Source organism: Helianthus annuus, chromosome 5 (assembly GCF_002127325.2).
Source record: "Helianthus annuus cultivar XRQ/B chromosome 5, HanXRQr2.0-SUNRISE, whole genome shotgun sequence".
In the NCBI taxonomy this organism is placed as follows: Eukaryota; Viridiplantae; Streptophyta; class Magnoliopsida; order Asterales; family Asteraceae; genus Helianthus; species Helianthus annuus.
Window position 1 is genome coordinate 52,770,778 of NC_035437.2, and position 72,089 is coordinate 52,842,866.

Consider the following 72,089-nt stretch of genomic DNA (forward strand, 5'->3'; position numbering starts at 1 on the left):
CTTAACTGTTGATGTTCTTCATTGAGTCGGTTAGAAAAATCAAGATTAGGAAAGATTAAGATAGAGTTAGATGATTCTGAGAATAGGGTTTTGATCGGAATTGCCTGATCTACAAGATTACCGGTTTAATTTTTGCAAAATCTTAATTAATCTTGATAGATCTAAGATTGAAAGTGACGTCAGTCGGAACTTTAGATGAAGATTTGAACAGGTTTTAGGTTGTTTTTAGAGAAAATAAAAACAGGGTTTTGATGTCGAGATCATGAAGAATAATAATCTGTGTTCAATTTTGAGATATCTGTTAGTTTGTTCTTCATGATTATTTGAATGTTCTTCATGATGAAGATGTTGCTAGCCGATCGGCTAGACCAGCCGAACGAACAGCATCATGTTTTCATTTATGAATAATGTTTAAATCTTTTGTTTTTCTGCTTTGAAATGTGTGCCATGATATATTTTGTCATTGTTTAAAGTGTTAGAGTGAATCTGATGTATGTTGATTTTGTTTAGTCATTTGCTAGCCGATCGGTTAGTCTAGCCGATCGAACAGCAAATGCTAGCCGATCGGTTAGTCTAGCCGATCGAACAGCAAATGCTAGCCGATCGAACAGCATTCTGCTAGTCGATCAAACAGCATTGCATTATCTCATATATGCATAACTATCTTGGTTAATCTTTCGAGTAGTAAAATGCTAGTCGTTCGAACAGCATTCTGCTAGCCGATCGAACAGTATTTTACTAGCCGATCGAACAGTATTTTACTAGCCGATCGAACAGTATTTTACTAGCCGATCGAACAGCTTTATGCTAGTCGATCGAACAGCATTTTGCTAACCGTTTGCTTATCTCATTGCTAACCGATCGAACAGAGATTTGTTAGTCGATCGAATAGCAACTTGCTAATCAATCGAATAGCATTGTTCTAGTCGTTCAAGTAGCATTGTTTGATGACCTTAGATATCTTGCATAGTCTTTTGCTAATCGATCGAGTAGACCACTCGATCGATCAGACCAGCCGATCGAACAGCAAAGGTTCTTTCAACACATCATTCCTATTCGATCGAACAGCAAATATTATTCGATCGAACAAGCCAATCGATTCACTGTTCTATCACTCTAAATGTTTAAAGTGTTTCAAGTCTCTATATCTAATGTTTAAATTTTTCACAGGGACGAGGAAAAGACACTAACAAAGGACACAATGTTCCAAGTGCAATTGATGAGGTCTCTACAAAAGGAACAGAAGCAGAAAAAATGGCTGAGTGCTTAAGAAAAAGCAGAATTGCTAAGGCATTGTCTGATACAACAATAGTTTATGAATCTCATGTTAGAAGATTTTGGGACACTGCAAGGTTTGAAGAAAAGGATAATAAAATTCATGCAGTAGTCAAGAAGAAAGATGAAAACAACAAGGATATTGATGTTGAAGTAGTGTTTGGAGTAGAGGACATAAGAAGGGTTCTTGATTTACAAGATTCTGACAATGATCCAACGATCATGTCAGAACGTCTTGCTAAAGGGCTATGGTGTAGATTGGGATTTTCTTCACACATCAACGGAAAAATGTTCAAAAGGAGTTTCTCAAAACAATACAGATACTTAATGCATTGCTTAGTGCATTCCCTATCTCACAGAAAGGGAGCCTATGATGAGGTGTCTGACTACATAATGAACATTGTTGTAAGTATTGTGCTGAACAGGAAATACAATATTTCACAAGTGATTTTTGAATTTTTAAAAGAAAATTGCTTAGCCGGGAAAGACAAATACATTATGTACCCAAGATTCATTATGATGATCTTGGATGACAAAGTTAAGGATTTGCCAAAGAACAATGATGATATTATGGCAATGGCTGAAGTGAATAAGACTGCTATTCTGAGAATCACAAAGGAGAAGGATGCTAAAACAAAAGAGTTGATCTGTGCATTAAAGGATGAAGCATACGTAGCTCCTGAAAATGATAGATGGAGACATGATAATAGTGATTCAGACAATGAAGACAATAAGATGAGTGAAATGATTGAAAAGAAAACCAGATGGTGGTGTATCAAAGATGGAAAGAGAAAGAGAACACCAAAGTCGACCCCTGTGGTTGTAATAAAAGAAACAGCAAAGGGTACAGTGATAGGGGGAGCTATATGATTCTTAGAGTATGTTATGAAAATTGTTACTAATTTTGCTTTAAATAATTGTTTTTGCAGGGTCTTCTGAAGAACCTCAAAGAAAGCTAATTGATGAACCTGTCATAGAACCGAGGGAGGTGGTTGATAAAGGTGTTGGTTTAAAAGAGACTTTGGAAAGCTATTTTAAAAAGCATGAAGAGGCTGAACAAGCACAAGCTCAAAAGAAAGTTGGTCAAGAAGAGGAAGCTCAAAAGAACTCCAGTAATGAAGATTCAGAAGAAACTTTATCTGAATCTGAACTGGTCAAAGAGACAAGGGAAAAGGAAAGGTACAACTGAAGAAAAGACCTTTAAAGAAAAGAAAGAATTCTGAAGATGAAGATTCACCGTACAATCCTGAGGATTCCCAGAAAAACAGAAAGAAAAGAAAAGCTACTCGCACTGGTGATATTCCAAGAGTGGTTAGAGCAAAGAAACAGAATGCTAAATCACAAAAAGAGAAGGAAGGAAAGAAGAAACAGGACACTGCTGAAACTAGTCCTGTAGTTGAGATACCAAAAGAAGTTCCTTTAACAGAAATTCCAATAGAAACACAAACTTCTTATGATGATTATGTGGAGATCACCGGAGTCAAATCTGCTAAACAAACATCTGATCGTCATGATATTCCAGAATCATCACAACGAAAGACAGATTATTTCAACTTAGATTTTGATAGCCTTGGTGGTGCTACTGGAGATTTCTTTAAAGATATGCCAGAGAGTGAAGGAGACCTATTTCATGATAAAAAGATGAAAGAATTGGAAGAAAAAGTTAAAGCCTTGGAAAAGGAAAAGGAAGAAAACGAAGCTGTACAAATAAAGTTGAAGGAAATGATTGATGAGTTGGAGAAACGGCACGAAGACGTAATGGATGCAGTGTTTACAAAAGATGAGAAATTGAATGAAATGAAGGAAGATATAAAAGATAATGCAGAACTTATTAGTGCACTTACTGATGAAATTGCTGCATTGAACGCCAAAGTTAAAGACTTGCAGAATATCAATCAGACTTTGAATCAACTCTTAAATGAGATGAATGAAGCTTCGACAAATGAAATGAAGGCAATGAAGCTAGAGATGGAAGCTATGAGAGCAGATAAGGTGATGAAAGATAAGCAACTGGAAATGCTTACGGCTGTGATTGAAGCACAACTGAAGGTGAACAGCCACGAGGCTTTTGATCAAGTTGACATTATCAAGGCAAATGAAAGAAGGAAAGAAAGAGAAAGACAGCTTGCTGAAGAAGCTAACCTGAAAAATAAAGGCATAGCAGAAGAAGTTGAAGTTGTTGGATCTTCACAAAATCAACTTGAGGTAGGTGGATCATCTTCTCAACCAGAAATTGAAATGGTGGATGCTCAAAATGTTACAGTAAATGATGAAGAAATGGTGGAAGTAGAAAATGAAGCAGTTCATGAACCAGAGTTTATTATGGTTGGTGAATCTGTAGAGCCTATTATTCCGGAGAATGTTTTGAGAGACGTTCAAATCATACAAAGAAAGAAAAAGGCTAAAGAAGTATTACTACTGGAGTACTCTACCGACAAGTTTGTATTAGTTGGAAAAGCCTATAGAGTGCCCTATAGTGAAGAAGAATCTGCCAAGCTGTTAAGATTTTTTGAATTAAAGGATCAAGGGAAGATAGCTAGAGGAGAAGTGGAAGAAGAATCTGATAGTGATTTTTGGGAGGAAGAAGATGAAGATGATGATAAAGATGATAAAGCAGACGATAAATCCGATGATGATGATAAGCCTGATGATGATGATGATGATCAAGGCACATCGGGTTTGCTAATCAATGATCCATCTGTTCAAGATAAAGTAAATGAACTCATGAATAATGAAGTGAATGAACAGAATGATGATGCAGAGTGTGAAGGGTCATCTTCTGGAAACCAATCCGGTGATCAGGTACATCAACTCACATCTACTTTTATTTCTCTTTCTGAATATCATCAAGGAGAAGTAGATATTATTAGAACAAGAGCTGAAATGCTTGAGGAGTTGGGGTTAGAAGATGGGAAGTTTAAATTTGATATCGAAGATGAAATCCCAGAGTCTCCGATTAAAAACTTTGAACCACAATTTCCACTTGAAGCAGAATTTTATGATAATGTGACCATAGAGACTGATTCAGATTCGGAAGAAGAAAGAATAGATTTTCACTATGAAGGTGAAGACATGGCATTTCCTACATTCACAGAGTTATTTGAAGACATGAATGCAGAATTATTGAAAAGAAAAATTGAAGAAAGAGTTGCATCTGCTGATATGCCTGAACCAGTTCCAAGAGAAATTTCTGCTGAAGAGAGAAAGAAATGGTTCAGATCAATGCCAAAGGAAAGAAAGCCTCTTAGAGCCCTACAGTATTTTACTCATGATAAAGACTTATCTTGGGGTGATATTCTTTCTTGGGGGTATCTGGAAGACTTGAATGTTTATGCAATTCGAAGAGAGCAAGGTGTTCAATACTTCAGGTGCATTTCTGATCTTGCTACCTTACCTTGGTGGGACGTAGATGAATTGGTGGTTACAAAGAATATTAAACAATTCTACTACGGTCCTGAAGTAAAACAGAGAGACCAGAAGCTGTGGAATTACATCAAGTATCAAGCAACAATCAATTATCCAGATTGGAAACCACAGTTTCCTAAAAGAATTGTGAAGTATACAGCAAAAGGTGAGAAGGACGTTACTCTTGATGTCAAACCGCCAAAGTGTTTGAAGAGCATGCCTTTAAGGGCTATTGAGCAGGATTTCTATGATTTATTTCAAGCATGGCTCTATAATCCTTCTACTGCTGAAGCTGTGATCTCTTTGTACGATAAAGACACTGGTGAAGCTAGGAAAATTTGTATTCTAGACCCGATGTGGCTGGTAAATTGCTCAAAGAAAGACATAGATTGCTTGTTTGTCAACAAGATAATCTATGACAAGAAAGACAAAGCCATTGCTCAGCAGTACCAGAGTGTAGTTAATGTCTGTTTTGCTAAAGAAATCAACTCTGGTAAGAACTGGAAAACCTCATGGAGAGAACTAGAGGTTGATGAGTTTCTAAAGATGAACAAGAGAAGTTTAAGATCCAAGGAAATTCAGAGAAAAGCTGTTGAAAGAGGAAGACGAAATCTTGGATTTGTACCTCCTACTGATCAGACACCCATAGAGTCTGAAGAGAACAAGATCCCTAAGTGGGACAGAAAAAGAGATGGAGATCCAGTGTACAGAAATTGGTGGATAACAGAGGGAAGACATAAGAGAAGACAAATGTTAGCTGATCGAGAAGAGAAGAGAAATCAAAAGGCACGAGATAGAAGACGCAACAGGAGGTAATCAAGACTTTGCTGGAAGGGACTACAGCTTCATCCGAGGGGGAGTCTGTTAGTACATAAACGTCTGTAGCTTCCGTCAGCTTAAAGTCTTTATTTTGTTAAAGTTGTATAGTTTAATGTATAAGGCGTCAGAATACAGGGTTTGTTTTGTAAAAGTGCTGCTTTGTAAGCCGATCGGCTGGCCTAGCCGATCGAACAGCCTAACCGATCGAACAGCTGTTCGATCGGGTGGCCCAACCGATCGGTTAGCCTAACCGATTGGACAGCACTTAGCTTATTCTGACTTGCCTATAAATAGAAGTTCTGTCAGCTCATTTAGGACTTTTGAATCTGTCTGTAACCTAGAGAGCTGAAGTCTGTGATCAACTGGAACTTGTATCTTGTCATATATTTCAATTGAATTGCAGACTATTGAACATGGAAATCATATGTCTTTCTGTATCTGTATATGATTTGCTGGATTCCGCACAGCAATCATAGTGTGACATTCATTAACAGAAAGATCCCGATCAACAAGGGACCAACAAATCTCCCGATACATCTGGGGATTAATTGGAGAAATTAGACATGTAGTCAAGGCAGCTAGACCTCAAACCATAGAAGAAGCTGTAGAACTAGCTAATACCTTGACTGATGAACTAGTGCGAACTAGAGAAGAAGACCAGAGGAGAAACCTAACTCAAAGGCTTACTCAAGAATTCCGTTCTGGGAATTCCAACCGTAGAAATGTAGGTTCTACATATGCAACTTATTGCAAGTATTGCAAAAGGAAGCATTCTGGAAAATGCTCCATATATTGCAATTTTTGCAAAATATCAGGTCACAAGGAAGAAAACTGCAGGAGGAAAGCCAACAATCGGATATGCTTCAACTGTGGAGAAAAAGGTCATATCAAGCCAAACTATCCGAAACTAGCTCCAGCTGCAAACAATAAGAACACAAAAAATGCTAGAGCATTTGTTCTAACTGCAGATGAAGCCAAGATGATCCCGGATGTCATATGTCACACCCCGATCACGTTAAAACAACAAAACCGCGGCGGAAACATCGGGGAGTGTCGTGGCAGAATTATTGTTTCACAACCATGGATACAAAATAGTTTCGCTTTATTGATAAAATTAAACATTTCATTTGTCTTAACACATAGAACAAACAAGTTTTATATCGTCTATCATCGTTATTATGTCACTAAGGCCTCGTCCAGATCCTATGTGACGCATGCATCCTAGAAATCAATCAAGCATCAACACCTGAAACATATGTAAAAACTTAGTCAGCAAAGAAATGCTGGCGAGTACATAGGTTTTATAAGAGTATCAGAATCATGGCTCGTTTATATGTTGCAGTACTTTATTAGACTACAAGAGTCAAAATACAAACCTTGTTTTGAAAAATGTATTGCAGCATAGTTAACCAACTCAAATCAAGTTGATTATAGTTTATAAAATCTCGTAGCCATGCTTCTTAACCCCAAAACATTTGTTTTAGAAAACCAACTTGTAAAATATCTTGTAAAAACTCGTTAAAAACTCGTATAGTTTATATCTCTTAGAAAAACCTCGTTGTGTGACATCGTTTCAAAATCGTTTACCCAAGTGAACTAAATAACGTCACGATATGTAATGTGATGAAAACACTTATATATAGGAAGTACCAGCGGCGTATCCACCATGCTTTCATCACATTACACTCGTCCCGTTATCTAAACACTAACCAAAAACCAATCGTTTACCCAAATCGTTTAACTTGTTAAAATCGTTTCGAAATCGTTAACTCGTTTAAAATCGTTTAAATCATCCTCGTTTTAATTTGTAAAAAACTATTTATGGTCATCTCGCTAACAACATTCAAACCTACGTGACTCGATCACCTCGCTTCTCGCTTCTCGAATTAACAAACCACCAAAGGGTAAGTTAACAAACATCAGATTCAGTCGCTACCCACAACCCCCACACATAACCACGGGTGTAGTAAAGTAACGGGATTTGTCAGATCCTATGGTACCATAACCTAATACTGATCGGCTTGATCAATGCTAATGAATGTCATTTGTTATGTAACAACAACCATCAAGTTTTGTTCACATCATTGAAATTGTTATTAGTTTAGTAAAAATCGTTTTAATCGTTTTTGAAATCATCGTTTAAAACTTGAAAACATTTCGTACATATGAATCACCCCAAAACATTTGAAAACAGTAAAATAGGGGAACTATGTACTCACATGAAGTGCAAAGTATCCTCGATCAAATAGAACTCCAACAAACTCAAGCAAAATCAGAGAAATCAAGTAGCACCTAATAATCGAATCACTAGTCAAACACTAGACGCCTAAATCGGACGATCGGATAGAATGAAGTCTCGTAAACCAAATGAGTGTTGGAACTCATGTGATATGGTTTAACAAAGCCTATATCCTAAATCGGAACCTAACCTAAGTGCTTTCGACCCATCGTGACCCGTTAAGGTAGCTTACGCTGCTTCAACGCATCGTGCGCGCAAAAGCGCGTTCGAGACGTCTAACTAGTCCTATGACAAGTATTATATGCCTCTTTATGTTTAAATATGTTACATAATACGTGGCAAAAGCTTAGGTTACATATGCTAATTACCAATTATGCATGAAAAGGGTATTTTGGTAATTTACCTAAGGCATATAAACTACTTATCATAAAACTACTTAAAACTAGGTGACCATAAGGTATAACCTCGGAAGGTTATTCCCTATGCTACTATGGTCACTAAACATGTTTGGTCGGATCCTAATGATCGACCAAACGGGTCGTGTTCGAAAGTCTACGCGGGTGTTTAGTCCGCTTGACTTACGACTTTACATAAGCACTAATCTAAAAAGTGACGAGCTAAACATGCTAGAACATGTTTAGTTAAGTTAGAAAACAGGTTTTGATATCAAAACAAACGGTTTTGATATCCTAGAGTAGTTTGGTTACAAAATACGCGAGAAAACGCATTTTGGCCGAAACTACGACTCGTCACTGACCCTAGATAACGTGGAAATCAGTAGGTATGGTCACTAAGGACTATAACTATCGTGATTACGCTCACGTTATGAAGTTCAAACGAACTTCGCGTTGACCATAAACTGGTCAAAGCAGAAAGTCAAACACAGTTTGACTTTAACGATAAAACGAATGAAAAGAACGAAAGAATACTTACAGAAGGTCCCCGCAAGATTTGATTCCGATTTTTCTCTCAGGTAGGAAGCATATACTTCCACTTAGAGAACATAAATCAGATTTCAAATTGTGGGTTTTGAAGTGAAATGGATGGGGTATATATAGGATTTCTAGAACCGTTAAGATCGTTACTCGAAAACTGAGCTTTGATCTAAACCTTACATGTGTGCCCATGGTTTTCTAAAACCATAGGAGCCCCTAATGTGGACTATGTTCATTGAATACCAGCCCATGGTTTTGCAAAACCATGGGTGAAAACCATCAACACTTCAAAATGGACTAGGTTCATTGAATCTGCTAGAAATTTCAAAAATGGTCCCTACACTTGTAAAACTTGATTTTTTTGGCACTTTTAAGCCCCGTTAATCCCATTTCAAGGATATAAAATAAAGTTAAAGTATATGGAACTTAAAATATGCTCAAAAACATCTCGGATGTCGGTTCATTTGGTCGTACGGTTGCGTTATTCGCTTAATTACGACGGAAGTCGTAACGGACGCAAAAATGATCCAAATCAAGCGACGAATGGAATTTTCTTATGCCAAACACTATAATAAAATATTTTAGTGCTTACATAATTTTTTTTGGATGTCCGGATATATTCAGAACGTAAGATATGCGCGAAAATGCAAACTTGTGCACTTTTTGACGTTTTTAGTCCCTATTGATCAATAAAGTTTATTTTAGCATACCGAACCCCTCAAAGCCTATTTCTAAGATATGTAAAGGATATTTAGGGTATGTTTAACTTATGATCAAGTTCCGGAATGTTCGTTACTATAAAAATCGGTATAGTTTCACAGTTTGACACAAATAGTCCCTGCGATCGAACAAACTTGATTTCAACACACCAAACCATCCAAAACTTATTTCTAAGTTATGTGGAGGTTATTTAAGGTATGTTAAGCCTATTTCACTATTCCGGAGTGTTTGTTGCATTAAACTGGTTATATTTACGCATCAGTGCGCGTATAACCTTCTAGAAGCGATTTAGAGCTTGAAATCGGAATCTAATTAAATTGCAAAATCACCAAACACAAATACACACATAATAACACAAAAACACATATAATAACACCAAAGCACATTGTTTTATATTGAACCACGACTACAGAACACAGTTGTCACAGTCTCCCCTACTTCAGGAAATTTCGTCCCGAAATTTTTAACCAGAGGAAGCTTGTGAAAACAAATGCGGATATTTCGCCTTCATCTGGTCCTCACATTCCCAAGTAAACTCTGGGCCACGTTTGGATTCCCACCAAATTTTTACCAATCGAATCCGTTTGTTCTTCAACTGTTTGAAAGTACGGTCCATGATCTCCACGGGTTTCTCGATAAAGTGCATCGTTTCATCGATTCGGATCTCGTCGAGAGGAATGTGAAGATCAGCGTCAGCTAAACATTTTCGCAAATTGGACATGTGAAAAGTCGGGTGAATATCCCAAGCTCTGGAGGTAGCTCTAATCATATCCTCCAAAGTTTGAATCGTTCGCTCAGATTGACTATTTGTTTGGGGATGATAAGCAGTGCTTAGATTCAGTTTGGTTCCCAAAGCAGATTGCATGGTCTTCCAAAAATGAGATGAAAATCGAGCATCACGATTAGAAATGATATCCAAAGGCATACCATATCGTGATACAATCTCATCAACATAAATCTTTGCAAGTTTATCAGCAAATAGATCCTCGCGAATTGGAATAAAATGAGCTGATTTCGTTAATCGATCGATAACAACCCAAATAGCATCGTGACCTTTAGATATACGCGGTAGCTTAGTGATGAGATCCATCGCAAGGCTCTCCCACTTCCAAACCGGTATCTCTGGTTGTACAAGCAAACAAGAAGGTCGTTGATGTTCAGCCTTGACTTTAAGACAAGTTAGGCATTTTGATACATACAAGGCAACATCCTTTTCCATACTAGGCCACTAGCACTGAGTACGAAGATCCTTGTACACTTTATCAGCACCAGGATGGATAGAACATCGAGACTTGCGAGATTTGTCCATTACCAAGGTGCGAAGATCGTCTTGTTTTGGAATCCACAAACGATCCTCGAAATAGAGCAACCCATCGTCCTTCGTTTCGAGTTTAAGCTCAAGCTGATGTGGTAATTTCGTACCCATCAAATTTTGTGAAACACAAAATTGCTGAGCTTGAAGAACACGAGTTTGAAGATTAAATAGCGTTTGGAACGCTTCTTCTTGTTTGGGTCCCCACTCAAAAGGCTTATTCTTTTGAGTCAAAGCAGTGAGTGGAACCACGGTTTTTGAGAAGTTGAAATGAATTGACGATAATATCCAGCAAGACCAAGAAAAGATCGAATCTCTGTTGGTGTTGTTGGTGTATTCCAGTCTTTAATAGCAACAATCTTGGATGAATCCACATGAATACCCTGCTCATTGACTATAAGACCCAAGAATTGAACTTCTTTAAGCCAGAATTCACACTTGGAGAATTTAGCAAAAAGTTGTTCCTTCTTCAGGAGTTCCAATGTTAAGCGAAGGTGTTGCTCGTGCTCGGCTCGAGACTTCGAATAGACAAAAATATTGTCGATGAACACAATGATGAACTTGTCTAAATAAGGTTTATAGACCCTATTCATTAAGTCCATAAAGATGGCTGGAGCATTTGTCAAACCAAGAGGCATGACAGGGAACTCATAATGCCCATATCTTGTGCGGAAAGCAGTTTTGGGAATATCTTCTTCGAGAACATGAAGTTGATGATACCCAGAACGCAGGTCGATCTTTGAAAAGCATGAAGCACCTTGCAGTTGATCAAAGAGATCATCAATTCAAGGTAGGGGATATCGATTCTTGACGGTAAGCTTATCAAGCCCACGACAATCGATACACATTCGAAAAGACCCATCTTTCTTTTTCACAAAGAGGACAGGGGCTCCCCAAGGTGAAAAGCTCGGACGGATGAATCCTTTATCCGATAACTCTTGAAGCTGTTTCGATAACTCTTGCATCTCTGATGGTGCAAGACGATAAGGTGCTTTCGCAATCGGGTTGGCATTGGGTACAGAGTCAAAATGAAACTGGACTTGATGAACTGGAGGTAAACCAGGCAGTTCGTCAGGAAACACCTCTGGATAATCCCGAACAATTGGAATATCCTGTATACTCTTGCGCTTGTCTTTCTTCTCGGTGACATGTGCTATGAAAGCAACATATCCTTTTCTTCAATAACTCCGAGGTTTTTGTTTCTTAAAAGAAACGGGCGTTTAAGGTTCTTGGGGAGATCACAAGTGATCATAAAAAAATGACAAAACCACACGAGCGGTTTATTTTTGTATTGACATTATAAGGTTGCATCAAACATTCATACAATTGCATTGGTTCACAAAAATAAAAACCACAAATTTTTTATTTATATAACAACCGCATTGTCTTTAAATGTTAAAAGATAACAACCAGAGGAAATACAAAATACTAATCGTTCGTGGCTGCATCGTTGATTGCCTCATTGATTTTATACACTCGTCCTCGTGCTGGATTCACGTTGACGTTGACGTTTGCATTCGGGTTTGCATTAGCATTCACGTTTGCATTCACCAGTCTTGGACAGTTGTTGCGGAAGTGACCAAACTCTCCATAGTTGAAACATGAACCCGGTGGGAATCTCGCAGCATTCCCCTGAACCGGAGCTTGAACCTGAGCAGCCTGATTTTGTCCCAGACGACAAATATTGGCCAAATGCCCAAGCTTACCACACGTCGTACATTGCTTACAAGCTTGCTGTGCAACATGATGACCGTTGCAGCGAGCACAATGAGGTGCGGTTCCTGCATACGCCTTCTTCGCAGGAGGCTGAGCCGGTGGGTTCTGATCAGTCTGTGCCGTAACAGCGAAATTCTGAGGATCCTTCCGCTTCCTCGACTTCTTTGTCGTCTCACCTTCCTTACCCTTACCCTTTTTCTTATCTTTTCCAGAATCAGTCGCCTTCTTTTTATCACCCTTGCGGGTGAGTTTACCCTTCCTGACTTGAGATTCAGTCAGGGTGGCCGATAACTCGATTGCTTGACGAAGGGTAGTAGGATTAACACCGGTCACAATATCCAGCATAGAATCGGGTAGACCATCGATATATCTTTCGATTGCTTTCTCTGGTGGGGTAACCATGGTGGGACACAATAGAGTGAGTTCCTCAAAACGATCCGTGTACGCACGGTGTTCAGCCCCATCTTGCTTTAGATCGTCAAACTCTCGCTCCAAAGCCCGAATCTCGTGACGGGGACAAAACTCTTTCATCATGAGAGCCCGAAGCTCATCCCATGTTTGTGCCAATGCCACTTCGGCACCCCTAACGCGCATAACACCATTCCACCAGGTAAGCGCTCGCTTCTCAAACACACTAGAAGCAAATTCAACCTTCCGCGCATTTGGACACTGGACGTGTCTGAATGTGCTCTCGATACTCTCAAACCACTGCAAGAGCGCAGTTGCTCCTTGCGACCCAGAAAACTTTAGAGGCTTAGCAGAATTGAAGCTCTTGAAGTTGCACGGCGCATTGTTGTTATTATTACTGTTGTTGAATATCTCGTGGACTTGGGTCACAACACCAGGAAGCACAGCAGCCACTTGCTGAGAAACCAAGGCTGCGATTTCTTCAATAGTGAAAGATTGTGCTTCACGTCGAGGAGGCATTGTCTAATAAGGACATAAGAGAAACGAGTGAGGTTGAAAAGCAAAAGACGTATTGAAAATACCGTCAAAATACCAGAAAGGCGATCATTTGTTCGTTACCTCGAACAAACAAACGACACGGCGAGACTAATCAAAGTAAATGGATCAAAAATAATGTATCGCCGAAGACATGCTCGCCTATAAGTGGACACTCACCCCAAGAGTTCCCAGGTAAGAGTGACTGGTCCAATACTGCAGATTTGTACGAACACTCTAGCCTTAGACAGAAAACTCAGAGTACAGGCACCCACTCTTCCAGTTTGTACGTGTTCACACTATTTAGACCCAAACTTTGACGAGATTTTGAAAACTCAAAAGGGTTCAAAACCATATAACAGAGGGTTCAAAACCTAGTAATCAATCATCCTAGAACAGATGATTAGTTTTCAAAGCGGATTCGAACTTAGCGTTCCCATTGTGGTTATCACCTAAGGATAGGTGACGGTATTGTAATAAAATCTAAACGCAAGAAACTTGCGTTAGGGTCCTAAAAGTTATAGTCTAGGTCAAAGCATTACTAATAACCTAATTTCCTATAACCATTGGCTCTGATACCAACTTCTTCTGTCACACCCCGATCGCGTTAAAACAACAAAACCGCGGCGGAAACGTCAGGGAGTGTCGTGGCAGAATTATTGTTTCACAACCATGGATACAAAATAGTTTCGCTTTATTGATAAAATTAAACATTTCATTTGTCTTAACACATAGAACAAACAAGTTTTATATCGTCTATCATCGTTATTATGTCACTAAGGCCTCGTCCAGATCCTATGTGACGCATGCATCCTAGAAATCAATCAAGCATCAACACCTGAAACATATGTAAAAACTTAGTCAGCAAAGAAATGCTGGCGAGTACATAGGTTTTATAAGAGTATCAGAATCATGGCTCGTTTATATGTTGCAGTACTTTATTAGACTACAAGAGTCAAAATACAAACCTTGTTTTGAAAAATGTATTGCAGCATAGTTAACCAACTCAAATCAAGTTGATTATAGTTTATAAAATCTCGTAGCCATGCTTCTTAACCCCAAAACATTTGTTTTAGAAAACCAACTTGTAAAATATCTTGTAAAAACTCGTTAAAAACTCGTATAGTTTATATCTCTTAGAAAAACCTCGTTGTGTGACATCGTTTCAAAATCGTTTACCCAAGTGAACTAAATAACGCCACGATATGTAATGTGATGAAAACACTTATATATAGGAAGTACCAGCGGCGTATCCACCATGCTTTCATCACATTACACTCATCCCGTTATCTAAACACTAACCAAAAACCAATCGTTTACCCAAATCGTTTAACTTGTTAAAATCGTTTCGAAATCGTTAACCCGTTTAAAATCGTTTAAATCATCCTTGTTTTAATTTGTGAAAAACTATTTATGGTCGTCTCGCTAACAACATTCAAACCTTCGTGACTCGATCACCTCACTTCTCACTTCTCGAATTAACAAACCACCAAAGGGTAAGTTAACAAACATCAGATTCAGTCGCTACCCACAACCCCCACACATAACCACGGGTGTAGTAAAGTAACGGGATTTGTCAGATCCTATGGTACCATAACCTAATACTGGTCGGCTTGATCAATGCTAATGAATGTCATTTGTTATGTAACTACAACCATCAAGTTTTGTTTACATTATTGAAATTGTTATTAGTTTAGTAAAAATCGTTTTAATCGTTTTTGAAATCATCGTTTAAAACTTGAAAACATTTCGTACATATGAATCAGCCCAAAACATTTGAAAACAGTAAAATAGGGGAACTATGTACTCATATGAAGTGCAAAGTATCCTCGATCAAATAGAACTCCAACAAACTCAAGCAAAATCAGAGAAATCAAGTAGCACCTAATAATCGAATCACTAGTCAAACACTAGACGCCTAAATCGGACGATCGGATAGAATGAAGTCTCGTAAACCAAATGAGTGTTGGAACTCATGTGATATGGTTTAACAAAGCCTATATCCTAAATCGGAACCTAACCTAAGTGCTTTCGACCCATCGTGACCCGTTAAGGTAGCTTACGCTGCTTTAACGCGTCGTGCACGCAAAAGCGCGTTCGAGACGTCTAACTAGTCCTATGACAAGTATTATATGCCTCTTTATGTTTAAATATGTTACATAATCAGTTACGTGGCAAAAGCTTAGGTTACATATGCTTAATTACCAATTATGCATGAAAAGGGTATTTTGGTAATTTACCTAAGGCATATAAACTACTTATCATAAAACTACTTAAAACTAGGTGACCATAAGGTATAACCTCGGACGGTTATTCCCTATGCTACTATGGTCACTAAACATGTTTGGTCGGATCCTAATGATCGACCAAACGGGTCGTGTTCGAAAGTCTACGCGAGTGTTTAGTCCGCTTGACTTACGACTTTACATAAGCACTAGTCTAAAAAGTGACGAGCTAAACATGCTAGAACATGTTTAGTTAAGTTAGAAAACAGGTTTCGATATCAAAACAAACGGTTTTGATATCCTAGAGTAGTTTGGTTACAAAATACGCGAGAAAACGCATTTTGGCCGAAACTACGACTCGTCACTGAGCCTAGATAACGTGGAAATCAGTAGGTATGGTCACTAAGGACTATAACTATCGTGATTACGCTCACGTTATGAAGTTCAAACGAACTTCGCGTTGACCATAAACTGGTCAAAGCAGAAAGTCAAACACAGTTTGACTTTAACAATAAAACGAATGAAAAGAACGAAAGAATACTTACAGAAGGTCCCCACAAGATTTGATTCCGATTTTTCTCTCAGGTAGGAAGCATATACTTCCACTTAGAGAGCATAAATCAGATTTCAAATTGTGGGTTTTGAAGTCAAATGGATGGGGTATATATAGGATTTCTAGAATCGTTAAGATCGTTACTCGAAAACTGAGCTTTGATCTAAACCTTACATGTGTGCCCATGGTTTTCTAAAACCATGGGAGCCCCTAATGTGGACTATGTTCATTGAATACCAGCCCATGGTTTTGCAAAACCATGGGTGAAAACCATCAACACTTCAAAATGGACTAGGTTCATTGAATCTGCCAGAAATTTCAAAAATGGTCCCTACACTTGTAAAACTTGATTTTTTTGGCTCCACAACAAAGCAGTTCGGCAACTGTTGGTGCAATGGCGGCACCGAAAGGGGTCGGAACTCACATGGGAAGCGGAAGACGAGATGAAAAAGCACTACTCGTTTCTTTTTGGTACGTACACACTTAAGAATATGTTTGTGCCAGGTTTCGGGGACGAAACCTCCTTAAGGGGGGTAGACTTGTAACACCCCAAAATTTATTTTTAATACTAGAATAAATGAAAAATGGATAAATTAGATAATGTGAGGTTTACAAATCAAAGGGGAATAAGTCTTAAAGGGGTAATGTGTAAAATTATAATTAAGGAGGGTTTAATGATGTCAAACCACAAAAACAAACCCCCTGTGCGTGTTTGGGATCGAACAGGAAGCAGAGAAGAAGGGTTTACCCTTTGTTCTTGTAAAAACTCACCAATTGACAAGGAAAAATCAGTGTTAGTTAGTTGCATGTCATAAAGTTTCGATCATCTAAGCATCCCTAGTAAACTGGTAAGTTGAATTTTTGATTTTGGTGATGTTTATAATTAGGGTTTCGACCCAATCATGAAATTGTGATATGATTTGTGTTAATTAGATGTTAGGGTTACTCCCTAGAACAGAAATCATGCTTGGTTCTAGTTTAATTGAAAGAAATCTTATAAAACCCATCTTGTGAAATTATGCTATGAGTAGGAGGATTTTGGAGATTATAATTATGTGTGGTTTGATATGAAATTTTGTTTGCAATACATGAATGCTAGTAAAATTTGTGAAGACTAAAGGAATTGTTAGAACTAGAGTGATTATTGATGGCACATAGGATGAATTAGTGAGTTATGCTTTAAAATGTTGTACATTATGCTTTATTAATGTGACGCACACTAGGTGTTCGATGAAATGCTTGAATGAACAACTATGTGAAATATTGAATGTAATGGAATGAAATTCTGGGTACTAAACAAATGAACGGATGTGTTAATATAGGCGTAAAGGAAGAAGGCTCAGGTTCTAAGAAGTCGGAAGGCTCACAAGACAAAGGTATGTTTCGTGACGTACAAAACTTTACTTAAATTTTTTTGATTAGTAACTGTGTCGAGCAAATTGTGTTATAATGGTTATTTCTTGCTATAATGGATACGGTGACTAGTAAATAATAGCAAATCCCTTGCGGATTTGGCTAAGCTAATGAAGGTTAAGCTATGATAAGCAAATCGACCGGTTCGAGTAACTAGGTCGAGTAATGATATGACACCATTCGTCTTGAACGTGTGGTTTTGAATGCTATAACGAATGCGAGATGCTTAATCCGTTCTACGGATGAAAAGAAGAATTTATGTTGAAAGCAAATAACCCAATCAAACGGGTCGAATGCGTATGCTTAACTCTCATTGAGAGTGTTTATGCTATACCCAAGTTTATGGGTAGTCGAATGCGTAAAATGGTTAAAAGTTCATATACGGATGGAAGTAAAATTAAAGAATTATGATTTAGCGAGTGCGATAACTAACCTTTGAAATTTCTTGTTAATATAGGTAAATCCTCATCGTAGACTCTATGGCGAATTGAAGCGAGCACGTGATCACCACTTAACATATCAAGCGCTTCCGCTAGTTGCTTTAGTGTTTTGGGTCAATAATTGTAAAAGTTCGTCTAAACTAGTTAGTAGATGTATTGGTCAAAAGTTTATATTTTTCTTGGATTTTCGTTGCGTCTAGTCGTAAAGGTCATGGAATATTTTGTTTGAAAGTGGTATGAAACAGGTGCATGCTCATTGTACGAATGGGTCATGCCCGATTTTTGTCGGAAATATGAATTTAACTTGTTATTTCAAGTCTTAAAATTATCATCGAAAATGGTTTTCTAAGAACTAAATAAGTGGGTCTAACAAGTTGGTATCAGAGCCAAGGTTTGAGGGATTCGAGCGTTAAACGCGGTGCTTGAACTCAAACCGATGGCTCGTTTGAAAGAGTGCTCGCTCCAAGATCGCCCAAGAGGTAACTTTAAAGTTATAAATAAGTTGCAAGTGTGTTCTTTTTATGAGTTTGATGGAAATAATTAAAAAGATTTATGAGAAGGTCAATTAATAAGTTCGGGAGCTGTAGAACCTGAACGGAATGGAAGGAATCGAATGAGAATGCTTAAAAATGGAACTGCAGCGTTTTTGCAAAACGGAAGCCCGTCGCCGACGGGTTAACCCCCGTCGCCGACGGCATCCTCTTGCCCGACACCTAAACTAACTGCCGACGGGAAAAACCATCTGATGGCCTTTATATGAGCCCGTCGCCGACGGGCACATAGCCGTCGCCGACGACTTACATAGTGCCAAAACGCTGAAAATGTTTTGTTTTTCATGCTTTGTGTTACCGGTTTGTCCGAAAGCTTATTTCATGGCTACGTAGTGTCCATATAAGGTTTAACAAGTGTATGTAATCACAATTAGCGATTATAACGAGAATGGATTCGTAAGAATCAAAAGAAATGAAGCAAATGACATGAAATGGATTAAGTGAATGATGATTAATGAGTAATGATATGCGGAAAGTTTGTAATTTGTATTAAACGAGAAGCATGATATTGTGTAGATGGCTGATGCAAGAAATGTCAATGAGGATGATGACGCCACTCGGCAAGAAGCGTTTAACAGTAGGGTTACGGAGGTGGCGGAAGGGGTTATGCAAGCCCATCTTCCTCGATTAGCTCAAGAGGTGGAAAGCCGGGTTTTGGGAGTCGTAGACGCTATGATGACTAGCAAGATTGAAGAACTGAAAGAACTATTAGAGGGATCTAGAAACAAAAGCAAGGAACGAAGGTGCACGTATAAAGACTTCATGGCATGCCAACCCGCAACGTATGATGGTAAAATTGACCCGATTGCATGCCAAAGATGGATTTCAAATATAGAAGCGGTGTTTATTCGAAGTCGTTGTGATAACGAAGATAAGGTGATGTTCGCTACCGGCCAACTCACTTTTCAGGCAAAAGATTGGTGGGATGCACACAGTAAAGAGATAGGCGAAGAAAGGCTCCAAACAATGACCTGGCAAGAGTTTAAGGATCCTTTTATGAAATATCACTGCCCTCAGTCAGCCATTGATAAGATTCAAAAGGATTTCTTACGCCTCCGACAGAAAAACGAAACGATAAATGAGATATCGAACATTTTCTTAGATAAGATGAAGTTTTGTGGAGAGTTTGTGCAAATTGAAAGGATGAAGATTAATCGCTTTTACGGGGTGTTAAAGGCAGAATTTAGGGAGTTCATCACTCCCTCGAAGTGCGAGACTCTTGATGAGCTAATCAATCTAGCGCGGGATAGAGAAATCGAAATCAAGAGGCAAGAAGAACGTGGAGAAATGAGACCAAATGAAAAAGGTGGAAGTTCGACCCCGGCCAAAAAGGGGAAGTATCAAGAGCAAGGAAGAAAAGATAAGTCGAAGAGCGGTATCACGCCGTGCAAGACTTGTGGAAAGCTTCATACGGGGGAATGCTTGTTGGGCAAGAAAGGGTGTTACAAATGTGGTAAGGAAGGGCATTCGTCTTATCAGTGTCCAAACAACCCCAAGACTTGCTTTCATTGTTTTGAAAAAGGGCATGTTAAATCGGAATGCCCAAAACTTCAGCAAGAGTTAAAGAAAGAAGATAAGAAGCAAGAGGGTTCTAGAGCGAAAGGGAGGGTGTTCCAAATTACATCCGAAGAAGCCAAGTCTCACCCGAATGTGATTTCAGGTATCTTTTTACTAAACTCCATACCGGTCTATGTTCTATTCGATACTGGAGCTACCATGTCATTTATTTCGAATGAAATTATACAACATCCGTCCTTTAAGATCGAACGAATGTCAATGCCTCTAGAAGTAGAAATAGCTGATAGTAAGATCTATATGCTACATGAGATATGTAGGAAATGTAAATTCATAATGGAAGATGAGGAATTCGAAATTGATCTCATACCTATGGTTCTAGGGGAATTTAAAATGATAGTGGGAATGGATTGGTTGGCACGTCACCGGGTAGAAATAAATTGTGAAAATAAGATAATGTCTATTCAAGCCCCAAGTGGAAGGCAACTGAGTATTCAAGGGGAAAGAAACGTAGAAACCAAATTGTGTAACCTTATCCAAGCCTTTAAATACATACGTAATGGAAATAGAGCATACCTGGCTTATGTGGTAGACGCTCAGCAAATCCTCCCGAAGCTTGAAGACGTTGAGGTAGTGAATGAATTTCCGGATGTGTTCCCGGAAGAATTGCCGGGGCTCCCTCCCGAAAGAGAAATAGAATTTCGCATCGAATTAAACCCGGGTGCAAAGCCAGTTGCGAAGGCTCCCTATAGACTTGCTCCCACCGAGATGCGGGAGTTAATGACACAATTACAAGATCTTCTAGATAAGGGTTTCATACGCCCGAGTGTGTCGCCTTGGGGAGCACCCGTTCTATTTGTTAAAAAGAAAGACGGGTCGATGCGTATGTGCATCGACTATAGGGAATTAAACAAGCTGACCATAAAGAACCGCTACCCTTTACCTAGAATTGACGACCTTTTTGATCAATTACAAGGGGCGAGTTGGTTCTCCAAGATAGACCTGCGTTCGGGGTACCATCAAGTTAGAGTACGGGAAGAGGATATTCCAAAGACTGCGTTTAGAACCCGTTACGGGCACTATGAATTTTTAGTCATGTCCTTTGGATTGACGAACGCGCCGGCTGCGTTTATGGATCTTATGAACCGGGTGTGCCGACCCATGTTAGACAAATCGGTAATCGTGTTCATAGATGATATCTTAGTCTATTCGCGAAGCAAAGCTGAACATGCAATGCACTTGCGTGAAGTACTTGAAATTCTCCGCAAGGAGAAACTTTACGCAAAATTTTCAAAATGTGCCTTTTGGCTCAGAGAGGTGCAATTCCTGGGTCACGTGATCAATGCGGAAGGTGTTTTAGTTGATCCTTCAAAGATTGATGCTGTAATGAAGTGGGTCTCTCCGAAGAACCCGACAGAGATAAGAAGTTTTCTGGGCCTTGCCGGGTACTATAGAAGGTTCATACAGGATTTTTCGAAGATAGCCCTACCCTTAACGAAACTGACAAGAAAGAAAGAGAAGTTTGTGTGGGGTAAAGATCAGGAGGAGGCTTTTCAAATGTTAAAGGAGAAACTATCCCGTCCTCCGGTTCTGACATTACCGGATGGAACTGAAGACTTGGTGGTCTATTCAGACGCTTCACACCAGGGATTAGGCTGCGTCTTGATGCAAAGGGGAAGGGTCATCGCTTATGCTTCAAGACAATTGAAGCCGCATGAAGTAAACTACCCGACTCACGATCTAGAATTGGCAGCGGTAGTGTTCGCCTTAAAGATTTGGAGACATTATTTGTACGGCACGAGATGCACTATTTACTCAGATCATAAAAGCCTCAAGTATCTTTTCGAGAAGAAAGATTTAAATATGAGGCAACGGAGATGGCTGGAACTTATCAAGGATTATGATTGTGATATTCTTTATCACCCGGGAAAAGCAAACGTGGTAGCCGATGCGTTAAGCCGAAGAGAGTATCCGACTCCTTTTCGTGTAAAGTCCATGAAGATGATTGTTACGCCACGGTTACTTGAAATGATACGTGAATCTCAAATAAAGTCGCTTGGAGCGGAAGACTTAAAGAAGGAAAGACTAAAAGGTGTAATCGATAAATTAGAAGAAAATTCGATCGGACTCAAAACGCGATTCGGCCGAATTTGGATACCCCGATTCTGTGAAGTCAAGGCTGCTCTACTCGACGAGGCACATAAGTCACGATATTCGGTCCACCCTGGGGCTACAAAGATGTATCGGGATCTGAAGGCCAATTATTGGTGGCCGGGCATGAAACGCGACATAGTCAAATATGTCGCAAAGTGCTTAACATGTTCCCAAGTGAAAACCGAGCATCAAAAGCCATACGGGGAATTACAACCCTTGGAGATACCGCAATGGAAGTGGGAGGAATGAACGATGGATTTGGTAACCAAGCTTCCTAGAACAAAAAGGGGGCATGATGCGATATGGGTAATCGTGGACCGACTTACGAAAAGCGCTCATTTTCTACCTATTAAGGAAGCCTACTCTTCCGAGAAAATGGCGGAAATTTACATGAACGAGATTATATCTCGACACGGCGTGCCTGTGTCAATTGTCTCGGATCGGGACACTAGATTTACTTCTCGTTACTGGCAAAAGTTTCACGAGAGTGTGGGTACGAAATTACACATAAGTACCGCCTACCACCCCCAAACTGACGGTCAGTCAGAAAGAACCATTCAAACACTTATTGATATGTTGAGGGCGTGTGCCTTAGATTTTGGGGGAAATTGGGATGACCATTTACCACTAGTGGAATTTTCCTATAATAATAGTTACCATAGTGGTATCCAAATGGCTCCGTATGAATTACTGTACGGGAGGAAATGTAGAACTCCCGTATGCTGGGGAGAAATAGGGCAAAGAGAGCTTGCGCCAAGTGATTTAATAGCAGTAACAAATGAAAAGATTAAGTTGGTTAGAGCTCGACTGAAAGCAGCACAGGATCGACAAAAGGCTTATTCAGACAAAAGAAGACGTCCCATTGAATTTCAAGTTGGAGACTTGGTTCTGCTGAAAGTGTCCCCATGGAAGGGTATAATCCGCTTTCGCAAACGTGGTAAGTTGGGTCCTCGTTATATTGGGCCGTTTAAAATCTTGGCTCGTGTTGGAAGGGTTGCATATCGATTAGAATTACCGCCTGCTTTAGACGGAATTCACAATACCTTCCACGTGTCGCAATTGAGAAAGAGTCTTGCGGATGAAACCGCGTTAGTACCACTCGATGACATCGAGTTGGACAAGGGGTTGAATTATGTCGAAAGACCAATGGCCATTAAAGATGTCAAGGTGAAGAAGCTCCACAACAAAGCAGTTCGGCAACTGTTGGTGCAATGGCGGCACCGAAAGGGGTCGGAACTCACATGGGAAGCGGAAGACGAGATGAAAAAGCACTACTCGTTTCTTTTTGGTACGTACACACTTAAGAATATGTTTGTGCCAGGTTTCGGGGACGAAACCTCCTTAAGGGGGGTAGACTTGTAACACCCCAAAATTTATTTTTAATACTAGAATAAATGAAAAATGGATAAATTAGATAATGTGAGGTTTACAAATCAAAGGGGAATAAGTCTTAAAGGGGTAATGTGTAAAATTATAATTAAGGAGGGTTTAATGATGTCAAACCACAAAAACAAACCCCCTGTGCGTGTTTGGGATCGAACAGGAAGCAGAGAAGAAGGGTTTACCCTTTGTTCTTGTAAAAACTCACCAATTGACAAGGAAAAATCAGTGTTAGTTAGTTGCATGTCATAAAGTTTCGATCATCTAAGCATCCCTAGTAAACTGGTAAGTTGAATTTTTGATTTTGGTGATGTTTATAATTAGGGTTTCGACCCAATCATGAAATTGTGATATGATTTGTGTTAATTAGATGTTAGGGTTACTCCCTAGAACAGAAATCATGCTTGGTTCTAGTTTAATTGAAAGAAATCTTATAAAACCCATCTTGTGAAATTATGCTATGAGTAGGAGGATTTTGGAGATTATAATTATGTGTGGTTTGATATGAAATTTTGTTTGCAATACATGAATGCTAGTAAAATTTGTGAAGACTAAAGGAATTGTTAGAACTAGAGTGATTATTGATGGCACATAGGATGAATTAGTGAGTTATGCTTTAAAATGTTGTACATTATGCTTTATTAATGTGACGCACACTAGGTGTTCGATGAAATGCTTGAATGAACAACTATGTGAAATATTGAATGTAATGGAATGAAATTCTGGGTACTAAACAAATGAACGGATGTGTTAATATAGGCGTAAAGGAAGAAGGCTCAGGTTCTAAGAAGTCGGAAGGCTCACAAGACAAAGGTATGTTTCGTGACGTACAAAACTTTACTTAAATTTTTTTGATTAGTAACTGTGTCGAGCAAATTGTGTTATAATGGTTATTTCTTGCTATAATGGATACGGTGACTAGTAAATAATAGCAAATCCCTTGCGGATTTGGCTAAGCTAATGAAGGTTAAGCTATGATAAGCAAATCGACCGGTTCGAGTAACTAGGTCGAGTAATGATATGACACCATTCGTCTTGAACGTGTGGTTTTGAATGCTATAACGAATGCGAGATGCTTAATCCATTCTACGGATGAAAAGAAGAATTTATGTTGAAAGCAAATAACCCAATCAAACGGGTCGAATGCGTATGCTTAACTCTCATTGAGAGTGTTTATGCTATACCCAAGTTTATGGGTAGTCGAATGCGTAAAATGGTTAAAAGTTCATATACGGATGGAAGTAAAATTAAAGAATTATGATTTAGCGAGTGCGATAACTAACCTTTGAAATTTCTTGTTAATATAGGTAAATCCTCATCGTAGACTCTATGGCGAATTGAAGCGAGCACGTGATCACCACTTAACATATCAAGCGCTTCCGCTAGTTGCTTTAGTGTTTTGGGTCAATAATTGTGAAAGTTCGTCTAAACTAGTTAGTAGATGTATTGGTCAAAAGTTTATATTTTTCTTGGATTTTCGTTGCGTCTAGTCGTAAAGGTCATGGAATATTTTGTTTGAAAGTGGTATGAAACAGGTGCATGCTCATTGTACGAATGGGTCATGCCCGATTTTTGTCGGAAATATGAATTTAACTTGTTATTTCAAGTCTTAAAATTATCATCGAAAATGGTTTTATAAGAACTAAATAAGTGGGTCTAACATTCACTATTCCGGAGTGTTTGTTGCATTAAACTAGTTATATTTACGCATCAGTGCGCGTATAACCTTCCAGAAGCGATTTAGAGCTTGAAATCGGAATCTAATTAAATTGCAAAATCACCAAACACAAATACACACATAATAACACAAAAACACATATAATAAAACCAAAGCACATTGTTTTATATTGAACCACGACTACAGAACACAGTTGTCACATCATAGCTGGTACGTTTTTAGTTAATGATATTTTTGCTAAAGTATTATTTGACTCTGGTGCAAACCAAAGTTTTATCAATACTTTGTTTTGCAAACTTCTAAATCAATCATTAACTAAACTACCACAAGAATGTCTAGTAGAGACAGCAAATGGAGAAACCGTTAAGATTTCTGAAATCTTGCAGGGAGCAAGAATAGAAATTTTTAATCAAAAATTTATTGCAAACCTTTACCCAATGAATCTGACTAGATTTGATGTCGTGTTAGGAATGGATTGGTTAATAGCCAATAAAGCCAGTATTTTGTGTGATCAAAAGTCAATTCAAGTAAATTCACCAAGGGGTGAAAATATCACAATTAAAGGAGATAAACCATCTAGATCCACTAAACTCATCTCTGTGATGAAAACTGCAAGTTATATAAGAAAAGCATCTATAGTGTATTTGATTTCTATAATCACTAACACTAAAGGAAAAGAACTAAAAGACATTTCAATAGTGTCCGAGTTTTCAGATGTCTTTCCAGAAGAATTGCCAGGACTACCGCCAGACAGGGAAGTTGAATTCAGAATCCATCTGCTACCAGGGACAGCACCGATTGCCAAAGCACCTTACCGTTTGGCACCCGCGAAAATGCAGGAACTGAAGAAACAATTAGACGAATTGTTGGAGAAAGGATTCATACAACCAAGCTCATCGCCATGGGGAGCGTCGATTTTATTTGTCAAAAAGAAGGACGGATCAATGCGTATGTGCATTGACTACCGTGAATTGAACAAGGTCACGATTAAGAATCGGTATCCATTACCAAGGATCGATGATCTGTTCGATTAACTTCAAGGAGCTCGATTTTTCTCTGAAATCGATTTAAGATCAGGATATCATCAATTAAAGGTACAGGAAGAGGATATTCCTAAAACCGCATTTAGAACAAGGTATGGTCATTATGAATTTACTGTCATGCCATTTGGTTTAACCAATGCCCCAGCCCCAGCCGCATTTGTGGACATGATGAATCGAATATGTAAGCCATATTTGGATAAATTCATAATTGTCTTCATAGATGATATTCTAATTTACTCTAAAAGTAAGGAAGAGCATGCAAAGCACTTGCACTTACTTTTAAGTTTATTAAGAATGGAAAAGCTTTACACAAAATTTTCAAAGTGAGAGTTTTGGTTAGAACAGGTACAATTTCTTGGACATTTAGTTAACCATGAAGGAATTCATGTGGATCCAGCAAAGATCGAGGCGATTACCGAATGGAAAACCCCTGAGTCACCAACCGAGGTTAGAAGTTTCTTAGGATTGGCCGGTTATTATAGAAGATTTATTCGAGATTTTTCTAGAATAGTCATTCCTTTAACCAAGTTAACCTGTAAATCTGTTAAGTTTGAATGGGGACCAAAACAAGAAGAAGCCTTTAGAATCCTTAAGCAAAGATTGACCCATGCACCTATACTAGCATTACCAGAAGGAACTGAAGACTTTGTAGTCTTTTGTGATGCTTCTAAATTAGGTTATGGATGTGTGTTGATGCAACGTCAAAAGGTTATAGCTTACGCCTCTAGACAGCTTAAGAATCATGAAGAGAATTATTCAACCCATGATCTAGAACTAGGAGCCATAATTTTTGCCCTTAAGATTTGGAGACATTATCTTTATGGTAGTAAGTTTACCGTATTCACAGATCATAAGAGTTTAAGATATGTTTTCGGGCAAAAAGAGTTGAATATGAGACAAAGACGCTAGATGGAATTGCTTAGTGATTATGATTGTAATATCCAGTATCATGCAGGAAAAGCAAATGTAGTGGCTGATGCTTTAAGTCGAAAGTATCATGAAAAGCCAAAAAGGGTACATTCTTTTAAATTAAATCTACAAGTAGATTTAAACGATCAGATTAGAAAAGTACAAGAATCAGTAATCAAGGAAGATACTGAAAAATTAAAAGGAATGATTAAGGAATTAGAACAAGGAACAGATGGAATTTGGAGATTCCATAAAAAGAGAATGTGGATACCTAGATTAGGAAATTTATGCCACCATATATTAGAAGAAGCCCATAAGTCTAAATATGCGATGCATCTAGGAAGTGATAAAATGTATCAGGATTTAAGGAAAAATTTCTGGTGGATAGGAATGAAAAAGGATATAGCAGCTTATGTTTCTAAGTGTTTGACCTGTTCACAAGTCAAAGCTGAACATCATAAACCCTCAGGTTTGTTACAGCAATTAGAAATGTAGTTTGGAAATGGGAATTGATAACAATGGATTTTGTTACCAAATTACCCAAAACAAGAAAAGGTAATGATACAATCTGGGTGGTTGTAGATAGGCTAACTAAATCAGCTCACTTACTACCAATGAAGATGTGGCTTTATATCATAAGAGGGTGTAGTGGGGTTATATATGTGTGGGGCTTTATATATATATATATATATATATATATATATATATATATATATATATATATATATATATAGTAAAAGTGTAAAATACAATATCCCTTAACGTACATTACGTACGATATTGTGAAATCGCATGTATAAAAAAGCATGTTGGAAATCGCATGTTGGTTTTTTTTATGAATTCGCATGTTGGTTTTTTTGTAGCAATCTCGCATGTTGGTATTTTTGATGAAATCGCATGTTGGTTTTTTTGTTGCAATTTTGCATGTTAGTAAATATGATGAAATCGCATGTTGGTATAAAAAACAATTTCGCATGTTGGTTTTTCAGCACAAATCACATGTTCAAAAGTGAATTCGCACCAGATCGGACGGCTGAGAGGGTCGCGCACATATTGTATGATAAGACCTATTGTACGTTAACCTAACCCTATATATATATATATATGTGTGTGTGTGTGTGTGAGAGAGAGAGAGAGAGTGGGGGGGAGGATGGGCCACGACGCTATCATCTTCCCGGGGGCTGGAATTCAAGACCCATAGCGCCTGCCGTAGTGGTGTTGGGCGACACTATGGGGTGCCATGCTTGTTTTGGCGTGATATCAAGCCCCACTACGAGTGGCCTAAGTGAAAACACAAATAACAATAAAATACATAAATAATCACATATAATAAAATAATTTATTCTATACTCTAACAATCTAAAATGCATGATAACATATATAAATCTAGGGTTAGACGTTCTTAATTAACGTGACATGTCATATCAAACATATATAAAACTAGAGTTAGACGTTCATAATTGGCTCGACGTTTAATGATAATTCATTTGGTTTGCAAATCTATTTAAAATTTAACCTAATAATAAATAAAAAACAAAGTAAAATGTTATAATAAGTAAATAGTATATATCAAAGTCCAATTTTTAAGTTTATATCTTGATGACTATTTTTACCGATTACATTATGTAATACTCGTGTTTTTTTATAAAATATAACCTTTTTATTGCTTAGTATATAAATTTAATTTTATAGTTACTAACCTAATTGTTTAATAAAATCAACCGTATCTTATATAAATACAAACAACATTTACATTAGCACAAACATCGTAAGGTATGTTGATGAAGTAATTTAATTAATTATTTATTCTATGTAGTCAGAAAATCTACTGTACACAATTCAAAACATACGTTAAAAGTGATTATAAATTTTGATTGTTAAACATTGTTTAATTTACTTTACTTAATTAACCCATATTTGGATTTGTTGAGTAGGTTCAACATTCATATTGAGTTAACTATTATTTTCGTCCCTGGTTTGGTGGAAAATGACACTTCAGTCAAAAAAAAAGCGCCAGTTCCGTCCTCAACATTTTTAAAACGTGCCACTTCAGTCCAAAAAGACAACGCATTGCGCCAGTTCCGTCCTGAACATTTTTAACGACGGGTGTGGGCCAAGAATGATAAAAGAGGTTGGGTGGTGGAACTTGGGCTCCGTGGGCCGTGAATGAATCAAAGAACTCAATTTGGTGAATATCAATGTTTAGTAATGCACATACACTATCATTATTATTATCATTTTTTTAAGGCAAATGTAATCAACAACTACTAATTATTATTATTTTTAAGGTAAATGTAATCAACAACCACTAATATATATAAATTAAACGTATTATGGTTCGGTCCTCCAAAGTTTCGAGTTACGCGAATCATGCCGTCGTTCAAGTAGTTCGGGTGAGTTAGATCACGATATGGATTTGGCTTGTTCGTGCAAAATAAATTAGATAAGTGTACAACATTTGATTTCGTAGAAAAGTAAAGCGTAATATAAAATGATTTAAAAGAGAAATGAAACGAACGATGCTAACCTCGGAAACACGGGTTGTCACAGCAAGGGCGAGTGGTGGAACGGCAAGGGCTTCACGCGCGCGTGGAAACCACGACTGACGACACCAAATTAATGCCTGATGTCTGACATGGGTGACAGCCTGTCACACAACCGTCAAATGTCAACGTCGGCACAGTACCTTTTACCAACTAGACTGCCACAAAACAAGCATTTTCAAAATTCAAATCATGAAAACCTCACCTTGAAGGAAAAGCAAAATATCTTCTGCAAGAAGTTTGTTCATATCCTGCGCCGAGCAACTTGTTTACATCTCAACAGCAAAAGCGCACACTTCATTTTTTTATAATCCCGTGCTCCACCTACTTGCCATTTGCGCATAGGAGCACCACTGGACTGGAGGACTTGAAGGGGTATGGTTCCAAAACCCCGCGCAGGTGCATAGGACCATACCATAACTACATTCCAAAATCATCTTAAACAAGACCCTACGCGATCGCGCAACGGTTCCAAACAAGATTTGGAAAGATCAGTCCTCAATGACCATGCGCCGGAGAAAGGAAAGACAAATATTCAGCTAACATCCTTGCGCGGGCTCGCGCAAGGGTATAGTTAGGCTTGAAGATTTAAAAAAATAAAGTCCTAAACATATCCGCGCGCATGAAATCAGGACTTGAACAGATGGAATATTTTCTGTTAGAACAAAATGGACACGTGGCAAAGGAACAATGGTTTACAGTTGTAGATCTTCTAGAAGGCCTAAAGTAATTATCATGCATTGCCTCATTCGGTTATAACCGAATGTGACGTGGCAGCATCCAAGACACTCATCTAAATCACGATGATCACAACAACTTATAGGTAGATCTAAATCGAACCGCTTTCCACGTGGCATCTCCCCAGCCATTGATCAAAATCACGATCCGTGTGCATGGATGGGGAGATAACTAACAAACGGAAAAGAGAATTCTGTTATTACCTCCGTGATATTCTTGGCGCCAAACTTCGGTTATAAATACGAGAATTCAAGTACACAATAATCATTCACTTTCACTTACTTTCACTCTTACTATTTCATCTTCTTCTTGAGATCATTGTACTTATTCTCACGCCGGAGGGTGGTCACGGAGAGAACCCCCATTTTCCCTATGGCGAGGCTAACGGCGTTTCTGTTTTGCAGTGATTTCCGGTGAACGAGTTCCCATCAGCTATCGATGAGAGGATTAACCTTTTTATGCAGAACACTACCCCCAGATCTGATTGATTCCGGTCATTTAGATCAGGTGTTTCTTAACAAACCAACACGCCTCCTTTTTTTCTTCAATTTTACTCATTTAATCTTAGTCCTTGATTAATAAATGGATGGTCAAAATTACTTTCTAGCCTTTCTACCCAAATAAACTTCGTATTATATCATGACCTTATATAATAAACCTTATAGCGACACATGTCAATAGATTAGGAGCTCTCTAATATATTTTCCCGTTTAAATAGAGTTATTCAATTTATTATAATCAGATAAAGTTTTTAAACTTCAATACATCTTTATTTTTAATTGCTAAAATTTGGGAAGATAAGTAAAGAAAGTAGAAAAAATGGTTAATAGATTATACTTTAGAATTGAATATGATGATTAATAAAAATAAGTAGATGACCACGTATTTTAGTTTAATGATAATATTTAATTTAGTTTTAAAAAGTTTTTTTTATTAAACTAATTTGGTTTATAATATAACTAGGTTAGAACCCCGTGTATTACACGGGTTGAATAAATCTATATATATTAATAAATGAGATGATGTGGGCTATGTGTCCTTGAATGGTGAAGCCATTTTGATGATGTGGCAAGCATTGGTTTAGTGGACTTTGATTTTGGGAGGGAATTTGTGTAATTAACTCTAAACAAAGAAGATTTCACAATACACAAACCAACATATATGGTTGGACGCGGGATCCGGATTACTTCGGTTAACCCAATAAACAAAATCGGATCCACTATATAATTTTGGATATCAATTATTGCTTTTAGTTTCTCTTTTTCCTTTCTCTCTCAAAACCCTAGATCAAATGAGTGCAAGTTCATGTTCTTCATTCTCATAATCAATCAATAACATAGGTATGTTTATTCCTTCTGATCTTTTATGTTTTTGGTTATGTGATTCCAACCATAATAATCATGTTTTTTTGTTTTTGATTGTGTAAACCTTAAATGCTCCATGTTTACAAACGCTGGTAGATTGGGTCATACCATACTCGATCCATCCATTTTATTTGGATAACTGATTAGGGTTTCTTGGTCTCATCACAACCTCAAAATTCTTTTCGATCCCATCTGCTTTCTCTCTCTCTTTCTCCCTGGCGATTCAAAAAGACGAAGGCGATTCAAGTCGATTGGTGAATATTTCACCAAATCAATGAAGAATCTAACCTCTCACCTGGTATACAAGTTTTTAGGATTTGATTTTTGATAAAAGGTTTATTGTGTTTACTGTTTAGGGATTGTGTATTTGAGCCGATTAAACCTTTAATTTAGTTTATATAACTTCGGATTTTCATTATTTGATTACTGTTTTCGTCACAGATCTGCAAGATGCAGTTTAAATCAAATTAAAAGATAAATTGGAGGTTAGGGTTTCAACCTTCAATACACTTCTGGTGTTGGATTATCGACGCGTGCATCATAAATGAAGATTAAATCCTTAGAATGATGTCGATGTTGTTTTGTTAATATAGGTATGAACCAGAAAAGTGAACAACAACAATAGTAAAAAACCCTATCTTTTGATTGAAGGAAACAAAAATACTAGAAAGCCCAGCTTTCACGATAGTCTAATAGGATTCGGTATGTTTTTTTCCATCTTTAACTGTTTCCTTAGTTTTGGGTATAATAATTCATTGTACACAAATGATTCTAATTCATTGTCTTTGTTGCAGATTGTGGCACCTTTTTAGCCATGTTATGCCTGCAATTGGCAGAAATATTGATGGTCCAGGTTCGGGCATTACATGTTGGTGTAAAATAAAGCAGCGGCTCAAGTCTTTTAACTTCGCATTCTAAAGATTTGTTTTCATAAACATGGTCAAGTGATTTTTTTTTGTCAAAGTATATATTAATTATTAAAAGAAGTTTGCTTTTGTGGAGTTGATCCGTTGAGAAGGCCGGTAATGCAGTGGATTTGGATGGCATTATACTTCAGGTATTTCATAGTAATTTAATGATCTTTTTACATAATGTGCGTAATTGGTTAGAATATGTAATCATGCTGAATTTTAGAGTTTTGGAGTTTGTCCGGTACTTAATGACACCAATGTTGAGTGTTTAGTTGGTAACAGTAGTTGCATCACATCAAGCAGTTACGTTATTTACAATCCTATGAGGAAAACAAATATTGTAAGGGTTTATGAAGAAATAAAGAAGAATATGTCTGATGAGTACAAGTATGGTTAATATGAAATAGTCAAGTGTTTTTTTTTTTAATTTTTATAATATATTTGTATATTTTACCAAGTATGAGTTGTGACTATACCTTTCCATTTAATGATCTTTTGTTTAATTTTTATGAAGGTCAAGGAAGAAAGATAGATTCGATGATATCCTGGTGGAGAGTCGTATCTCGATGTGATACAAAGGTATTGAATTTTTTAAACATAAAAAAAAGTTGGAAATATAGAAAGTAAATAATTTATTCAGTTTATGGAAATACAAGTTTGACATTCTAAGCAAAGTCGAAGTATGCTTTTTGTATATATAACAGGTTGGAGCCGGTTATTATCGAGCTTGACGATTACATGCACCCGTCATAGTTGTATCTCACCAGGTCAGACAACGCAACCACAAAATGTTACCTTCACAGTTGAGTAAAAAAACCTACAAAGGAAGTGGGTCAAACAGGTTTGTAAAGTGTATTTTGATACATATATTTGTTTTACTAGAATTTTTTAAATTATTTTGGGCTTTCATTATTTAAAAAAAAAAAAGCAAACCCCTACATGAGGCTCCGACATGCGCTACTGCGCGGGGTCGATGCAGGACTAAGTTGGTTCGAAATCCTCCATATTAACAACATTTCAGCAATGGGGTTGAGCCTTGATAGAGTTCCCACCTTAGTGATCTTTGCAAAAAGAAATGTGCACTTCGGGTCGGTATTGTGTAAGATGCGTGGGTTAAATAGAAGAGAATGCAGATCATTTATTTGTGTTTTGTGCACTGGCACCAGCACTGTGGAATTTATTTCATCTTGGTGTAGAATCCATGGTTTGTTCGTGTTTGGAGCTGCAGATGTATTAAGCATTCATTTGAAGCCTCACAATTTCATTCGAAGCTATGACCAGGTGTTTGAGGGATATAAATGACACCAATGGAAGAATTACTAATATTTTTAATAGGTATGCTTCTACTCAAAATTCGTTACTTTTTACAATTATGTCCCCATTTGGGGGTTTGGATAAACTAATGTTTCAAGCTTTGTTGATCACATACATGTTGCTAACTTTTTAAATGCCGATCGGGTTGGTGGGTTGACCCGTTTAACCCATTTGTATTATATTATATTTTTTTTACAATATGTTTTTTGTCATAAATTAAATTGACAGTTTATTTTACGCCATAATTATAACTTAAAATGAGAAATTGACATAAGATTTTATAATTTCAATGTATAAATTTTAACTTTAATATGTTAATTTGCTGGAAAAATTAATATATTGAAAAAATACGGGTTGAACGGGTTGTGTTCGGGTCAACCCACAAATATTCGGGTTCATATGTATGACACAATTTTCGGGTTTGGATCGTGCTTGGGTTCATCCAAAATTTTCGTTTTCGGCTTAGCTTAAACCCGCCAACACGCAAACACGACCCGTTTAGCACCCCTACTTTTGATGCTTATATTTAAAAAACCGGAATATTGCTTACCAAGAAGTATGTTATAAGTCAACTACAATATACCGTGTGAAGAAATTTGGATATGTATGTGGCTATTTGTACATTGGCATTAGTCTAAGCTTAGAGGTGGCAAACCTAGAGACAATTTGGTGTTTACATCAATATTTAATCCATTGAATAACACCATCTCTGGGTATGTGAAATTGTGATTTAATCATAATTTATGCAGATTCGCAATGTACTGGATCTTATGCACAGAGGTGAAGCCTTGCGATTTGAGGTTAGATATTTTTATAAATAGTTCTTTTCTTTGTTCTACGAATTAAGTTTTTTTTTTAATTTGCAGGATGTTCTCTTTTGGGCGTTTGCAACGCGACGTTTCGGCGTGTGCAATGTGACTGTTTCGGTGTGTGCAATGCGACTGGTCTTGTGTGTGATTTGCCATGCTGTTACCGGCGACTTAGCGACCACCATGGCGGTGGTGGACCTGTGTAATGCCTTCTTTCTCTCTCTTTCAACATTCATTTGCGCCAACGATGATGTCTTTTTCTATTATTTGTTTCTCTGATGTGATACTGTTGAACCACACATGAATTCTAGAGTAGGTCTAACGCACGAACCGGGGGTAGAGCTAGGGTTCCAACGAACGGATCTCCAGTGTAATCATGTAATCTGTTGTTCATTTTGCAATTAATTTAGGCTATGCATGACTGCATCTGAGATTCTTCTTTCCCTATTAAGCCTTTGTTGATTAAGAGGTTACTCCTACAGGTTTAGTTTTTAGCTTTACTTTTGTCAATTTCTCCTTTTTTGATATTTTATTGTTTAGATCAAATGAGTATTATTGATGTGGCTCATGATCAAATGAGTGGAAAGTGCCTTCAAAGATGATGGAGATATGATGTTTATGAGGATGACCCGTGGCCGTGAGCCTTTCAAAAAACTATTTTAAAAACAATGCATTTTTTTTCTTTTGTAAACAAAGTATGATAATGTGGTTGTGACTGCAGGAAGTTTATTTAGTTCAAGATGTCAATACAATGAGTGCGGGAAGTAAGTTTTGCATCAGGTAGCTTATAAGATTAAAAATAGAGTCATGGTGTTGATTATGTGTTTTCCTTTCGGTTTTGATGTTCGCTAGGGTTTGGGGGTTCTGTTGTTGATTTTTAGGGAGTTGATGCTGACATCAAGAAATGGAAGAGATCGTTAACCCAGATCCAAGGTGTGCTTGCTGACGCTTCTCAGAAGGAGATAACAAGTCCAGCTGTGAAACAATGGCTCAATGATCTCCAGCATCTGGCTTATGAAATGATGTTTGTATGCTTTATAGGAGATGATGAGAACACAAATGATATGCCATGTGGCAACCCTACAAGGCAGTTGAACTATGAAGAGGAATTGTCTTATTCATTGGAGCTGAGTGATGAGTATGCATTTGATGATGAAGTTGGCAAGAGGTTAAATCAGATGGCTTCTGAACCTGTAAGTGTCGTATATAGTTATCAAAATAACATGTTCTTTTTCAATTTTTATGTTAAGTTCTTCTCCTATCAAATAAAATAACTTTTCTGATTTAAACTTAAAAATGAAACTAAATATTTCTTAGTTTGTTTTTTTTTTTTTGTGAGCATACCGGTATAAATTTTATTAAAAAAAGAGTTCGTTCAAAAATGAAACTAAATATACTGATTTTTTTAAAAGGTTTTTTTATATAAATTCAATATTATCTTATTTTCCACGTGTCCACATTCTATTGGTAAAAAGATATAATAATTTAAAATCTAAATCATAATATATTTAGTAGAAAATAGTTTAGGTTGGGTTGTTAATGGGTGTGAAATATTGAGATAGGTTGGGTTGGTTAGGTGGAAGAGAGAGAGAGAGATTAGTTTTTTATTAAAAGTTGGGTTGGGTTGTGAGTGTGGATAGTCTTAGAACTTAGAAATGAGATCGTAAATAACTTGCGGTGACCAGAAACCATTTACTACAAAACCATTGGCAAATGATGCTATATCATACTTTTGCTTTATTGGTGTTGAACCATGAAAATCGATCTCTAGGTTCTGGATAAGGAGTGAAAGGAGAATTAGGATTCCTGATAGTTTTCACATATTACATTCCATGTAAAAGGTTACACATATGCGATTGGTATCCTTTGCTTATATAGCCATATACAACATTCCACTTCTGATCGCCTCTTTATTAGTATATCTATCAAATTATAAAATTGTTGTTTTTGATTGTAAGTGATTCACAGCAACTAAGAGAAATACATTGGGTCAAATGATTGTCCTTTACTTTTCATTAACAACTCCAAAGGTCGATTAGTATTACTGAATCCATGGGATCTGTAGGTAAGTGCATTTATAATAATGTAAGTTGTCGTATTTCAATATATTTTTTGTATTCATAACTGATTATAAATTGGTTGCATTCTTTGGTAGGGTTTAAATGCTTCACCCGGTCAGCATCTTGGCTATTAACAAAGAGGATATAGATGAGTTAGTCTCTTTTTTTTTAAACCAGTTTTGTTCAAGGCTTATTTATGTTGGTTAGATGATCTATGTTCAACTTTATATAAGTTGCAACAGTTATAAGGATTTTGTTCTTGATCTGTCACCCAAAGTTATGATTCGTATGGAGCAAAGAATCTGTTTTCTAAATGAGCAGTTATCTTTTCTCTACTCAAATTAGTTATATTTTAATTTTGAATCCGGACTCATCTTCATTATGTATGTCGTTATAGGTCTCTACCAATATAATATAATATAGAGTTAATTACTGTTTTCGTCCCTGTGGTTTGTCAAAAATCACTATTTCAATCCATTAGTTTAAAATTTGCGATTTCAGTCCCTGTGGTTTCACTTTCATAACCATTTCAGTCCCTGTGGTCTCACTTTCGTAACCATTTCAATCCATTATTCTGTTAAGTACAAGGACTGATATGGTTACGAGGTGGACTGAAATGGTTACGAAAGTGAAACCACAGGGACTGAAATCGCAATTTTTAAACTAATGGACTGAAATAGTGATTTTTGACAAACCACAGGGACGAAAACAGTAATTAACTCATAATATAATATGATATAATATAAAAGATATAAAATTAAATGGTAAAGCCTATGTACATTGTTCAATCGTTGTTTACATAATTTAAATTGTCCAACCCGCGAAGTTCGCGGGTAATAACCTAGTGTAATTTTATATACCAAATAATAAAACAATATATATTTAAAAATCTCGTTTATTACATGGGTTGAATAAATGTAAATTTATATATTAAATAATAAAAACAAGTTTTATTTTTAAGAACCTCGTGTATTGTACAGGCTGAGTAAATTTAATTTTATATATTAAATAATGAAAAAAGTTACATTTTTAAGAATCTCATGTGTTATACGGGTCGAGCACATGTAATTTTATATATCAAACAATAAAAAGTTATATCTTTATAAACTCTATGTATTATATGAATTGAATAAATCTAATTTTATATACTACATAATAAAAAATGTTATATTTTAAAAAACCCTATGTATTACACGAGTTGCATAAATGTAATTTTGTATAGTAAAAAATAAAAATGTTATATCTTTAAAAAGCCTGGTTTATTACACGGGTTGAATGAATCTAATAAATATTTATATCGTTTAAAAAAAACTAACGGATATACTCGATATACGATGGATGGGGTAATTGCGGTGATGGTTCTTATAAATATCACGTAAACATAGTGATTACCGTATTTGAGTTGAGAGTTGAACACGAAAATAAGTATAGACCCAATAAACATTTTTTTCCTTAAAATATATTTCATTCCAATAATTTGGGCAAATTACATAAGGTTCTACCCTTAACTACTTTAGTTTAATAAAATAAATAAATCGTTTACATTATATTAATTTATATTTAGCGTATATCTTTTGTTAATTTCAGGATAAAAAATTTTGAAATTTGATAAATATTTTAAAATATTAGATTATCTCCTATACGAATTGTTTAAATTTATATTAAATTTAATTTATAATTATCTTTTAATTGATATTAATTAATTATCTATAAAAAACAGATGACTTCAATGAATGATATGTGTTCTGCTATTGGTTTCTTTTATTATATAGTATAGATAACTATGGTTTAAAATATAATAACTATTAATAAATATATCTCTTTTTTCAATTGTTAAAATTAAGGAAGGTTCCAAATTTTACAATAGTAATTTTGATTTAATACTAGATTCTCTTTAACTATTGATAATGGTTCAGTTTAATTAAGAATGAAAAAAGAAAAATAATAATTCTTAAATTCTCTTGTTTTAGTTCATGATTTAGAAGAAAACAAATTAAAACACAATTTTCTTATTTCTCTTTCTCTCTTAGACCATCCGTAGTGGGGCGGTATTTTTAAAAAAATTGAAAAAAAAAACGCCCAGAAACGCCCCTCACCCCATTACAGCCGGCGTTTTCCGGCGTTATTTTTGAAAAGAATTGTTGCCAGCGTTTTATTTAAAACGCTGAAATTGTATAGGGGGGCGAGAATCATGACCGTTGCCAACGGTCAAATGTGTTTATTTTTTTTTTTAATTCAAAAATTTACCCACATTATATATATCACCCACTTTCTCCTATTTTTTATAAAAAAAACTCTTACTTTCTTTCCTACTTCTTTTATATTTTATACAATCATGCATCCATTCCGACCCCCTTTTGGTGTCCCCGCAAGACCCATGAACCCGAACACAAACCAACCGCAACACCCGTATAACCTTCAAGACATGGACCCGAGCGTTTTAACGTACGCGGCTTACTTGAGTGGCGCCACTCCGTTCGTGCCTCCCACCTTCGGCTATGGTCAAGCCGGCGGGTCGCAACCGTCACAACAACAAGACGAACCCGAACCCGATGTCGATGTCGTGCCGGAGACGCAAACCGAACCGGTGCAAGAGAAATCGAAACGCGGCAGAAGGTCGCATAAGAAGAATGAAAAGGACGAACCTCGACGTACAAAAACTCACCTTAAATGGACGAAGGATGAGGAATTCGTGTTGACTCGGGCGTGGCTCGACATTTCGGAGGACCAAGAAACCGGTAACTTTTATATTTTTTTTACTTATTTTTTACTTATTTTTTACTTATATTTTTACTTTTATTTTTAACATACAACTTATATTTTTACTTTTATTTTTTAAATTTGTAGCAAACTTTCAAAGGGGCCCCGTTTTTTGGGATAAGGTTCGTGCACTCTTTTATAGCACGTGGGGTCAAGGCGAACATCGGGACAAAGATTCCATTTCTAGCAAATGGACCAACATCAACAACAAGTGTCATGCGTTCCAAGAAGTGTACCAACGTAACTTCGATAATCGCCCGAGCGGTGAAAGTGACGTTGGGGTTTTAACGAGGACTTTGGACGAGTTCGAGAAAACGAAATGCCCTTTCGCGTACTATAAGTGTTGGGATCTACTACGAAAAAGTCCAAAGTGGGCGCGAAGAGGTACCATGACGACTAGTAGTAGACGTCGAGCTAAACGGTCAAAAACATCATCCTCCGTTGACCCTGAAACACCGACTTCGGATGCCCGCAATGTCGATCTAAATGAGATGGTGGACGTTGACGAGGAACTTGAAGAAGAGTTGACCCGACCGCCCGGTAGAAGAAAGGATAAGCGAACCGGGAAAAAAACGGTCGAGTCGTCTTCCGATCTCGAGTTAAAGGAAGATTTCGAGGAGATGAACCGTCGTCTCCAAGACATTCGCGACCTCGGCCACCAACGTTATGATATTATGAAAGAACGAGTGGCCGAAACCAAAAAATTTAACGAGATGCAAGAGGCGAGACAAATGGAAAAGGACATTGAGTTTTTGTCCAAACCGATCGACCACCTCTAAGGCGACGCGTTGATCCTTGCGCAAATGCGTCGCCAAAAAATTCGAGAAAATATGGACTTTAGATCATCTTCCTTTTTTTTAAACTTTATTTTTTTTCGGCTTTGTTATTTTCAGTTTTTTTTAATTTCAAGTAGTGTAATTTTTATTTTAAATTAATGAAGATTTTTATGTTTTAAATTAAAAAAAATAATTGTGAAATGATTGCTTGGGCGTTATTGGAATAATGCCTCACTACGCCACTTTTGGAATAATGCCCCATGCTGACTAGGATGACACGTGTCGAATAATGCCCCATGGTGGGGGCATTATTTTGTTTCATCACTACACATGGTCTTAGTAATGCCTCTTTAGAGTATTCACATGTTTTTAGTATAATTATAGGATAAATTTGATAGAACGGATGTGAATCTTACTTTATTATAAATTTCTCCCTTTTGTTTTTTATTTGTTTTTTGTCCTGCCTTTGTTTTATTATACACTAAAATTAATACTATTAATACTATGCCATAGACGTATTTAAGTAATAACAAAATTTGCTTAAATTATCTTTTTTTTATGTAATTATAACTATAAGTGAAAACATAAGTAACAATAAAATACATAAATAATCACATATAACAAAATAATTTATTCTAATCTTTCTATACTAATAAACAAAAATCCTTTTTGGACACGTGTCATTCTCTGGTAATTTCTCGCCTTTATTTTTTATTTATCTCTTTTATTAAATAATAATAATAATAATAATAATAATAAGAATAAGAATAATAATAATAATAATAATAATAATAATAATAATAATAATAATAATAATAATAATAATAATAATAATAATAATAATAATAATAATAAACGTCAATTTAACTAAATCTATTTATCTCTTTTGTTTTCATAATCTGAAATTGATTTCTTTTTTAACTCTAAAGTTTCAATCTTTAGCAATTTAAGTCTAAAGTTTCAATCTTTGAATTTTTCACTTCTAATTTCAAAAGTTTTCATCTTTGCAATTTAACCCCTTTAATTTTTTTTACTTTCAACCCAAAGATTTTCATCTTTTACAATTTAATCTCAACACTTTTTTTACTTTCAACTTTAGTCTCTTATATACTTTTCATCTTTCATAAGTTCTCTGTTTAACGTGTCCTTTTAAATTTCCGAGTTAACACGCAACAACGTGCGTGTGGCGTTCAACGTTTTTTCATCTATTTTTTTTCTGACTGACATGTCCATCGCAGCACGTCTATTTTTCCCCGTTTGATAGATCTATCGCAACGTGCGAGTCATTTTTTCTCGGTATTACACACAGGCTCGTGGTCATGTGAGAAACATTTGTCTTTCATCTAACATAATATATAACTAATGAATCCATGTCATTCATTGGTGCCATCTATTTTTTAGTTTTCTCATCTCTTTCTCCTACTTAATTATAATTAATATTAATTAAAATATAATAATAAAATAAAATTTAATATAAATTTAAACAATTCATATAGGAGATAATATAGTCTTTTGAAATATTTATTAGATTTCAAAATTATTTATCTTGAAATTAACAAAAGAAGAAAACTAAATATAACATAGGAGATAATATAGTCTTTTGAAATATTTATTAGATTTCAAAATTATTTATCTTGAGATTAACAAAAGACGTATACTAAATATAAATTAATATAATGTAAAGAGTTAAATGTCATTTTAGTCCCTGTGTTTTGGGTCATTTTGTCAGTTTAGTCTAAAGGTTTTATAATACACAGGGTTTAAAAAGATATAACACGATATAACTTTTTATTAATTGATATATAAAATTACATGTGCTCAACCCATACAATACATGAGGTTCTTAAAAATGTAACTTTTTCCATTATTTAATATATAAAATTAAATTTACTCAACCCATACAATACACAGGGTTCTTAAAATTATAACTTTTTTATTATTTAATATATAAAATTATATTTATTCAACCCATGTAAGAAACGAGATTTTTAAAGATATATTGTTTTATTATTTGGTACATAAAATTACATTTATTCAACCGGTGTAATAAACGAGGTATTTAAAGATCTATCTTTTTATTATTTAGTATACAAAATTATATTAATATATTTATTCAACCCGTGTATTACACGGGGTTCTAATCTAGTACTCTAACAATCTAAAATGTATGATAACATATATAAAACTAGGGTTAGACGTTCTTAATTAACGTGACATGTCATATCAAACATATATAAAACTAGAGTTAGACGTTCATAATTAACTTGACGTTTAATGACAACTCATTTGGTTTGCAAATCTATTTAAAAATTTAACCTAATAATAATAAAAAAAACAAAGTAAAATGTTATAATAAGTAAATAGTATATATCAAAGTCCAATTTTTAAGTTTATATCTTGATGACTGTTTTAACCGACTACATTATATTTATTCACCCGTGTAATACACGGGTTAATTCAACTCGTGTAATACACGTGTTTTTTTATAAGATATAACCTTTTTATTACTTAGTATATAAATTAATTTTATTCAACTCATGTAATACACGAGGTTTTAACCTAGTTGTTTAATAAAATTAACCGTATCTTACATAAATACAAACAACATTTACATTAGTACAAACATCTTATTGTTTAATAAAATAAACCGTATCTTGTATAAATACAAACAACATTATCTATATTAATTGTAAGTCTTGATGAATAGTAATAAATAAATATTTTAATGTATTTATAGTTATCATTTTATTAATATATTAGTTATTGTTATAAACAAGACCATTTTGTATATGATATATACATTTAATATTATCTATTATCTATATTAATTGTAAGTCTTGATGAATAGTAACAAATAAATATTTTAATATATTTATAATTATCATTTTATTATTATATTAGTTATTGTTATAAACAAGACCATTTTGTATATGATATATACATTTAATATGTTTATTGTTTTATTAATTTGATTTTATACCTGCATTTATTCTATATTAATTGTAAATCTTGATGAATAGTAACAAATAAATATTTTAATGTATTTATAATTATCATTTTATTAATATATTAGTTATTGTTATAAACAAGAACATTTTGTATATGATATATACATTTAATATTATCTATATTAATTGTAAGTCTTGATGAATAGTAACAAATAAATATTTTAATGTATTTATAATTATCATTTTATTATTATATTAGTTATTGTTATAAACAAGACCATTTTGTATATGATATATACATTTAATATGTTTATTGTTTTATTAATTTGATTTTATACCTGCGTTTATTCTCTTTAAAAACTTAATAAGTAGCTATGTTTGACTGCTTTTCTTGATGTTCCTGTGTAAATTTTTTTAAAAATTGGGTTATGTTCGAACTTCGAAATAGAGTCTATATATTGTATCGTAGGCTATATCAAGTGTCGGTGTTATAGCGGTTGGTGTTACGAAACCGATACGGCGATACCGATTGAATAACGGCCATACCAACTGTGTTTAATATTTCTTTTTCACGTTGCTCGCGTTAGAACTTTGTTGAAAAAAGAGTTTATTTTTCAAAATATTACCATGACGAATTGAGTTGATACCAAAATCTATACCAATATAATTATTATCAAAACTAACACCGGTATTCATTTTTCATGGTTTTCAATGTAAAATTCAAATTTTTGGACATATCATAAGTTTAAACCAAGTGCCAGTATCATACCAATACTGTAACGAATCGAACCGATATCGACCGAATTCCCTATCATAATGAACCAAAGGGATACCAACCGAATTCCCGCCGCATAGCGCGGGGAAGGTCACCTAGTTTATATTAGTACAAACATCGAAAGGTATATCAATGAAGTAATTTAATTAATTATTTATTCTATGTACTCAGAAAATCTACTGTACACAATTCAAAACCTACGTTAGAAGTGATTATAAATTTTGACTGTTAAACATTGTTTATTTTACTTTACTTAAAGGGTGTTTGGGGTTGAGTTTTGAAAATAGATTATGTGTTTTGAATAATCAGAATCAGATAATTAACTTTAACTGTAATAAAACGTGATGTTGAAAGATAGTGTTTGGATTTGATTATTTTGCTTGATATCACAATAATCAGATAATCAACTATTTGAGTGTTTGCCAAATATATATTTAAAAAAATAAACAAGTGAAAATCTTTTTCTAAACGCAAATAATCAATTTTTGGAACACTGCGTTTTGTTGCAGTAGGGGGAACTGCTTTTGGAATACTGCGTTGTGTAAGTTTCTAAACGTAAATAATTAACTTTTTAATCTTTTTACCCAAACACTCAAAACTGATTATTTACGATTTCAAAACTCAATAATCTAAAAATCTCCTTCAAAACTCAACCCCAAATTAACCCAGATTTGGATTTGTTGAGTAGGTTCAACTGTCAAGTATACATATTTAAGGCTCATACATTCTTTCATAAAATACCTAAAGTTTTCTTAAACAAGCAGAGGAACTAGTTGGTTAAAACAAGTCTAAAATAAGCATAACATCACTCTAAGAAATAAATTTCAGTACACACATCAAATGGGAAATTCCATTTTCACCATAGCTTTCATCATGTCTACAGATTCACCATTGCCGCCACCGCCAACGAGCCAATCCTTGGCACAAATAACCGCCTCCACGGTTTCAGGTCTCAACGAGCACCGATAGCGGTCCATCTCCTTCCTCTCAGTCTCAAAAACCAACTCGGGAGCCACAGTCGACACAGGAACCGTCAAGATATCACGAGCCATCTTCGAGAGCGTCGGGTACTTCACCTTGTTTAGTTTCCACCATCCCATTACATCAAACTCGTGAACCCGAGGTAAAAGCGACTCCTCTAAATACTGGTCGAGTTCTGACTTTGACTGTTGACTTGTCGTTTCCATGATATACATGTCGAAATCGGTAAGCCCGAGTCCTGCAACATCTTCTTGTTTCACGCTTCCTTCCAACCCGCCAACATACTCGAGAAACATCTGATGGATCCCTTCATCGACTAAATTAATGTAACTTGCAGCCTCCTCACCGTAAATCTTTGTGAAGCTAAATTCTACCAGTTTCATCTTAAACCGCGGGTCCATAACCACCGCGATTGCTAGGATCAAACAACAGCTTTTCCAGTATGTATCGAAACCCACCTGCATCGGTTTCGCAATGGTGTTGATGACAGGATCTTCGCTTGTGGCTGCACGGGTCAACTCCAGCTGGATCTTCCACACTTCATGAAAAAACGTGTTTGTTGTCGGTATAGTTGCCGATGTCAGCAGATTTGCCGTGTCAAACAACAGCTTCAAACATGTGCACAGATTCTCGATTTGCTTCCATTCTTCCGCGGTGGGCCCTTTACTATAATCGGGATCGGTGGTGTCTATGCAAGAAAACACTTCTTTCAGTTCCGAGGCTGATAATAACATCTCGTACGTGGTATTCCAACGAGTTTGATCATCGATTGCTAGTGTTTTCATGCTTGGTACTTGAAGTTGTTGCTTGAGTTCAAGAAACTTCTCTTCTAGGACATCCGAGGTTTTCACATACTTCACACAATCTCTGACTTTGTTGACCGTTTCTTGACAGACCTTAAACGCCTCTTGCGCGATACTGCTTAAAGAACGAGCAAGACAGTGATTAAGCAACGATCGACCTCCGAGAGTATTTGGGTTTTTCTCGGAAAGCAAACTTCTAAGGCTATCGATCCCGGCGTCACTCAAATTCTGGTTGATTGTAATCGAGAATAACCGTCCCTCCATGTTCCAATCAGACAGACATGAAGACACAGCATGGCTAAAAGCCGAATCAGATTCGGGAAACGGTTCCATCACAACATTTAGTAACTTTCTGTGTATTTTCCACTCGTTATCAACGAATTGTCCTGTGACAAAAACATAACCGGTTGTCTGGCATGACGTCCAGAGGTCGAGTGTCAAGCAAATCCGTCCCGGCATCCCTTCAATCAGATTCTGAACACTCTGTTTTTCTCCAAGATAAGTTGCTATACAATCACCTTGAACCGTATTAAAATTAACCATACTGAAATTCGGCTGAAGGTTACGCACAAACGCAACAAACCCCGGGTGTTCAACAATGTGAAGCGGGTAATCATGCAGGATAATCATCTGGGCTATTTCTTGGCGGCAACGGTCAGAGTCAAAGGCAACATAAGGAACGCTGGAGGTTCGGTACCGTCGTTTAGGTGGATCAGTAGTTGGAGTTGGACCAGCAGAGTCGTTGGCTATCTTTGAAGGCGCACTGAATGGAGTCATTGCCATTGGGTCCTGTTGCTGGTTTCTAAGCACAACGGGGCAACCGCCTTTAGCAATATGGCGTTTAAGGTGGCTGGTTCCAGCAACTTTCGAACCCATGCTGTATGCAAAGGATTGCTTGCATTGCTTACAGCAAGCTCTTCTACAACCCGGGCTAACTGTTTCAATGGTGAAGTGTTCCCAAACCATTGACTTTTTCTTTCTACGCTTGGTGGGCGGCGTTGTTTCAATGTTGTTTGTTTCCATACCCAGATACACCGGCTCAAGGTGCATCTCCATATTAACCAGAGCGTTATTCTCCGTAGGAATTGCCTCCATGTGTAAACAAGAAAAGAACTGAAAATTTGCCTGTATAAAAACATTATCACGTAGCGTGAGGAGGGTAAAATTATAACCTATATACTTTTGTTGTACATCCATTGTCAGGCAATACACAAGATCAAATAGAATACCCGACCCGTTACCCTAAACAAGCCCGGTTAACCAAAAAATATCGTTATTCTATTGGTATCACTGTATATTTCTTTATATTAGAGTTTTGAGACTTTCAACCAATTTGAACTTATTAAGTTAGTACCAATAACGTGGTCGTTTCATAGTTGTTAATGGCGGATAGCGACAAATAGCGATGAGGTACCTATATGCTACATAGCGGATAGCGATAAATAGCGGGCGGCTATTTGATAAATAGCGATATACTTTGAAAAAAATTTATATGTATATTATATCAAAATACCCTGGTATATATGCTATTTTACATCTATATTTAGCAAAAACCTAAAATCCAGCTATTTTATAGCTATATTTAGTTGCTATTTATATTAAAAAAACAAAAAAAAAATTTGAAATAAAGTGTCGCTATTCTCGCTATCCATCGCTACAACCCTAATAGTGACACTAGACCTATACGCTACGTAGCGCGCTATAGTGATCGCTATTGACAACTATGGGTCGTTTAACCCTCAAGTCTCATAATTATTATAGTAGGAAAAACAAGTTGGATCGGTCAAATAAACGCCTGTAATGAAGAAATATAATAAAAGATTTTCTAGTAACAATTAAAAAGATTGCACACACAAGCGTAGTAAATAAAGTAAAAGACTATGAACTTACAGTATTCTTACAACCTTATTTGATGCAAACTAAGGCATAGAAAATCTTAGTTCATCATAATTTCACTATAACATTGAACAAATTGGAAGTTTGATGTTAAAATGAGTAAGCTATAATGTAAAGTATCAGTAAACAAAACATAATAATAAGATGACCATTATACCCTTCTTCTTCTCCATTCTTACACTTCAAACTCTCATATGATAGATACTATGCAAGTTTCAAAGGAAGGGTAAAATTGTCTTAAAAATGGAAACAGACATATATGATATTATTATTATTATTTTTTCTAGAGTTAAATGCCATTTTAGGCCCTGTGGTTTAGGCCATTATATCAGTTTACTCCAAAGGTTTCATTTTTCTCCTGTGGGTCCAAAAAGTTTTCACCGTTGCCATTTTAGTCCACTGGGTTAACTTCATTCATTTTTTTCTGTCAACCAGAAGGGCAATTCGGTCATTTATATGTAATCTGTTAACTAGAAAGGTAATTCGGCCATATAAAATGACGGAATCGCCCTTCTCGTTAACAGAAAAAATGGATGAAATTAACCCAATGGAGTAAAATGGCAACAGTGAAACCTTTTTGGACCCACAGGCGAAAAATGAAACCTTTAGACTAAACTGGCAAAATGGCCAAACCACATAGATTAAAATGGCATTTAACTCTTTTTTCTATATAAGTTTTGAGGGATATATTGATGTGTGCTTTATTCGGACAACCCATGAAGTACCCACGAAATTATTAATCAACAAACAACTTTTTTTAATTCAAAAGTTAACGCTAATTACAGATCTAAACACAATTTATGTGATTTAAACTTAAAAATAAAATATTAGTCTATAATCTTTCAGTCGAACATACATCCCTTTTTCTTTCCCTTTCTCATTTTCTTTCTTATTTTTGCGTTATAAAAATACCATTTAAATATCTTTTTCGTACACAGGGCCACTTGGGCCAAATTTTCTAATCTAACGTCCAGTTAACAAAGATAAAAATACCTTGCTTTTCTAGATCCAAACCAACCAACTAAAAAAACAAAAAATAAAAATAAATACAAAAAAAAAATAACAATTTCAGCTTCATGGGCTTCACACCTTAACCCTAAAAACCAGATCTAGGGTTTTTTCTTATTTCCTGTGGGCTTCAAAACAGCCGATAACTTCAAGCCCAGACAACTAACTCAACACAAGTACACATCTCCAACACTTCCAAACAACCTTAAACATCTTCAACTAACGAACAAACAAAAAACAAACAGATTCAAACAACCTCAACACTTCAACTAAAAATGCACCAACAACTTCATCACCAAAGAAACCAACAAAAGCAGAGAAACAGAAATTAAGGTTAACTAGATACCTTAACAACAGCTGTAGCAGGTGTACGAGGGATGTAACTGCAATCAGCCGGAGATGCAACGGAGAATTCGAGATCTAGAAAGATTTCTTCGATGAGAGAGAGAGAGAGAGGAGAGAGAAGATTGGGCTTGAACCCGGTAATTGAATTGGACTTTTGAATTGGGGTTTGGAGATAAGATGATAATAATATGAGAGAGAAAAGAAAGGGGTGAAAGATAAAACTGAATTGGATATGGACTTTGAAATCCAACTGGACCACGGACCATAGGGTGGTTGGTTGGGTGGTGGGTGGAGAGGCGTGCCGCAGCCCATAGAGCCGCTTGGTTGGTTAATACTTGGGTTAGGTGTATTCGGACCTTTTCTTTTCTTCTTAATATTCAAATTATACTTTCAAAATTATCAAAAACAAATACTTTCGAAATATCAAAAACAAATATGAAATTATAAAAATAGTTATTATTATTATTATTATTATTACTATTATTATTATTATTATAATTATTATTATTATTATTATTATTGTTAATTAGTTTGACAGGTATGTGGGTCAGACGATAACCTAGACAGAGGCAGGCAAAGTAGTTAAGCACGAAAAAGTTTGCATCTAGAATCAGCATGTGTTCATCTCGTTCGCTTTCGATACCTTTGGCGCTCTCGCCCCTGACGCAGTGCGGTTCCTCAAGCGGGTTCAGCAGGTGGTAAGTAGTAACACCGCGCATGTTAAGGGGCAGTATTTTGTGTTTAGCAGGTGAAGAGGTATGGTCCCAATTCCTCGCCTACATGGCAGGGACCACACCACTTTTTTATCCTACATGGCACCTACATCAGCAAGGTAATCTAGAAGCTTCTAGAAGCTTCAGGAAGACATCAAGGTGGCACCAAAGATGCTCCGTCCGACAAGAAGGACGAAACGTGTCACCAGTCATCAACCGCCATGTAGGCCTGCAACAAATCAAGGAGCAGACCGACAACGCCAGTACGAGGTCTCCAAAATGAGCAAATGTAAGCGCGCCACGTGTACCACTACACTGACCATGACAGAGGAGACCAAAGGGATATTCCCCTTGGTCGGACAGTTGGCGCACAACCACAGCTGGCACAGCTGCTCCTCCCTCCTTCACCCTCCGTCTATAAATAGGACCCTTCATCAATCAGGTTGATCGTCTTGCTCTCTATACTCACACACTCAACACACACTGTTTATCCCTCCTCGGAACAGTACTTATTCTCACGCTGGAGCCTGGTTAAGAGGGAAAACCCCATATTCCCCTCTTAACGAGACTAACGGTGTTGCTGTTTTGCAGGATCCAAGTCATTTTTACGAGTAAGAAAGGAAACTGAACCCACAGGAGAAACAACCCCACAGATTAATCTCAGAGTTATTCTGTGTTTCATCATTGGCGCCATCCGCTTTTTGCAAAACCACTCTCATCTCTTTTCTTTTTGAAAAACACTCGTCAAAAATGGCTGAACAAAACCCTTCACACCAAGTGGACGGAGAAGTTTCTTCCTTTGAACTTGTTTCGGACACAGCACACGTCCAAAGGGGCCAAAGGAACGAAATCATCCAAGAAGGGCAGACAAACAATGATTTTCCCAGTATTTTTGGAAGTGCCTCCAGGGTTGTTAGCCAAACTACAACTAGGCCTACTTTCCAGCATCCGACTAGGATCATCACCCAAACCACAAATGGAGCCACTTTCCAACCTCCACCCGGGGTAGTCCAACAAACACCCCCACCAGTGCAAACACTAAGCCATGGAGCCGGCCCCTCAGCTCCATCGGAACAAGCACAGTTGAATTTCTCTGCACTTTTAGGGCTACCTGAAGGAAAAACTCTGGCTTCCTGGTATGCCGAACAGATGGCGTCTATAAACCTCGTTTATACACAACTTAGCGCACAGCAAGCTTTGCTCCAAGCACAAGCTAACCAATCAGCATTCGTTACCCCACCGCAACGGTCCCTGAGTACACACACGACTCAGCAGATCAATGCGTGGAATTTACATCCGGAGAAAGGACCTGTGCCAAACATCAGAAAGCCAAGCGCACACGACACGCGCGACACTTATGGCGAAACAGAAAGCAATTACGTCCAAAATCCGCAAAGAAGGCCAATTGAGAGCCGTTTGGGCGCGCGCAACATGAACACTGAATGGGATGATGAAGAAGACGACCCAACATACAAAGGGGAGAGTACAGTATTCAGCATATTACACCCAGAACATGAATCGTACAAACAAGCCAAGCGCGCAGGGTACAACCCAAAAGCAGAGCATGACTACACTCTGAGCTATCGTCCAGACGACATGGCTGAAAATTCAAAATTTATTAAGGAAATTGCCACGACCGCTATAGACAAAACAAAATTGCCACACAACGTGGGCAAATACAACGGCTTGACAGACCCGGATGATCATCTCCAAGTTTTTAATGGCGCGGGAGCAACAGGAGGATGGAATTTACCAACTTGGTGCCATATCTTCGCTCAAACATTTGTCGGCGCGGCACGCATTTGGTTCGACAGCCTGCCAGCAGGAAGAATCAAATCATGGATCGACTTTCGAGAGAAGTTCCTCGCGCACTTCTCTCAGCAACGCAGACATACTAGAGATCCAGCTGATTGTTTAAACATATGGCGCAAGGACCACGAAAGTGTGGAAGATTTCATCACTAGATACAACAAAGAGTGTCCGGAAATTGGTGATGTAGGCGAGAAGATGATGCGCGCGCACTTCATGAGAGCAGTCAAATGCGACGATCTAATCAAGCGAGTAAAGGGAAGAGATGGAGGACCCAAAGATTGGGAAACCTTCATTGAAGCAGCTAAGACCATTGCGCAAACAGACAAACAGCTAACCGGTGATGATCACCGTCAGCGCGGATATAACCACAATGACCGACACAACAAAAAGGGCAGAAGCCAACCATGGAAAGCGTCCAATCATAGAGAAAGAAGCCCAGCAAGGGAGGATGCGCGCCACACAATCAATCAGATAGCCCACCGGAAAGAGGTAAAAAGAAAAAACAGGGAGAAACAGTGGACACCACTAACAAAGACCTCTTCCGAAGTTTTGGCCACTGAGAATCATCAGTTCAAACCACCCCTACAAATGCGAAACAAGAGGGGTCAAGATCCCAATCTTTTCTGTGAATTTCACAAAGACACGGGTCACTTAACCGACGACTGCTTCAGTCTAAAACAAGAAATAGAAAGGGCCTTGAGAGATGGAAAGCTCACTCCCTTGGTAAAAGGTGGAAAGCGCAATTACCGCCAAATTCAAAGAAGAGAAGAAGGGCCAGATAACAAAAAACTCCGGAAACTAGAAACCCATATGGTTCAAGGAGGTCCACGAAAGCCAAGAAAGAATTACAACAAGCGTACACAAGATGACTCATGGCGTGAGAGACAAGTTGTTTTTCCTATTGTAAGAGGAGGACCAAGAGAAAGAAGGCCCATAGTAATCTCGGGAGTAATCGGTCACTACCAAACCGACTACATTTTCATTTATCCAGGGAGCACCGCAGACATCATATACGAACAATGTTTCAATCAATTCGACCAAGAGGACAAGGCGCGCTTAGAACCAGTCGATTACCCACTCACTGGTTTCTGCAATTAAGCCGTCTTTCCTCTCGGACAAATATCGTTCCCGGTGTTACTCTCGGATGGAAGAAATTCAAGAACCGAAAAAGTCACGTTTATGGTGTTACCCACGCACTCAGGACATGATATCCTCCTAGGAAGAGAGTCTCAAGGAGATTTCAGCATGATTTGTTCTGGTCCGCATTCAGCTGTGGGATTCCCAACAGAAACGGGGGTAGCAATAATATACGCAAGCAAGGAAGTCTTAGCAACAGATGATGTCAGACCTGCAAAGGCAAGTAAACCTGCACCACGCGCAGAAGCAGAAAAATGGGTGTTGAACAGCGCATACCCAGAACAAACAGTTACATTAGGACCTTCAATGTCCGATCTAACGCGCGCAACGCTAAAAAAGCTGTTGTTCCAAAACATGGATGTGTTCGCCTGGACACCAGCTGACATGGGGGGTGTTTCACGGCACATAGCTGAACATCGACTAAACGTCTCAGAAGAAGCAAAACCGGTGGTGCACGCCAAACGCCACTTGGGAGATATAAAACACGATGCTATGAAAGAACAGGTGCTGGAGCTGCTGAATGCAGGAATCATCAGAGAAGTCAGATACCAAACATGGGTGGCGAGCCCAGTAATGGTACAGAAGCCAAATGGCAGCTGGAGAATGTGTGTAGATTACAAGGACCTAAACAAGGCATGTCCACGCGACTGTTATGCCTTAACAGATATCGATGAAAAAATTGACTTGCTGGCAACGTTCAGATGGAAGTGCTTCCTTGACTGCTACAAGGGATACCACCAAGTCCAAATGGCCGTCCAAGATGAAGATAAAACTGCATTCCGTACACTGACAGGGCTATACTGCTACACCAAAATGCCTTTCGGCCTAAAGAATGCAGGGGCGATCTACCAGAGATTGATGAATGAAACGTTCAAAGATGCCATCGGCAAGTATATTGAAGTGTATATGGACGACTTGTTGATTATGAGTAAAGAAGAAAGTATGATGTTGGTGAATATCCAAAAGACATTCGACACCTTGCGCGGTGTAAGTATCAAGCTAAACCCAGCGAAATGCTCTTTCGGCATGGAAGAAGGGAAATTCCTGGGTTTCATTGTTACAAAAGATGGTTTCAAGGTAAATCCTGAGAAAGTACAAGCAATCGAGAGAATGCCTTCGCCGTCAACCATCAAAGAAATGCAGAAGTTGGCAGGACGTTTAGCAGCAATGAACCACTTCCTGGCAAATCACGCGGCTAAGTCTTTCCCGTTTATCAAAACACTTCGTAACTGCATGAAGAAAAGCCAATTTCAATGGACTCCGGAAGCTGAAAGCGCATTCCGCGAGATGAAAGATTGCCTCATCAAATTGCCAACATTAACTGCACCAGTCAAGGGAGAACCCTTGGTGCTATACTTGTCAGCCTCCGACAGAGCAGTAGGAGCAGTATTACTCGTTGATCGACAAGGCGTCCAAACACCAGTTTACTATGTGTCACGAACCTTGACCGACCCAGAAACCCGGTATGCCATCATGGAGAAACTAGTACTCGCATTAGTCCATGCATCAAGACGGTTGCGCAGGTACTTTGCCAACCACGTCATTCACGTGCTAACAAACTACAATATTGGCAACATCCTCGCAAGGCCAGAGATTTCAGGAAGACTAGCAAAGTGGGCGATAGAACTCGAGGGCCATAATGTGGTTTTCAGGCCAAGACCAGCAATCAAGGGCCAAGTGCTAGCAGACTTCATGACAGAAGTACCCGACGATAAAGATCGGGAGTGTAAAGCAATGGAAAAAGCCGAAAAACAGCAAGTAGAAGAACCATGGCTGCTATACACAGACGGCGCGTCTAACGAAGACGGCGCAGGCGCAGGGCTTCGACTGGTGAGCCCTGACAAACATGAATTCACATACGCCATACGTTTGGATTTCAAGAGCACGAACAATGAAGCCGAATACGAAGCTTTCCTGGCTGGCTTAAGATTGGTAATCAAAATGGGAGTTAGACACATCGAAGCACATGTAGACTCCATGTTAGTGGCCGGGCAAATCAACGGGCAATACGAAGCCAAAGGAGATGTAATGGCACTCTACCTGAGTCAAGCAAAGACGTTGCTACAAACCTTCTATTCCTACAAAGTGCACCATATTAACAGAAGCGAGAACAAACCGGCAGACGCGCTAAGTAAGCTCGCATCAACAAGTTTTCAGCACCTAGCAAAGGACGTGCGCATAGAAGTTTTGAGCAACCCATCAGTGCCACTAAGGGAAGTAAGCGTCATTCAAGTAGGAACAACGTCATGGATGACTCCGATAATTGCATACCTTCAATCCGGGATACTCCCGGAGAACAAAGCTAAAGCGAGGAAAATCCAGTACAAGGCTGAACATTATCAGATGGCTGATGGAATTTTATACCGAAAGTCATACCTTGGGCCGTTGTTGAGATGCGTTGACCCCGAAGGCGCAAACTACTTGATCAGAGAAATACATGAAGGAATCTGTGGTATACATGCCGGGCCGAGAATGGTGGTGGCAAAAGTGATGAACGCCAGGTACTACTGGCCCGGGATGCATTTAGACGCGGTAAAAGAGTTGAGGAAATGCAGTGGGGATGCCAAAGACATGCTCCCAAGACGATGCGCCCCAAAAATGAATTGGTAGCAGTCACAACTGCATGGCCTTTTCTACAATGGGGAATAGATATGGTTGGCCCCTTCCCAGAAGCCCCAGGCGCTGTCAAATTTATAATAGTCGCAGTCGACTATTTTACAAAATGGGTAGAGGCAAAGGCACTTGCATCGACCACTTCCACTGTCGTTAAAAGATTCATATGGGAACAAATCATATGCCGTTTCGGGTTACCACTCAGAATCATCACCGACAACGGAACAAACTTTGCCGCAGACGATCTTCAACGATGGTTCAAAGAATTACACATTGAGCGCACCTTCTCCTCGGTCGCGCACCCGTAGGGGAATGGTCAAGTGGAAGCAGTTAACAAGAGCATTGTTGATGGTATCAAGGCAAGATTGGGAGAAAAAAGAAGAGGGTGGGTTGACGAACTGCCAAGCATATTATGGGCCCACAGAACAATGCCGAAGACAAGCAACGGAGAAACACCGTTTAGCTTAGTATATGGGTCCGAGGCAGTGATACCGGCGGAGATAGGATTGCCGTCACCATGAATGCTCTCCATGAACCTGATCAACAATGAAGAAGAAAGGAGGATCGACCTAGACCTCCTAGAAGAAAGGAGAGGGATGGCGGCAATCAACGAAGCAAAGTACAAAATGAAGCTGGAGAAGTATTATAACTCCAAAGTCCGAGTCTGCACCTTCAACCCAGAAGATTACGTCCTGAGAGACAACGAGGCTTCCAATGCCGAAAAACCAGGGAAACTGGCTCCCAAGTGGGAAGGTCCGTATGTTATAGACACAGTACTCGGAAAGGGAGCCTACAAGCTGCGCACCATTGACAACAAGGAGGTTCCACGAACTTGGAACGCTCAACAGCTAAGAAAGTGTTATATGTAAAAAGGTTATGTAATCGTAACGGCTGAACCGCCAACACAATTATAGTAATACAAGAAGTGTTTGGCTATCTGTATTTAACGCAAATTTCTTGTCACAACTGCATATATTACTTTGGGCATACACGAAAACATCGACGGCTCGACTGTAGGAAACGTTGTAGACCTCCAAGGCTCGTCACAACCAAGTGCACAGCCGGGTCAAAACACACAACCAAAGCCTACAAAAAACGCCAAAACAAGACTTCATGTCCACATAAACACGAAAATATCGATAGCATGGTAAACAAACATTGCAAGGCCCCCAAAGCTAAACACAGCTGGGTCCACACAATAACCTGCAACTCAATCACTTCGTATTCACGAACCAACCTGCACACGTAAACGACAGAATAAACGTTGTAGCTAACACAACACAACCTGTCAGCGCCATCACTCATTCGTGATACCTAATCAAAGTAATTACACATGCACATATTATGACGATAACAAAATTCGCATAAAACAAAGGTGAATATTAACATAACAAACGTCAAGCGTAGCCAAATGTTCACAAACATAATAGGTACACAAAAATTAAAATTGTTCATAAGGTTGTCAGGTGATTACAGAGCCGTCTAAGGCCATACGCGGCACGCAGGCCGGAATTCTTCACTCGGGATGACTGGTCCCAGCCGCGTTACCTTCATCACCAAGAGCTTTCTTCAATAAGGCGACACCATCTGGCTTCCGGGATAGCTTCTGAGCAGCCTTAACAACGGCAAACTCCAGAGACGTGAACTCTTTGCGCTTGGCAGCATATTTACCGCCACAATCTTCCTTATACAATTCAAAATGATATTCTTTCTCGTTGTTGACAACGGCAGCCCTACCTTCGCTATAACCATCTTTTCGCCCACTATTGTATCCTGACTGACCCAACTCAAACATATAGCTAGCAAGCTCTCGAGATTTAACTATGCGATCAGCGATCTGAAAAGACACACATAACAACATAAGAAGGGAGGTGGCAACAGGCCAAAAACAAAATAAACAAAAGAAATTACCAAAGGCACGGCGCGAGACAGCAGCCATTTGCAGTCAGCAGACAACTCCTCAACCAGGAGCTCAGAAGCTTGGCATTCAGAAGTTTTCTCTTCAAGAAGGCGTTCAGCAGCTTCACACTCAGAAACCTTCTGCTTAACAAGGAGCTCCAACTTGTCGATACGATCAACATATTCCTTCTCCTTCTTCTCAAACGCAACGCGCGCTTGATGGGCTTCATCAGCAAGTTCCTTCTTTTCACCGGACAACCGGACAATTGCTTCACGTTGAGATTGCATTTCAGTATTGGTACGTTCACAAGCAGACTCCCAGTCCTTTTGCTTCTGAACGTTGACATGTTTCTCTTGCTCCAACTTCCGCTCAGCATCTGAAACCCTCCGTTGCAAACCCTTCTTCTCAACATTGAACTTCTCTTTCTCCTCAGCAAACACCCTCCTAGAATCCTCAAACTCAACTGTCTCCTCCCCCATTGATCTCCATTCGCGAACAATTTCTTGAGAAGTAGCAAAGAAATTAACTCCAGCACGAACATGATCATCCAACAACTCAAAATGATTGCGTCTTTTCTGGAACATCCTTTCAGCGGGAGGAAGAGACAAAGAGAAGAAATCGTGACAGTTGCCCAGATCATTCATCCGGGAACCCTGAGTCAGATTCTAGCGAGGAGCGTGCGGCAAGTCATCACAAGCAGGGTTTTGAGTATCCCAAGAATCAGCATGAACATTCTCAAATTGTGGACTATGAACCACACCAGAAGTAGCACCACCACCACCGCCTGGGGGGCGTTTGGTATACATAGTTTGACGCGGGGCGGTCTCGCTAGATTCCACCTCGGTGTCAACACCCTTACCTCTACCATCCCCACCAGCACCACCTGCGCTACCACCGGCACCATCACCACCTGCAACATTGCCACCACCTTCACCCGCATTCTCAGCAGTCACTTCATCTTCCTTCTTCTTCTTGCCAGAATCATCACGGGGAGGGGACAAATCAATCGTCCTCGATGGAGGAGAAGCAGGAGGAGTGATTTGTGAAATATCAAACCTACGAGTCCCTTTGTCTGACTTGACTCCTGCCATAAAGCAACCACAACAATCAGAAGTAACTCGAGAAGCATATAACAAAATATACAACTGTAAAACCTTTACCGGTAGGGGCAGAAGCAGCAAATATCTCCTCCAAGAGATTCCCACGATCTCCACTAAAAATACCCATATCAATTTCAGATTCTGAAGGTGCAGGGGGAGCTTCCTTCCAGAGTTTAGCCTTCTTCGAGGCAAGAAGAGCAGCAGCCTGGTCGTCAAGTTTACGTTTTTTGTCCTCAAGAGCTTTCTTCCTCATCATCTCCGTCAAAGTGGACTGGTCATCCGGATCAGACCCACGAGGTTTCTCTTCGGCCCCTAAACCAGACAAGGTATCTGAAACAACAACGTAATCAAGGACAGGAAGAGTAGAGGGTCGCTTACGAGAAGTGTCAGCAGCTTTGTCCTCAACCCCCTTCTCCTCCCTCCCCGATGCACCAGCTTTTGTCTTCTTCCTGGATTCCAATTGAGAAGCAGTTTCAACTGGAATCTCTTCATCATCACCAACGACTTCATGAACAGGCTCATTAACAGCCACCTGCGCGGAACCTGCACGAGCGCAACGAGAAGTTAGACCTTCAGAAGATCTGCCAGAGCTTCCACTCGAGAGAACAACAACTTCCTCTCGAGTAGGATCAATGGGGTCATCTTCATCGTCTTCACCTAAAACAACATTTGCATATTTAGCAAAACTATCATCAGACGGGTGCAAGAAACGGCCTCGAATCTTGTTTAACCACGTCGGCTTCCCATCCTCTTGGATCGCCTCAACCATGGCACCCGCAGCCTTCGGGTCCAAGACATTTAACAAGCTATATCTAACTGCAAAAGACAAGGGAATAAGGAAGAACGCACAAAAAACAAAATAATTCGAATATACTTTAGGAAAATTTCATACATTTGCCTTGGTAACCATAAACAGGAACACTCAAGGGGTTCTTCGGAAACCATAACAGACTCATTCCAGCACCAACCAAAGCCATCTCCTCCAACTGCGTAATGGCCGTAGCCTTATGTGTTATTTTCTTGTACCAGTCCTGTTCAGCAAAACCCACCAAAACATCTATCTTGGGGATCCCTTCACCCACCGACCGGTAATGCATATCCACAGGAATAACACCGCGACGAATGTAGAAAAACTTATGTTTCCAATCGTGCAAGCTCTTCAGAGGAACGGAACAAACAGGAATAACACCCGTCCGGGAGTTGAAAGAATAGAAACCATTGGTGTAAGTAACACTGTAGAAGACATTGAACATTTCAAACGTCGGATCAACACGGTTGGCTCTACAAACAAATTCAAAGTGAGTAATACGGGGAAGCCCAATCGCGTTAATCTGAGAAATATGGAGCCCATAGTTCCTCAACACCGAAGCAGTAAACTTGGTAATCGGAAGCCTGAAGTTGCCCTCCCGGAAAAACGCATCATATAAAGTCAAGTAGCCTGGAGGTGCATCCATGGCAGTAGAACCAGCAGTCGAATATTGGGCTCCCCATTCAGGACGAAAACCCATCCCCCTCACCAAATTATGGAATTCTTCTTCTTTCCACCCTATTACCGCCTGGTCAGGGCCAGGGGGAGCCTTCCCTTTATTTTTTCTCTTCTTCTGGGAAGGATTCGCCCCAGACATAATGAAGAAAATCAGAAGTTAGACAAACAAAAGAAGGAGAAAAGATGAAGGAGTGGGAGAGAACCAAACTTCAAAATTTGAAAAGTGAGGAAGAAGGAGAAACCGCCTTATATTTATACCCGTCGCATTTAATGCGATGGGTAGTGGGTCGTCAAAATCCAGAAAGACACCCAATGGGGAAGAAACACGTCAGAAGAGAGAGAAACCGTCACCTCTATTTCTGGGAGCGTGGACGGCACACGCCTGACAACGTGGAGAAAAGCAACTGACACACTGAAAAAGGCGTCTGTTCACCTCCGATAAGACAGGGACACTGGACAGTCACATCAGTTGTCTCCCCCCAAGATAACAAAGCTTCGAGCAGAAGAAAACAACAAGTGCCATGCGCCATGCGTCCACTTGGCTCAACTTTTACAAGTTGCCAAAACCCATGCGCCATGCGTCCATTTGGCTCAACTTTTACAAGTTGCCAAAACACATGCGCCGTGCGTCCATTTGGCTCAACTTTTACAAGTTGCCAAAGCCCATGCGCCGTGCGTCCATTTGGCTCAACTTTTACAAGTTGCCAAAACCCATGCGCCGTACGTCCATTTGGCTCAACTTTTGCAAATTCCCAACACGCCGCGAGCCATGCAACCAGTACCATAAAAACACGCATAACAAACATGAACCTTAACAACCACTACCCTTATAAGTCCAGAATCCCTTCTAAACGATCAACTCAACTAGAAGGCACACTGGACTGGGGGGACTTGAAGAGGTATGGTCCCAATTACTCGCCTACATGGCAGGGACCACACCACTTTTTTTATCCTACATGGCACCTACATCAGCAAGGTAATCCAGAAGCTTCTAGAAGCTTCTGGAAGACATCAAGGTGGCACCAAAGATGCTCCGTCCGACAAGAAGGACGAAACGTGTCACCAGTCATCGACCGCCATGTAGGCCTGCAACAAATCAAGGAGCAGACCGACAACGCCAGTACGAGGTCTCCAAAATGAGCAAATGTAAGCGCGCCACGTGTACCACTACACTGACCATGACAGAGGAGACCAAAGGGATATTCCCCTTGGTCGGACAGCTGGCGCACAACCACAGCTGGCACAGCTGCTCCTCCCTCTTTCACCCTCCGGCTATAAATAGGACCCTTCATCGATCAGGTTGATCATCTTGCTCTCTATACTCACACACTCAACACACACTGTTTATCCCTCCTCGGAACAGTACTTATTCTCACGCCGGAGCCTGGTTAAGAGGGAAACCCCCATATTCCCCTCTTAACGAGACTAACGGTGTTGCTGTTTTGCAGGATCCAAGTCATTTTTACGAGTAAGAAAGGAGACTGAACCCACAGGAGAAACAACCTCACAGATTAACCTCAGAGTTATTCTGTGTTTCATCAACAGGGTATGGTTTGCTGTTCAAAAAAGGATAGAGACGCAACTTGTTACTCGTCTACCTGTTATTAGTGTGTAATTATCTTTGTTTTAAATGAGTTAAAAATATTCAGCACATGGTGTAAAATGCATCCTCTTTTAAATTAGTTTAAAGGGAGTACTTTTTACTTTTTGTACTTTTGAAGGTGTCCTGGATTAAATACAAGTTGAGGATTTTTGACATAGCATAAATTTGTATTTGCGGTGATCTGGATAAGCTTTTGTTTTTTTTTCTTTTTAATTGAGATAACGATATATATATATATGTTTAATTATGGAAGCAAGGTTATTTAAAAGCTCGTTGCTTATTGCTAGCTTAAAATCTGAGTAAGCTCAAGTTAAGTTAAGCTCATGTATTTAGGTTGTTTAACTTAATCTAATGTTAAAAAATTACATAGTTATAACTCAATTCATCCATATATGTAGTCCTCGAGTCGACCAAAGATCACTCCAATATTAATTATCATATTTTTTACTTAAATGTTAAAATAAATATCGAATATTAGTTTTAATTTAACTAAGCTGGCATGTCAAGATGCAAGCTAGATCAAATTTATTTTTTAGCTTAAGAAGAATAAACGAGTCAAGTCTACTTGATTCATTTAAGTAGAGCTCGAGCTAAAGTTGGTTTAAGGTTCAACTAGGCTTGCTCATTAAGTGTAGCAATGGATATATAACTTTTTAACATGTAATTATGAGCGTTGCCTTTTTAAAAAAAATATGATTATCAGCGTTAGCTGACAGCTGGAATTAGAATATATATATAAGTATAAGAGTTAATTACTGTTTTCGTCGCTGAGGTTTGTCAAAAATAACGGTTTCAGTCCATTAGTTTAAAAATTGCGATTTCAGTCCATTAGTTTCATTTTCGTAACCATTTCAGTCCACTAACTTAACTCCATCCATTTATTTTGTTAACTTTGAGTTAACTAACTAATTTAGGGACGGTTTGCGTCAGTTTTAGAAACACAGGGACTTAAGTGTAAACTCTAAAACATTAAAACAAAAAAATAGTAAATTCCAAAAAATCAAAAAAATTCCAAAAAAACCAAACAAATTCTAAAAAATAATAAAAATTCTAAAATTTCATAAAAATTCTAAAAAATTCTAAAAAATCAAAAAAATCCGTTTCGGCGCGAACTGTTTCGAACCCGAACCGTTTCAAGCTTAACCGTTTCGACGCGAACCATTTCGACCCGAACCGTTTCGAGCTGAACCGTCCGTACCGTTTCGACCGGAACCGTTTCGAGCTGAACCGTTTCGACGCGAACCGTTTCGACCCGTACCGTTTCGAGCCGAACCGTTTCGACCCGTACCGTTTCGAAGCCGAACCGTTTCGAGCTGAACCGTTTCGAACCGAACCGTTTCGACCCGTACCGTTTCGAAGTCGAACCGTTTCAAGCCGTACCGTTTCGAACCGAACCGTTTCGAGCTGAACCGATTCGAACCGAACCGTGCCGTATCGAACCGAACCGTTTCAAGCTGTACCGTTTCGACGCGAACCGTGCCGTATCGAACCGAAACGGTTCGGCTTCGAAACGGTACGGCTTCGAAACGGTTCGTATCGAAACGGTACGGTTCGATACGGTTCAACTCGAAACGGTTCGGTTCGATACGGCACGGTTCGGTTCGAAACGGTTCAGCTCGAAACGGTTCGGTTCGAAACGGCACGGTTCGGTTCGAAACGGTACGGCTTGAAACGGTTCGGCTTCGAAACGGTACGGGTCGAAACGGTTCGGTTCGAAACGGTTCAGCTCGAAACGGTTCGGCTTCGAAACGGTACGGGTCGAAACGGTTCGCGTCGAAACGGTTCGGGTCGAAACGGTACGGACGGTTTAGCTCGAAACGGTTCGGGTTCGAAACAATTTGCGCCGAAACGGATTTTTTGGATTTTTTAGAATTTTTATGATTTTTTAGAATTTTTATTATTTTTTAGAATTTTTTGGAATTTGTTTGGTTTTTTGGAATTTTTTTGATTTTTTGGAATTTACTATTTTTTTTGTTTTAATGTTTTAGAGTTTACACTTAAGTCCCTGTGTTTCTAAAACTGACGCAAACCGTCCCTGAATTAGTTAGTTAACTCAAATTTAACAAAATAAATGGATGGAGTTAAGTTAGTGGACTGAAATGGTTACGAAAATGAAACTAATGGACTGAAATCGCAATTTTTAAACTAATGGACTGAAACCGTTATTTTTGACAAACCTCAGGGACGAAAACAGTAATTAACTCTAAGTATAAATTAAATGTTTTTTATTTATTTTTAACTCATAAAATGTATATTTTTGTTTCATTCTTTCAGTTTTGAGCATAGATTATAATTAATATTATGGGTTATTCGATTTTATCACCCCTAACTATTAGTTATAAGCGGCCGCCACTCTCAACTATCACTTTGACGTCCGCCACCCCAACTTAACACTTACTGCCTTCTATCACCACGTCGTTAATTGATCACTAACTTTTGATTATGTACTATATTTTTTGGGGTGTCCTAAATCTCTAAAACTTTCCTAAGATCCCTATGACACCCCCAAAAGTATAGTAAAAAGATAAAAAGTTAATGAGTGGTTAACAACGTGGTGACGTAACACACTAACTGTTAAGTCGGGGGTGACAGATGTCAAAGTAATAGTTGAATGTGGCAGCGACCAATAGCCAATAATTGAGGATGATAAAATCCAATAACCATAATATTATTATTAACACTCTTTCTTATGAATTAGAAACTAGTAAAGATGGCCTTCCATCATTTTCTTAGGATGGATTATGAATCATTATAGGTTCAATGTTCATGAACTACTGAATTATATCCGCACTTCGTGGTTTGGCCGGCTGATTTTAAGTAAAATTTAAAAAAAGGCGTATATAAAATGCTCAAAACGATGTTAGTTAAAAATATTAGAAAAAAAATACTTAATTTTTTTTTTTTGCTTTTTTTTTCTTTTATCCCTCGACTTTCATTATTGATACTTACAACCCTTAACTTTTAAAAGACTTTATAATCAAGTTTTACGTATTTATTTTTATGCACACGTGGGTGAATAGTGACCTAAGGGTTTTTTTCTTTCTCTTTTTGCTTTCTTTTGTCTTCTTATAGTTTTATCTCTAAACTTTTAGTATTGACACTTATTGTGACACCCCACAAAAACTCTCAAACGCACTAGCTTCTTCAGCAGCTGCTAGCAAAATTTCGGGGCGAAATTTCTTTTAACTTGTGGATAATGTGACAACCTACTTTTTCCGAGGTTAAATCGTTCACTTTTCTCGTTTATTTTACTTATGTTTATTACGTCACAAGAGTAACTGATATATATATATATATATATAGGCTAATTATAATGAGAAAACTCAATCCAGTTGACTAAACCCTGAAAACTCTAACATGTGGCTAGGATTGATCCACGTTTAAATTTATATTGAAAGGGGTAAGGGCATGATCGTCTTTTTCTATCTTACATTTTTGACTTTATGTGATGGGTTGGTGATGTCTGCACACGCAGACTTTCTCATACCTTCTTTGTTCTTGTCATCTCTTTTAATTAATGCATGTTGTACTTGTTAGACTTTTCACAACCTTCCTTCTTCTCTCACATCACACACACTTTCTAAGAACTTCTCTTTTGTTCTTTATAGATATTCATATCTCTCATCACACACACTTCCAGATCTAAATCAACCATCAAAATTCTTCTTCTTATCACAATCATTCATAATCAACCACCAAAACTCTAGATCTACAAGCGTTACAACCCGGTGACGGTGTAGTTCAAGATCCGGTTTCTTGGCGAACGAAATATTCATCGATCCACCATAAATCATCACCAAAACCACTATTTTTCTTGGCGGATTTAGTGCTTTGAGTGGTTCAATAGATTTGTAAGGTGGGCTCGGTAGTTCCTCGACAAGGGTTTCAAGATCCGATGGTGGTTTCAAGATCCGGCGGTGGTCAACAAATCCGATTTTGAAGATGATGTTTCAGTGACGGTTTGATATTTGAAGATGATCCCAAAGATGTTTGATGTTGAACATGATGTCCCAGATCTAAAAGATCCTCCAGATTCTTAAGTATGTTTGTGTTTTTGTAGATCTTCATTTTTTGTGTTTTGTAGATATCCAACTTTTTGAAATTTTCAGATTTGCAATTTTTTTTTGTGTTCCAGATCTAAAAGGTCCTCCAGATTTGCAATTTTTTGTGTTTTGTAGATCTTCATTTTTTGTGTTTTGTAGATCTTCATTTTTTGTGTTTTGTAGATCTACAATTTTTTGTGTTTTGTAGATCTTCATTTCTTGATATGTTGTTACACTTTTTTAGATTGTTGTAAAAATAAAGTGTGTTGTTATATTTTTTTTCCAGATTATTGTTCTTTGGTTATGTTACACTTTTTTTGTGTAACATCTTTATGTAACCAAACATAGCTGGGTTTTACTAATGTAAAAATTCTAATATGTTTTGTTAGTTACATATTTAAAAATTCTAAAAAAACATAAACAGATGATATATGTAACACCTTTTTTGCTTTTTGTTATTGATTTTATCAATTTTTTTGTGAAAAAAATTGTTTCAGATCTGGGTCATAATAATGTAGTAGAAAATAAATTGTTCTTTGGTTATGTTACACTTTTTTTGCGTAACATCTTTATGTAACCCAACATAAATGAGTTTTAGTAATGTAACAGTTCTAATCTGTTTTTTATTGTTAAATGAAACAAATGTGCTAGTTGACAAAAATCAGGGGGATTCGTATGAGTGTAACAACTGGGTGATAATAATGTAACAAAAAATAATTTGTTCTTTGGTTATGTTACACTTTTTTTTGTGTAACATCTCTATGTAACAACATAGCTGGGTTTTAGTGATTCTTGTGAGTGTAACAACTGGATGATAATAATGTAACAAAAAAAAATTGTTCTTTGGTTATGTTACACTTTTTTTGTGTAACATCTTTATGTAACAACATAGCTGGGTTTTAGTAATGTAACAATTCTAATATGTTTTGTCAGTCACATATTTAAAAATTCTAAAAAAACATAAATAGATGATATTTGTAACACATCTTTACATTTTTTGTAGTGTACGTATACAAAAATAAACAAAAAAGTTCAAAATTATAGAGAGATTGGAGAGAGGAAAGTAGACAGATTTACATTTTCTGTCAGGAGAGAGAGGAAAGCTGACAGATGTTACACTTTCTGTCAGGAGAGAGAAATTGTAACATTTCCAAATATACCCTTTTTGTACCTCTCATTAGTATTATATTAAAAAGTAAAAAGAAGGCAATTCCAAAATGATCTCATCCATCAATCTGCTTAATCAATGGCTATTATTGGGTTTTCAGGGTTTATTCAACTCAAGTGAGTTTTCAATTTATCCTTGCCCTATATATATATATATATATATATAGTGTGAGGTTCATTGGGTAAAACTAAAAAAGTGAGGAACCAGGGAAAACTCCTTAAAAATTTAACTTAACATTTTAAAAATCATTGTTTTTAAATTTTTTTCGACGTTTCTTCTTATAAATACTTGTAGAAGCATTTTTAATAAAAAAAATCAAAAACTAAAAATATAAAAAAAAACAGTTAAAAAAAGGCTAAATATTTTTTACATAAAATTATTTTTTATTCGAATAGTTTCTACCCATTTTTATAAGAAAAAGCGCTGAACAAGTTTTTAAAAAATTGATTTTTAACATACTAAGTTAATTTTATAAGATATATATATTTTTTGAACAATTTTTTTATTTTTAGTTTTTTTATTTTTTTATTAAAAATGTTTCTACATGTATTTATAAGAAAAAGCGTCGAAAAAAATTAGAAAAAACTAACTTTTAACATGTTAACTATATTTTTAAGAGTGTTCCCCGGTTCCCCACTTTTTTGGTGTTCCCAATGAATCATATATATATATATGTATATATATATATATATATATATATATATATATATATATATATAGGGTTAGGATTTAGAGAAAACGTGGGGAAAGTGTGAGAACGGTGCGTGGGGAAAGTGTGAGAACGGTGTGAACGGTTATGGATTGTCAGATCAAAACAATCTATTGACTAGATTGGCGCGGTGGCTTTTTCGTAAATAACACCAATTCTATTAAGTAGACGTGCTTCATTAAGGGTAAAAGAGTCTTTTTGTAACGCGCAGCGTTTTCATACTTTCTATATTTGGAAACCCTTGCTTGAAATTCTATCTTTGGAAATTTTTGTGTTCTTGTAATCATCGTTTCGATGTAATCTTTGTAGAACCCGAGACTTAAAACACAACGAAATTCTTGTCTGAACGAAATATTTTTTCAACGATTCTTGATTCTTTATTTATCGACACTTGATACTCGTTAAACCAGTTAAAACTCTTAAAATAACGAGATTCGGAAGCTTCGTGAAATAAATAATCTTTTAAAGATTATTTTAATCTAATTTAAATTCGTACATAAATATGGTTATTTATCCATCCTATTGTATTTAATTAATTAAATTAATTAATATTACTATTTAATAAAAGTTTAATTTTTATAATATCTAGTTAGTCTCGTTAGATATAAAAGTTAGTAAACTAACCTAGTTAGTTTGTATTATAAAGTTAGTTCTTTCTCTTAAAAATTATATAACTTAGTTAGATTAAATTGTAATTTAGTTCCTTTAAATAGTAACATAAGTTACTAAATTAAAGCCCAAGGGTTGTTTATGCAATTTCTGAAAGTTTAGTGCTGTAATAATAATAATAAAAAAATTAACACAAAACTGATGACCACGGGGATCGAACCCAGGTCACCTGCTCTAACATGCGCGCACATCGCCACTCCACCATGGCCTTCACATTGAAGGGACCTGCCCTTATAATTCTTATACACTCGCTCAGCAGGCCTGATCAGCGCGACCAGGCCCTTCCCAGCTCGAATTTGAGCGCGATTTTGATGAATTTTTGAGTTTTAAACCACTTTTAACATTAATTACTCACCCAACAACTACCCAAACTCTTCCCTATAAATACCAAACCATTCCCAAGCTCTTTTCACTTTACAAACACCTCACAATCACTCTCAAACACCTCTCAATCTGCTGAAATTCGGAAGAGAAGACAGATTCGTATCAAGTCGCTAAAACAAGCATATCTCACTCATTTCTTATCCGATTCACTCGATTCTTTTTCCTTCTTCTTTGGATTGATCTTAGCTACGTTTCTAGAGGTTTTCCCTGGAAAACCAGAGCCTGGAACGTCGCCAAAAAGGCTCCAAAGTAGGCTGTTCATTTCTGTTTTCATTTAATCTTTGCTAAACTTGTGTAAACTTGAGGAAACTCATCTCAAACCTATGTCCTTATGCTTATAACCACATCTATGGTTAGTTAGGCTTAAAAACAAGGTTGAGACATTCAAAATCAGAGGATTAATCCTCACAGACTTTCTGTTTTGTCAAGGGTTTAACCCACAAGTGATGTTCAAGTTCAAGACTTGATGTATGTGTGATATAGGATTAACTTGGGTTGTCCTACATAAAATCCACACATTTCTTGATGATTTTCCTATAGATTAGTGTTTAATATTCTTGTATTACTTGTAGTTCATGACCCTCCTTGAATGTTTTTACATCAAGTGTAGTGATGAACACTTAGAGGTGCCTAAATGGAAGACTTGTTCTTCCTACCTCCTACATGATTTCCATGAAACTTAGAGGTACCTAAATGGAGATTCAATCTTCTACCTCATGCTTGACTATTGGACTTATTAATATATATTACATAACCTATATAATACATAAACATATTATCTGAATAATCGAATATTTGATAATGAGCTAGTGTTCATATGTCAAGGTACTAGATTATATCATCCTAGACTTTGATAACTTGTCACGATTCTAATGGAACCTTGTTCCATGAAAACATTTAAACTCCTTAGAGTTTCCTAGTGTCAAGAACAAGTATCATATGTACTAGGTGATTATTTTCATATGTTATTTGCCTATTATTTTAAATTCCGAATCTCGACTCTAAACATACTTGAACTTTAACCCTTATACATTCGATCTCCTAATCTCATTGCTCGTCAACAATTGGATAATCAGAAAGCGTATGCAAATTTTGTGAGTATACTTGACCCATTTTACCGTTTTCACACTTTTTGGGTGTAACATGTTTTATATACAAAACACACATGTTATACATATTCTTGTGCAAATACATAAACAAACAATCCAATACATGCTTACTATTTGTTATGCTTGATTCGTGTTTTCTGGGTGATTCTTATGTGATGAACTTATCATTAGCTTCGTACAAGCCTCCATTTAACATGTATAGCACTATAGGAGTAACGCACCGCCCGTAGACTAGTGGCATGTTAAATTTCATTCATACTTGCGTAAACAGAGGGTTGACTTGTAAATCGCATGCCAGTTTATACGTTAATCTTGATAATTAGGTTTGCCATGTGGATTGTTCCTTATCATTTTTATACTTATATACTACGCACCAAACTTGTATGCTCGCCAATACTTTTTGTAAAGAACTACACTTTTAAAACATGTTGCATGTTTAGCGATGATGTTGGTGGTGCATGGAATCTAGTAGGATGCTTAGATACACACTTTAAATTTATATTCTTATTGTATTGTATTTCGTTACTCATGTTGTATTTATCTCAAATCTTTGTAATTGACTCTTTAGAAATAAAATGGAAATTTATTATTTAAATACTTATCACAAATAGTGTTATGAAGTCTCTTGCTATCTATTTCATCTCACTGCGATGTTTCCGCCATCGGTTGGGGTGTGACAGATTGGTATTAGAGCCATAACTATAGGGAATTAGGAAAAAATTGCCATGTTTTTTTTACCTAGTCTATAGTTCTACAGCTTTATTCTTATGTTTTGCTTGAACCACTTGCATGATACCTTATTTGCTCTTTATTTATTTTCTTTTGGCCTTTTAAACATTTATGTCACTTTTGTGTTAATACTTGCTTTATTATTGTTAAAACTTGTTGTATTATTCCATTCGTTATGTTCTATCCTTGAAATGTCTTTTTACGTGTCATTCTCTTGAGATGCTTAATGTGCTTATATTTGTTATTATCATTTTGAACATAGGTCTTTTACTCGTTTAGACTAAAATCGAAACCACTCGTAATACGCAAACGAGACGACTTCACCAAAATAGGCGTAAAACCCACAACTTGGTGAACAACTCTCAATCCATCTACTTTTCCTTTTTACATGAAATTCACCATCAAGTTAGGAGTGAAATCCTCATCTTGATGGAGAAATTCAAATTTCAAATTCTAGTGGACCCTCGTCAAAATGTTGAAATTAAATTTTGACCCTACGAGTACCAACCACACTTAGAATACGAAATCGCCAAGTTAGGGGTGAAACCCACACCTTGTCGACTAATTCCACTCCTTGATTTTCATAAATCCCGCCAATTCTCGAAATTTCAATTGATTTGGGACATGTAGTAACCGGAAGGGTAAATACCGTTAACCGACTTGTCGGCGAGAGTATTTTACCTATTAGGCCAAAGCACGCTCCTCAAATTCAAAAGACTTTTCGACCACTTGGTTAGTCAAAGTTCCGTTTTGGAACCATCCACATTTTAATCAAACAAGTGTTTCTATTATTTATCTTATACGATGCAATCTTTCAAATTCAAACTTATTTCCGATATTCTTTTTTTTACACACACAACATATTAAATCATTTCATACATTTATAATATGCATGATTTCATGAAATTTTATTTATATTTCTTATAACAACAAATGGAGACATATCATCAAGATAGGAGTGAATTCCTTACCTTGATGATTAACTCCACTCCCTCTTTCTTAAAACGACCTCACCAACGAGCTAGGGGTGATTCCCTTACCTAGGTGATCGTTACCAAAACTTTCCTTTAAAATATTTTATTATGCAAACCCGATCATGCTTTATACCTAGATCATTTATCATTTATCAACATACCTACTTATATCAATTTCAAAATACGTTGTTTTATCAAATGTACTTCTTATTCTACAATCTATTTTCACTCAACTCATATACACGAGATTCTTAATCATGTCTTAAAACGTTTTATTACCCAAATTTTAAAACCTTACGAGATGCTACCTATCAATTTAATCGGTCCAATGAATCTCTTGCCCATCAACTTCATATTCGACTTAATCACTCAAACACACCCTCACGTTATATCACCACACTAAAGACTTTCATTCCCAGTCGGAATTCAAACCAACTTTCTCATATACTTATAAGGTCTTATAGATATTATTCGGTCATTTTACCAAGGACGCTTTTCAACATCAACAAATCATATGTTTAAATTTAAAAAAAATATCACTAAGTCCTTTTGCTAAATTTCTTTTCTAAGGATCGACATTTTCACAAGAACCTTCAAAATTCAAAATTTCTTGTTTTGATGCAAATGAAACAAACCCGTTATTTTCGAAAACTTTTTTTTTCTACACCGCTTAATTCGTCATTCA

The 72,089-nt window shown here is 37.4% G+C and overlaps 3 protein-coding genes and 3 long non-coding RNA genes across 31 annotated transcripts; 5 read left to right on the plus strand and 1 right to left on the minus strand.

Annotated features, from left to right (window-relative positions):
• The first annotated feature begins 16,844 nt into the window (after nucleotides 1-16,844).
• On the plus strand, nucleotides 16,845-18,091 carry LOC110938927. The gene is made up of 3 exons (XR_002591822.2): nucleotides 16,845-16,989; nucleotides 17,464-17,517; nucleotides 18,012-18,091. It is a non-coding gene; the product is annotated as an uncharacterized LOC110938927 (long non-coding RNA).
• A 4,795-nt stretch (nucleotides 18,092-22,886) lies between these two features.
• LOC110943327 lies at nucleotides 22,887-23,632 on the plus strand. Its single transcript, XM_022185076.1, has 2 exons — nucleotides 22,887-23,524; nucleotides 23,629-23,632. The coding sequence occupies exons 1-2, from the start codon at nucleotides 22,887-22,889 to the stop codon at nucleotides 23,630-23,632; spliced, it is 642 nt and encodes a 213-aa protein (XP_022040768.1).
• A 102-nt stretch (nucleotides 23,633-23,734) lies between these two features.
• On the plus strand, nucleotides 23,735-24,981 carry LOC110938926. The gene is made up of 3 exons (XR_002591821.2): nucleotides 23,735-23,879; nucleotides 24,354-24,407; nucleotides 24,902-24,981. It is a non-coding gene; the product is annotated as an uncharacterized LOC110938926 (long non-coding RNA).
• A 6,753-nt stretch (nucleotides 24,982-31,734) lies between these two features.
• Nucleotides 31,735-37,298, plus strand: LOC110940784. Of its 26 annotated transcripts, none has more exons than XR_004893861.1 (13): nucleotides 31,735-31,845; nucleotides 31,966-32,167; nucleotides 32,311-32,354; nucleotides 32,463-32,571; nucleotides 32,664-32,926; nucleotides 33,295-33,359; nucleotides 33,485-34,115; nucleotides 34,844-34,894; nucleotides 34,961-35,683; nucleotides 35,785-35,836; nucleotides 35,945-36,096; nucleotides 36,862-36,968; nucleotides 37,059-37,298. It is a non-coding gene; the product is annotated as an uncharacterized LOC110940784 (long non-coding RNA). The 26 variants fall into 26 exon arrangements; XR_004893848.1 differs by having other exon boundaries at nucleotides 34,961-35,540; nucleotides 35,625-35,683; nucleotides 35,785-36,096; XR_004893851.1 differs by having other exon boundaries at nucleotides 34,961-35,540; nucleotides 35,625-35,667; nucleotides 35,756-36,096.
• A 7,540-nt stretch (nucleotides 37,299-44,838) lies between these two features.
• On the minus strand, nucleotides 44,839-49,583 carry LOC110940783 (zinc finger BED domain-containing protein DAYSLEEPER). The gene is made up of 2 exons (XM_022182346.2): nucleotides 49,257-49,583; nucleotides 44,839-47,131 (listed from the first exon to the last, which is right to left on the minus strand). Exon 2 carries the CDS (start codon nucleotides 47,099-47,101, stop codon nucleotides 45,059-45,061), a length of 2,043 nt encoding a protein of 680 aa, XP_022038038.1. The 5' UTR covers nucleotides 47,102-47,131; nucleotides 49,257-49,583; the 3' UTR covers nucleotides 44,839-45,058.
• Nucleotides 49,584-51,117: 1,534 nt separating this feature from the next.
• LOC110943325 lies at nucleotides 51,118-52,878 on the plus strand. The gene has a single exon (XM_022185075.1). It carries the CDS (start codon nucleotides 51,118-51,120, stop codon nucleotides 52,876-52,878), a length of 1,761 nt encoding a protein of 586 aa, XP_022040767.1.
• The last annotated feature ends 19,211 nt before the right edge of the window (nucleotides 52,879-72,089 follow it).

Excerpts from the sequence above, each read along its gene's own strand:
- LOC110943325 (XM_022185075.1), top strand. The coding sequence starts at position 51,118 with ATGGCGTCTATAAACCTCGTTTATACACAACTTAGCGCACAGCAAGCT.
- LOC110943327 (XM_022185076.1), top strand. The coding sequence starts at position 22,887 with ATGGCTCCGTATGAATTACTGTACGGGAGGAAATGTAGAACTCCCGTA.
- LOC110940783 (XM_022182346.2), bottom strand. The coding sequence starts at position 47,101 with ATGGAGGCAATTCCTACGGAGAATAACGCTCTGGTTAATATGGAGATG.